The sequence below is a fragment of the Mirounga angustirostris genome, unplaced genomic scaffold, assembly GCF_029215605.1.
Source record: "Mirounga angustirostris isolate CCGP_5_RB_7025 unplaced genomic scaffold, mMirAng1.0.hap1 SCAF_10, whole genome shotgun sequence".
NCBI classification, from domain to species: domain Eukaryota; kingdom Metazoa; phylum Chordata; class Mammalia; order Carnivora; family Phocidae; genus Mirounga; species Mirounga angustirostris.
Window position 1 is genome coordinate 27,057,567 of NW_026991718.1, and position 72,089 is coordinate 27,129,655.

The 72,089-nt window shown below is 37.4% G+C and overlaps 1 long non-coding RNA gene across 1 annotated transcript; it reads left to right on the forward strand.

Moving 5' to 3' along the window:
- The first annotated feature begins 1,105 nt into the window (after positions 1-1,105).
- LOC129046099 (uncharacterized) lies at positions 1,106-26,323 on the forward strand. Its single transcript, XR_008506841.2, has 3 exons — positions 1,106-1,266; positions 6,496-6,618; positions 26,312-26,323. It is a non-coding gene; the product is annotated as an uncharacterized LOC129046099 (long non-coding RNA).
- Positions 26,324-72,089: the final 45,766 nt, after the last annotated feature.

Here is a 72,089-nt window from a genome sequence, read left to right on the forward strand (position 1 = left end):
CTTACTGTGGGACTTATGGAAGTTGTTTCTCCCTTTCTGGATTTCCAGTCTAAAAATAAAATGATTTTGTCACTAGGGAACCAACCTATACCTGTTGGTATTTTTCTGTTTTGATTTTTTTTTTTTTCAAACAGCTTTGAATTTACTGAGATATAATTCACATACCTAAAATTCATCTTCATTTGAAGTATACAGTTTAATGTCTTTTTAGTATGTTCATAGGGGATGCAACTATCGGCATGAACTAATTTTAGAACATTTTCATCCCCCCTAAAAGAAACCTTATATTCATTAGTATTAAGTCACCTTTTCCCTCCTGTCTTCTTTCCCCTAGCCATAAGGAACCCCTAATTTGCTATCTGTCTCTTTAAGTTTTTTATTCTGGACATTTCTCATAAAAGGATTTGTACAACATGTGGCCTTTTTTTTTTTTAAGATTTTATTTATTTATTTGAGAGAGAATGAGATAGAGAGCATGAGAGGGGGGACGGTCAGAGGGAGAAGCAGACTCCCTGCTGAGCAGGGAGCCCGATGCGGGACTTGCTCCTGGGACTCCAGGATCATGACCTGAGCCGAAGGCAGTCGCTTAACCAACTGAGCCATCCAGGTGCCCCAGCATGTGGCCTTTTTGACTGGCTTCTTCCACTTAGCATAGTTTTGAAGGGTCAAACATGTTGTAGTGTGTATCAGTACTCCATTCCTTTTTATGGCTGAGTAATATTCCATTATATGGATCTACTCCACATTATTTACCCATTCATCAGTTAATGGACATTTGGATTGTTTCAGCTTTTTGGCTGTTTGTACTGAGATGCGAATCCATTATCACATATATGATTTGCAAATATTTTCTCCCATTCTGTGGGTTGTCTTTTCACTTTCATGATGGTATCATTTACAGGTCAAAAGTTTTTAATTTTGATATAGTCAATTTATATACTTTTTCTTTTGTTACCTGTCTTTTGGTATCATATCTAAGAAACCATGACCTAACCCAAGGTCATGAAGAGTTACTCTATGGTTTCTTATGAGAGTTTTATAGTTTTGGCTTGTATATTTTGTCTATGATCCATTTGTTTGTCTTTTTGTTTCAGCGAATACCGAATACCCTTGAAAAAAAATGGTCAAATGGTCCATCTTGTAGTAGTTCCAGATAATGGAAAAGCTGACAAGAATTGAAATACATGCTGAATACTTACTGTTTCCAGCAGTTGTATTATGACTCCATGTTCCCATTGCGTTTCCTTCACTTACACTTCTGCTATGGTAAGTTTTAAGTTTAATTAAGTTTAATTTTGTTCGCTCACATGGCTAGCCAGTTTAAGAAAGTTTCCATATTGACGTCTGAAACTGACAGCTGATGGGTGTTGAAATAAAACATGCCTTGTTGCTATTATTATATTTCTCTATGTTTTTTTTTTCTTTTGCTCTTTATTTACCACCCAAACCCTAATCTATTATCTTTCTCTAAAATTGTTTTCAACTTCTCCTTTTCACATGATTATAAAAATGTGACTTTTTCCAATCTCTTTAGTGTCTCATTTTTATTATTATATTCTAGAAGATTTTTTTTTCAAAGCCTTCATTCTCTGATAAGATTTTTTTAAAAAAGATAATAATGTTGTTCCATATCATTATTCTACAGTATTCACAGCATTTAATATATTATGGACATTTAATACACATTAAACAGCAAAAGATTTATGCTTGACGTTTCATATGACTATCAACTGGATTATTTCCTAATTAGGCATTGACCTGACCTCACTGGTGCTTCCATATTTAGACACGGACACCTCCCCCTCCATATATAAAGCTCTAGTGATAATCTAAATGAAGGACTAAGAGAGTTAAGTACTGAAGACAGTAATGGTCAGGCCTCCCAATATTAGCCGCATATTGCAATATGTTCACTTCCATATTTCTTTCCAGAAGTTGTCACATATGTTATTAAGAGAGCCCTTGGCTTGTCCCCTTCACCTCTAGGGAATCAGTTATCTCTCTGTCCATAGGAAAACTGTATCCCATATAGTAGTTGTCTTCCTACTCCCCAGGAAATAATCTGCTGGAATTCAAAATACAATTATCGCGCCTGACTGCTTTCCTATATCCTGGAGCTGACCATTATTAATGGCATCCAATTATTCATAGCAATCATGCAGCTGACCTTGCTAAACAGATCACAGCAGTGGGTATTTGACAGTCAGTCTGCTGGCGGGGCGTGATAAATAGGAGGAGACAATGTCATATCCGGGTCATCTTCAGCGAAAACAGCATGACGCTTGCAGACTTACCAGAATGCTATAATAACTTCACTGCAAGATATAGCATTTCATTATTTTAAAAGCATATGTTTAGAATATACTGGCAGGAGCAGGAAAAAAAAAGTTGATTTAGGTAAGCTTGGTGTTTGGGAATCTCTTTGGTTTACCCTATATGGCTGCCCTGCTAATTAACTGCTTGACCTTTGGTAGGTCATTAGACTTTCTGAGCCTCAATGTCTTCAACTCTAAAATGAGGGCTTTTGCCTATTTTTAAGGGTGGTTGTGAAGATTCAACGATATAAAAACTATGGAACAATCAGGTAAGGAGAAGTTGCTCAATCATTGTCAGTTTCCTGTCCACAGAGTCAGTCTAAGCCCCAGCTCCAACGGAGGTAAAAGACATAGCATAAAAGCCTTTTTATTCTTCACCAAAGTGCAGGATAGGTTTTGACTCTCACATGAATGCTGCTTTTTCATTCTGCTTTTTCCACAAGCACACAAGTCAAAGGTTTTCCTTTATTGTGCAGTGGTATTAAAGTGTGATATTTGTTTGCGGTGAAGGAGCCTAAGCATTAAAAACTGACATAAATTTCCAGGTGGTTGGCTTTTGACCCTTCCATTTCCTTGACTGTATGTTCCCTCTGAGTTGGCATGATATATAACGGTTCTGATTCAGCTGCGAAAGGAGCAAGTTGTTTACTTTTGGAAGTACATTAATTCTCTCATGCCACTAGGAGGGGGATTTTCACAAGGAACTAACTTTATGTGAGTTTTGAGCCAAGCAATTTGAAAGAGTTTGGAGGAATGCCCACAGTTTATAGTCCCTCGAGGGTCACTGGCATGTTCTAATTCAAAGTGACCAGAGAAGAGTTCCTTCCTTATGTCTTACTTCCTTGTCACCATGTGAGATGCCCCACTGTCATTTGCATCCCGATTAAAAAAAAAAAAAGTAATTTATACTTCTATAAGATAGCTGGAGTGAAGTAAAGAAAATGTTCTCTTGAGAATTTCTCATACACACTGCTTATCAGTGATGGACACATGGTGTATTTGATTTGCCATGAATATCATGAAGCATTTAGCAAAATTTACTAAGAGAAACAGGAACTGAATTTTAGAGAAGGTGGCTAATTGTGTCAGATTAGCCCCGAAGACAATGGGGAGTTTCCTAGTGACCTGTGAAGTAGCCTCTTGGTTTTTTTTTTTTGCACTCCAGGTGGACCGGCTGGATGTGTAAGTAGGTGAAGGGAAACGGGGGATTTTGTGGTGGCTTGGGACTCCGGTATATTCCACCTGCAAGTTGGGCGGTTCAGGAAGAGGCCCTGATGGCTGTGTAGACAGTAAACTTCCATGATGGTTAAGGGCATAGTCTTACGACCCAACAGGCTTAGTTTGAATGCTAGCCTTTTCACTTTTATGATTATTCGTTTTTTTTTTTTTAAGATTTTATTTATTTATTTGAGAGAGAGAATGAGATAGAGAGAGCATGAGAGGGGGGAGGGTCAGAGGGAGAAGCAGACTCCCCGCTGAGCAGGGAGCCCGATGCGGGACTTGATCCTGGGACTCCAGGATCATGACCTGAGCTGAAGGCAGTTGCTTAACCAACTGAGCCACCCAGGCACCTTAGAGTATTCTTATCTGAGAAATGGCAGTAACTGTCAAGGCTCTTGGAGAACTTAGATGAAATCACAAATGTGCCAATATCCTGATGCGAAGTGTAGTGAATTGAATAGTAGCCTCCAAAATATATGTCAGTGTCCTAATCCCTGGAACCTACAACTGTGACCTCATTTGCAAATAGGGTCTTTGCAGATGTGATTAAAGATCATGAAATGAGATCATCCTAGGTTAACCTGGTGTGTCCTAAATCCAATGGCAAGGGTCCTTATTAAGAGACAGAAGAGGAAAAGACACAGGCCAGGTGAGAACAGAAACAGAGGTTGAAGTGATGTAGCCACAAGTCAACGTTGATGCCAGTAGCTCCCAGAAGCCGGAAGAGACAAGGAATGAAACCTTCCCTAGAGACTCTAGAACGAGTGTGGCCCTACTGATGTCTTGATTTCTGACTTGTGGCCTCCAGAACTGTGGGAGGATACATTTCTCTTGTTTCAAGCCACTCATTTTGTGGTGATTTGTTACAACAGCTCCAAGAGGTGAAGGCCTGAGCATAGTGTCTGGTCCATGGTCATTGTTTTGTGAGTTGCGGCCTTAGTTTTCAGACAAATTAGATCTTTTTTTTGGTGGTGGGGGGGGTTGTGTGTAGTGTGCTTTAAAAAAAATCCATTTTAAACTTTTTTCTCCCTGGTTCTTTTAGCCTTAACTTATTTGCTTATTCGGTCAGCCATTCCTTCGGTGTTTGTTAAGCAGTTTCCATTTAGTGCTAAGTGTACTGGGTGTTTTTAAAAGAGCATTACATGACGGTGAACAGAATACATAAGATCCCAGCCTCATTGAGTTTGTTCTCCAGCTGGAGAGACAGACAAATGGAAAATAAATCCTCACCGCATTTAAGTGCTATGAAGAAATCTGGTTGAGTTTGGGGACAGAGAAGAACAGGAAGAAAAGCAGAGATGCTGGTTTTAGGCACGCGACTGAGCCTGAAAAACTGTGGCAGAAGTTTTAGAAAGAAACAGGTATTTTTGTAGAGGACTTCCGTGTTAAGGCAGAGCGTTGACTTTGAGATTTGACTTTGCATTAGGCATGAGAAGCAGGAGACATTTGTAGTGGCTGAGTGGAATATTGCTGCTGTCTGTGGGGCAACACGGCAGTTTCCTAGATGTTTTAGGGCGGAGGTTGGCAAGCTTTTACTCTCATGGGCCAGACAGTATATAGAGCTCGTGGGCTGTATGGTTTCTGTTGCAACGTTTTGACTTTATGTTATAGCATTAAGCAGCCACAGGCAGTCTGTGAACAAGTGCGTCTGGCTATGTCCGCACCTCATTTACTGGACACTGGAACTTGAATTTCATGTAATTTTCACACGTCTTGAACTATTTCTCTCTTTTTTCTTTCTGTCAATAACCCTTCTTAGCTCGAGAGCCATACCAGAGCAAACAGTGGGATGCATATGGCCTGTGGGTCATCGTTTGCCAACCCGTTTTACAGTGTAGCTTCTGTTCTTACAAGCAAAGGAGCCACGTTCTTTGCCTCGCGATTCTGCTCTAAGGAGCAGCCAGCAGGCAGGGCTGGAGACCTGTGGGAAAGAGCAGACCCCTTAGGCAAGCAGCGTGCTGTCTGTGCAGAATTCTCCATTCTTGGTGGCCTGATAAACGTGGGCCTGAGCTTGAATTAAAAATGATTTTTTCTTTTTTCTTTTTGCTTCACGAATCAACATTTAATGATAATATTTCTTCTTGATGTTTCGGCTATAAAAGTGCAAATTATGCATGAAATTGGTGTACATTATTCCATCATGAACTAATCTGATAGAAAAACACATTAGGTATTTATATCGAAAACAAGTCATTCATAACTATTAAAACGTTTTGAAAAGGAAAACTATGTTCCTGAAAATGTGAATGACTGGAAATTGAGGCCATTCAGTTATGACCAGGGAGATGGAGCACTGTGTTCTTACCATCTTGCTGGCATTGCCCAGTTGCCTTTATGGCCATAGATTTTAAAATGATAAAAGACACTTAAAAATTTTTTTTTTTTTTTTTATTCTATGGCATCATTTCCCAAATGATAGTGCATTTCTATGTAATACTGTATTTACAACCTCCACCACACTTTGGGCTCTGGAAATAGGCTGATAAACAGGTGGCTATGAATTGGAATTTGTCAGATGTTTTGTGGATTCAGGTATCTTACTCTTCAGACCTTGTGGGTGCTCCACAAATTAAGTCTAAGTTTTGGTTTCTCAATTTTTAAACATCTGCCTCCACCTTCCTTTAAAACCTCATGTTTTAGCCATGCTGATTCTTTTCTTTTTTTTTTTTTAAAGATTTTATTTATTTATTTGACAGAGAAAGACACAGCGAGAGAGGGAACACAAATGGGGAGTGGGAGAGGGAGAAGCAGACTCCCTGCCGAGCAGGGAGCCCGATGCGGGACTCGATCCAGGGACTCCAGGATCATGACCTGAGCCGAAGGCAGTCGCTTAACCAACTGAGCCACCCAGGCGCCCCATGCTGATTCTATGTAGTACCCACAAAAATACATCCTATTGTCAATACGTTTTTGTATGTTTGACATAAAATGCCAATTTAAATTGAGCTATCCTTTACAGATCTTGGATATTTTAGAGCTTAAGGAGGCCTCAGAGATGACCTAACCCAGCTTCTTCATTTGACACCTGAAGGAAACGACGAGGAAGTGACTTCAGAATTCATTGGTTTTACCATTAACTCTAGTACGTTCCTATTTTACTCTGTAATGAGCTTGGCTGTCCTCTGAACACTCAGAAATGTTTGCTCAGTGGTTTGTAGATGAGGCAAAATCATTCCTGGCCTCTCCTGTATCGTCTCTGTTTTCCTAATAAATATATCTGGGGAGATCAGGAAATCACAAGTGATTTGTCTTAGTAACTTTCTTTTCGTATAGCCCATGGCTTTGGACCTTGACACTAGGAACCGCTCCATGTAATATTGTTACCTTTATTAAGAGTTTAAGTTAAGGGTGTGCACGCTCACCTCAGGAAGTGGAAGCAAAATTATTCTAAAGGGACCTGCTCTGTAAAAGAGGCAGTGTGAGAGCTCTCTGGATGTTAAGGTAGATCAGCAAGTGGCTGATCAGGTGGCTGAAACTCGTGATGGGGTGGAGGTGCATGGGTACAGGAAGCAAGCAGTTAATATCAAGGCATCTGGTCGGTGAGGGACAACTGAAACCCTCCACACAGTGGTCAATATTGTCTCTAAGCAAGCAGCAAATAGAGATCTAGACCAACTGCAGAGTTAGTATTACCCTGGATTTGGAGGCAGGACTCAACTCTTGGGAGGTGCTCTCTCAAGAGATACCTATGTCCTCAATCAGGGGGTCTAGAAGAGTAGTAATGAGAGTTTTCCAGAACTAGGGAAGGGGACCCGAGAGAGGAGCCCAGAAAGTCAGGGATAAAGGAGAGGGAAAGCAGTTAAAACAATTTAAGCACATATTTCCCCTGTCTGTTTGGGCTCAAGGACTGTGAGTCCTCAGTGAAGTCAGCCTTCCAGAGAAGCAGAGATAACAAAGGCAGGGTGGAGGGCAATGACCCAGTCCACCTGTGTCACTCCAGTGTAGACCATATTCAACAGTTGTGCTTGATCCCTGTCTGCCTTCACCTTGTCTGTTGGGCCTGACAATGCTCACTTGCTCTCCAGAGATTTTCAATTTGAACACTTCTGTGAAAACAAATTCCTCATAAAATCTGGACACAATCACCGTTCTTTTAATGGCTCTTGTTGCACAGGAAAAATAGACAATATCATTCCATTTCATAAATACCTATTACTTATATGACAGAGCTATGATAATTGATATGGCCTTTTATATATTTAAAGTCACATTTATTGGGTTATCAGACTGTTAGTGATTTTTATTTTGGGTGTAGTTCTTGTTTCTGTATTTCATGACATCTGATTTTTAGCAGTATTGGTATTTATAAATAGTTGAATCATAAAAAAGATGGATAAAATTTAATGTCCCTTTAAATCTCATGGAAGAACCCAGTCTCTGTGGTAGAAATGTCCGGTCCTTTCTTGAGCCATCTTTGCTCCTAGTAGGTGAGCCTCTCTACCTGATTTCTGTGTTTTACCTGGTCTTAGTTCTGCTTCTGGGCACATTGTATATTTCAGAGGATTTTGAGTCAGTTTCAAGCTCAACTTGCTGCTCTTTCCCCTGTTAACCAGGTTACCCATATATGGATGTAGGTAAAGCTTCACATACATAACCACTAGCATATACTTACCAGCTCAATAATTATATTTGTTTTCCAGGGTTGGAACTCAGTAATTCCAATCTTTAGTGTCCTGGCTAATCTGTTCTGTTTGGGTTTTGCTTGCCAAAATTTGTTGCTTTGGGTGGTTTTTTGACTCCCACTCTTGTGTGACTCCTGTTTCTGGGTCTGGTTTCCCATCTGCCATCCTGGGCTCCATCCCTGAGTATCTAGACCCTACTCTCTATTTTTAACCTCCAGTTCCATGCACATCATGGGCATGGAGCTTGATCTGTGCAATTTATTTTCTTGACCGGCTTTTTACTTTTTTGCATTCTTTAGTGACTGCTAAACCTCTCTCTTGTTCTGGTACATCCTTTGGGCTCTGATTCAGCTTTTCATTCATTGCTCCCAGATTATTTCCCAGCCTTCTGTACCAGTGTCTTGATTGCTTACCCCTCCAGCTTTTTTCTGGTTTCCTGGGCTCCTTAATCACATATCAGTACTTTGATCATGTACCTCTGACTTTGGTCCTGGATATCTGAGACTCTCCTCATTCTTACCAATCTCAAACTGACTAGATGTCAACACTAGATTAAAACCAAAACCAAGCGAGCCAAAGCAAACCAAGCCAAAGCAAGCCAAACCAAGTCATACGTACTTTAAGAAAACATAAGTAGCACCATTCTACCTCTGGATTAGTGAAAAAAATCAGGCCTTATGCCTACTTAGCCATATTAGGTATTTATGTCATAGCCTGACCAGGTTTTTGATAGATTATCTACCTTAAACAAAAATACTTTTTGTAGAGCTCTATGTAGAACATGAAAAACAACCTTGAGTTATAGTCATAAATCCTATTTGAATTAGAAAGGAATTCAGCCTATCAGCACTCTTCTCTTCTTTGAGATGGCTGATATAATTTCTTTAAAAGATTTCAATTATTTGAAAGAATATTCTAGGACTTTCTATTATTTATTGTTTTTGGTGTCATATGAACAAAATGCCTGCAACTGGTTTTCAGAGCATTTGAGTTTTGATCATTTATCTTTTGATTTATTAATTAAAAACATTTTCCTCATGAAGAGACTTCCTTTTGTACATTGTGGGATACCACTTGGTTTGTAAAATAACCTAGAAGAGAATACTAATTTTTGAAATCCAATTTATAACCTCATTTTTTAGCTATATTTTGTCATCAAGTAGTATGAGGTAGGCTTCCTTAAGCCTACTGAAAGAGACTTCTTTCAAAAATATTTTCTTTAAAAAGCAAAAAAAAAAAAAAAATCAACATAAGTTTTATTTATTGAATCCTTTAAAATTATTACAACACGATTTATGATTCAGCATATAGTCTATCTTGATGAATATAGCCTGTGTACTTAAAAAGAATGCATTTTCTTCTGTTGTTGGAATATTCAATTTTATAGTTATGCAATCTTCATACATCCTTACTGATTTTCTGTCCATTTGTTCTATCAATTACTGAGAAAAAAATTTTGGAATATTCAACTACGTTGTAGATTTATTTATTTCACTTTAAATTGTCAGTTTTTGCTTCATTTAAATTCTATATTTAGGTGCATACTCATTTAGCGTTATTATGACTCCTTGATGAATTGATATTTTTATCATTATGACTTCTTAATCTTTATTCCTGGTAATATTTTTTATTTTAAATTTTACTTTATCTAATATTAATACAACCATTCCAATGATAGACTGAATATTTGTGTCTGTAAAATTCATATGTTGAAACATAATCTCCAGAGTGATGGTATTTGGAGCTGGAGCCTTTGGGAGGTGATTAGATGATGACGGCTCCACCCTTATAAAAGATTATAGGATTAGTACCTTTACAAGAGACCCCAGAGAGCTTCCTTGCCCGTTTGCCATTGAGAACACAATGAGAAAGCAGATTTCTATAAACCAGGAAGAAGGCCCTTACAGGTCTGGGATCTGCTGGTACCTTGATCTTTGGCTTCACAGTCTCCAGAATTGTGAGATAAATTTATATTGTTTATAAGTCACCCAGTCTGTGGTCTCTGTGACAGCATTCTGAACAGAATAAGACATCAGCTTTATGTTTAATATTTGCATGAATTTTTTCCATGAATTTACTTTAAACCTATCAGTCAATATCTTTATATTTGAAGGGTTTTTTATAGATAATATATAGTTGGGTCTTACATTTCCATCTACTCTGACAATGTTTGCCTTTTAATTGGGATGTTTAGACTATTTGTATTTTAGGAAAACATTGATTTAAGATTAGAGAATTGTAGTTACTTGTTTCTCAAATGTTTGATGGTATTTACCAGTGAGTTTCAGTTTTGTTGATTTTCTCTATTGTTTGTCCACTTTATATACGATTGATTTCTACATTTTTTCTCCCTTCTACTTACTTTGCATTTAATTTAATCTTATTTTTCTAGCTCTAATAGTGAATCTTAGTTCGTTGATTTTAAGTGTTTTTTCTTCTCTAATACAAACATCTAATGATATAAATTTTTTTATAGATTGCCTTAATTGCAACCCACAACATTTAATGTGTTTCCTTTACCATTCAAGTCAAAATAATTTTTGTTTTCTTCTGTGAGTTTTTTCTTTGACTCATGTTTTATTTAGAATTATATTTCTTTTGAAAATTTTAATTTATTTTTTAGTTCCAGTAAAATTAACATACAGTGTTATATTGGTTTCAGGTGTATAATGTAGTGATGATTTCACTTATGTGAAATTTCAGAAACAAAACAAATGAACAGAGAAAAAAAGAGAGAAACAAAAATTAGACTCTGAAATAAAGAATTATATTTCCTAATTTTCAAATATTTGGGAATGTTACAGATGTCTTTTTATTATTGATTTTTAATATGATTCTATTTTAGTTAGAAAATGTATTCTGTATGTTTTCAGTCCTTCAAAATTAAGGCTTGTTTTCTGGCCCAATACATGGACTATCTTGTGAATGTGCCATGTGTTCTTCAAAAGAATGTGAATTCTGCAGTTGATTTTTGTAGTGTTCTATAAGTCTCAGTTAATTGATTTCAGTTAATGGTCTTAAATTGTTTGCTAGTGTGGTTCAAATCTCTAATATTACTTGAATCTTTTGTCATTATATGTCCTGCCTCATCTTTACTACTATTCCTTTTCTTGAAGCGTTTTTTGTCTGATTTTAAATTAATTAGTCCAGCTTTCTTATGTGCATTGTTTGTATGGCATCTACTTTACCATCGTTTTATTTCCAACTTTTGTGTGTATTTATATTAAAATACATCTCTTGAAAGCATGTATTTGGTCTTGATTTTCTTCTAGTCTGACAGTCTTTGCCTCTTAATTAGAAAAATAGTCCATTTACATATAATGTTATTATTGATATGGTTAGGCTTAAGACTACCATCTTACTTTTGGTTTTCTATTCCTTCCCCTTATTCTCTTTTTTTTTCCTCCTTTTTTTTTTTTTGATAAATTGAATATATTTTTAGTATTCGATTTTATCTTTATACCTCCTTATCTTATTATTTTAGGTTTGCTCCTAGAGATTGATATATGCATCTTTAATTTATCACAGTATAGCTTAAATTAATATTATACTGTACTATGGACTGAATATTTGTGTCCCCCCAAATTTCATGGGTTGAAGCCCTAATCTCCCATGTGATAGTAGTTGAAGATGAAACTTTTGAGAGGCAATTAGGTCATTGTCTCTCAAAATAGATGGAGCCCTCAGATGAGATTAGTGTCCTTGCGATAAGAGACATGAGATAGATGATTTCTCTTCACCATATGGGGATACAGCAAGAAGTTGTCATCTGCAAACCAGGAAGAGGGCTCTCACCAGAAACTGAATTGGCCAGCACCTTGATCTCGTACTTCCCAGTCTCCAGAACTGGGGGAAGTAACTGTTTAAGCCACACAGTGTATGGTATTTATTATAGCAGCCTGAACTGACTAAGACATACCCCTTCATGATAATGTAAGAAACTTACACGGCTATGCTTCTCTTTACTCCCCTCCTGTTATTTCTCCTATTGTTGCAATATCTTTTACTTCTATGCATGTTTAAATCTCACAATCCAATCCTATTACTTTTGCCTTAAACAGTCTTTTAAACAAATTAAAAAATAAGGAAGTTTTTTTGTTTGTTTTTGCTTTTTTTTGTATTTGACTACATATTTACAATTTTTAGCGTTCTTCATTTCTTCTGATACATCAGGGGTCTGCACACTTTTTCTGTAAAGGGTCAGAGTGTAAATATTTAAGTGTTTGTAGACAATACAGTCTGTATCACAGCTATTCAAATCTGCTATTATAGAGGGAAAGCAGCCATAAATAATTTGTAAATTAATGATTATGGCTCTGTTTTAATAAACTTTATTTATGAATACTAACATTGAATAACTTTCAAAATACTGTTCTTTTGATTTTTTTCTCACCATTTAAATATGTGAAATCATCTTAGTTCACAAACCATCTATAAACAGGTAGCTGGCTTGATTTGGCTTGCAGTCTGTAATTTGCCAACCCCTGCTATAGATCCATGTTGACATCTGGTATCATTATGCCTCAGCCTGATGGCCATCCTGTAACGTTTCTTCTAGTGCAGATCTACTAATGACAGATTTTGTTTTTGTTCGTCTAAATATCTACTTATTGCCCCTTCATTTTTGAACAATATTTTCATGGGATATAGAATCCTAAGTGGACAATTTTTGTTTTATAATACCTTAAAGATGTTATTCCATTGTTTTCTGGTGAGTTGCATTTCTAACACTGTTTCCTGTATCCAAAAGCAAAGTCTTTGTTTGGTCTCTTTAGCTGCAGCTTGGAAATGTAGAATCCTGAAGCACATGCAACTCTCACCTCACATGTTTCTTTTCTTTTGAGGAACACAGCCTACATTCTCTGTTGTCCAGTGTCTCAGGATAGTTGCTTTATATATTTTGTTCAGTTGTATATTTCTTTTTACAATGAGAATAAGTCCTACGCCTGCTATTCTGTCATGACTGATCCAAAAGTCTCTTGTATATGTTCAAAACATACATAGTGATTGCTTTATATTTATAAAAAGTCACGTTTGGGTCCTGGGAAGTATTTGGTATTTAAGAGTAAATATCATGCTGTGTACATTAATCTGTCTGCTTCTGTCTTTTTTTTTTTTTTTTTAAGATTTTATTTATTTGACAGAGAGAGATACAGCGAGAGAGGGAACACAAGCAGGGGGAGTGAGAGAGGGAGAAGCAGGCTTCCCGCTGACCAGGGAGCCTGATGTGGGACTCGATCCCAGGACTCCGGGATCATGACCTGAGCCGAAGGCAGATGCTTAACGACTGAGCCACCCAGGCGCCCCATGCTTCTGTCTTTTTTAAGCTTTCTTTTTTTCAAACAAGAATTCTAGCTAGTTGGACTATGAAACCATAGCAAAAGCCTTAGCTTAGGCCACGAACCTTGATGGACATAACCTCAACCAGTCAATATTTATTGAGTACCATCTGTGTACCAGATGCTGGTAGGTCTCAAAACTGTTACTGTTGCAAACTCAAATACTATAAAATAAATCATGATCTGATATCACTTTTTGAGGATAGGTTGAAGAATAATGTCACAAAACAAAGATGATTCCATGATTCTAAAGCTCTGGGACTTGATCTACCTGGAAAATGTGTGTTCTTTGAAAAGCAAAACAAAACACCGAGAACCACGTCTGTTGGAATGATACTGTTAACAGTCTTTCCAGGTCTGTCTTTCCTTCTCTATGGAATGAAACTGCTGTACTCTATAATCTTTAAGTTCCCTTTGATATCTAAAATTTGTGATTCTCTGCATGTCTTTGTGTACTTTTTATGCCTTTCTTCTGTCTCATGCAATTAGGACATAAATAGAAGAGCATAATGTTTGTGAGATTCTGTATTCTGAATGTGATTTTGATTATTTAAAATATGAAATGTTAGAGTGCATTTAAGTTGTGCAAAATGGTTTTCTAAACATAATAGGTAGTTACCTTACATGTATGCTTTTATGTGTCCTCTGAGTCATATCCACTCTCAGTAGCTGCTGACAAAACAAGATTTTACTGCTGAAAGAGCAACAGATCTAATATTGCTGCAAAAGAGCAGGCTGAATTTTATTTTGCCGTGGTCATCAATAAAATTCTAGTCATGCTCTAATCTTACACTCTTTATTGTTCCCCATGATACATCGCAGGTAAAAGAAAACTTTACTTTTTCAGGCATTGCAAAACTTAAACGAAGAATTAGAAAATACCTGAAGGGTCATATGTAAGTAGTAGAGAGCTTGGAAGGCATTCTCCTTGACATAGTGACACATGTTAAGTGGGTGTATTTGTTAGGGTAATGCTGACTGCTATAATAAATAGACCTGCCTATAAAGTCCCTTGGAACAATAGGACCTTGCCTCTCCCACATGTAGCAGTCGCTGGCAGGTGAATATGTGAGCAGTGCAGCTCTCTGTCTTGTGGTCATTCAGGAGCCCAGGTTGATGGACGCTGTGCCATCATTCAGGGACTCTGCCAACATAATATACCATTAGATGGCTGCCGAAGTTATATCCAGTCCAGTCAGTCAGAAAGGGGGAAAGAGCATAAAGTTCAGGAGAGGTTTCTAAAGGTCAGTCTTTCAATTCTATTGGCTTCATCAATTTGGAAGAGAGATGGAGGAATCTCAGAATCGGGAAATAAAGCCCTGACTGTCTGATTCCTGAGCCCATGCTCTTAACTACTCTCTCCCATTATCTTTTCTGATCTTGAAGTTAACTTGTCTCAGTCCATTCAGGCTGCTATAACAGAGTATCATAGGCCGGATGGCTTATATGCAACAGAAATTTATTTCTCATAGTTCTGGAGGCTGGGAGATTAAAATTAAGATACCAGCAGATTCATTGGTGAGAGCCTGTTTATTGGTTCATAGATAGGCTTCTTTTTGCTGTGTTCTCACATGGAACTTTCTGGAGTCTCTTTTATTATAAGGGCACTACTCCTATTCATGAGGGCCCTGCTGTCATGACTCAGTCACCTCCCAAAGGCCCCACCTCCAAATACCGTCATACTGGGGATTAGGTTTCAGCATATGAATTTTGGTTGTGGGGAAAAGACATTCAGTCTGTAGCATTGTCTAATTCTGGAATTCTACCAAATCAACTATTATTGGAATGCAATCCTCTATGAACCTATGCTAATAGAGAACAATGGAATTTTTATTTGAATGTTTCCTATGATTTCCCAGATTTTCCTCCAAATGCCCTCTTTCTCTCTCTCTCATTCTCTCTTTTTTTATCCAGCTCTAAATTGGATGTGAGAGCAGAACTTCCTCTTTTTAGTTGCTTGGAGACCTATATTTGCCTTAGGAAATGAGGGGAACATATATAGGTACACAATCCAAAATCAGCAGCTCTTTCTGTCTTGGGGGCTGCGGGGTTCATATCCTTCAAGGAAGGTGGGATTTTTTTGTTTATTATATTTATAATTTAAATTCAATTAATTAACATAGAGTGTATTATTAGTTTTAGTGGTAGAGTTCAGTGATTCATCAGCCTTATATAATAATACCCAGTGCTCATTACATCACGTGCCCTCCTTAATGTCCATCACCCCGTTACTCCATCCCCTTCACCCTGCTCCCCTCCAGCAACCCTCAGTTTGTTTTCTACGATTAGGAGTCTCTTACAGTTTGTCTCCCTCTCTGATTTCATCTTGTTTTATTTTTTCTTCCTTCCTCTATGCTCCTTTATTTTGTTCATTAAATTCCACATGTGAGTGAAATCATATGATAATTGTCTTTCTCTGACTTATTTCGCTTAGCGTAATACCCTCTAGTTCCATCCATGTCATGGCAAATGGCAAGATTTCATTTTTTTTTTTGATGGCAGAAGATGGTTTTAAAACTCTCTAACTTAATCTGTTATATGGAAGGCCTCTTACCCCCTTTCTTCTGGATCAAAGAGGCTGAAAGGTTTTCTTTATCATCATATTTGCTAGCCAATAACCTCAAGTTTCATGTAAAAATTTACCTGTGCACATGAATCTCCTTTGGGGTAAAAAAAAAATGCATTCTGAATAACTGTTAATGTTCTGTTTTCAAGTCCCCAGAGGTATTTCTATCTTTTTCAGTGTATGCAACTCAATTTTTAGTTGTGCCCCTTGAGGCTTTTCTGAATTTGGCTATTTTTCTGGATAGCTATTTCATAATCATGATAAACAGCACATATGATTTCAGCTAGCCAGAGAATAAACTACATTTAATAGTATTAGCTAAGATGAAAGACACTTTCTATTCAAAAATTGTCCAAAGATATTTTCTGCCAAAAATTTGAGGCAAACATGCCAAATGTTTTGCTTCTTTTAAAAACACATCCGTCCAAGAGAACTGCCAAGAGAACTGCAGTTTCCATGAGTTTTATAGGTAGAAAAAATCTTTAACTCAGGCCTTTAATCCATTATATCTTGAGATGTAATGATAGGAACTCTGGTGGGCTTACCCTTTAACCGAAGATGGGATTGTTCTATGACATTTGAGCCTGTTGAAGACAAAATTCATTGCAGATAGGAAGTTTGTGTAAAATAACAAGGTACTTAATCTATATTCGGACACCCAGGTGTCCCTGCTTTGGAATTTTTCTAAATAGATTTATTTTGCTTAAAATCTGCACCTCTCAAACTTATTTCACTACAGACTCTTTTTATGTGTATGTGTGTATAAGAGAGAGATTAAGAAAAGGCAGGAGGGAGGGGAGAGAGAAAAAGAGGAAGAGACAGGGGCAGAGAGAGAGAAAGAGAGATGAATGAGCTCACTGTGGTTAGGTGCCTGGATTCTACTCTTCATATATAAAGATGGATGATATTGATGGAGTGAAGAGTTTTGGAGTAGAAACCAGAGGATGAGCATCCAGGAAACTAAGATAGAAAACATTTAAGGACTCAGACCCCTCAGAGTTGGGAAAGGAGGCTTATAATCTGGAATTCCACATGAGACTTGTCTTCACGAGGTGAGTATCTTCTCCTTTGGGAAATACTCACTGTTCTTGAATATTCAAAGTAATGTTTGTTTATAATTTTTTTTAAGCCTTAAGGATAATTTATTTAGAGGTCTTTTCTATTTCTTTTTGAAGGAATGTCAACTTTAAACTTGAATTTGGTACTTAATACTAAGATTTCCCCCTATAAAGTTTTTTGAAATTTATATTAAAACACAACAGAAAGTCAAATTATTGTCCTTGGATTTTCATAGCTGAAATTTTGGTTGGAGTTTAATCACATTTAACTAAAAATTAGATACAGTTAATATCTAATATACAGAGCAAGAGGAAAAAAATCGAGGCTTCTTGTTTAGCTTTCTGTCTTCCTGAGAGTAGATGCAGAACAGTGTGAGTGAGAAGGGGAGCTGCCTCAAACTACTACCTGCTATAACATTTTTTCCCAGAGAGTAAAAAATACTCAGTTACCTCTTGGTTTATGAGGCAATGAAATATTCCAGCACATAAATATTGACGCAGAGACCCATGGGATGTAGGAGTGCTAAGGACATTTGCAAGACATAAAGACCAAAGCTAAATGAAGTTACATCTTTTCCTATAAAATGCAATCTGTCCCTCAATGGATTTTACCATCCTGTTGTTTTTATTTCCTCCATCTTTATAATTGGAGACATCCTGTTGGCCCGTTGAAAACACTGCTAGTATTTCTTCCTGAAAAGTTAGCCAACCTACTGATGATTATTCTTAAAATTCTGATTAGGTGTTTGCAGTTAAAATTAACACATCAAGGAAATGCCAGGATGTGAGCTGGAAGTTGAGAACAGGAAAATGGCTAAATAAAGGCATTAAAAAAACAATCTGTGGGAACAATATTGTGGAATGAAATAGATTTCTAAAATGGAAAATATTGTATTGCTTTTAACTTGCCTTGGAGCAGGAAGAATCTGAATTCTGCATACTGAATACAGCTGCTCTAATATTTATTTAGTTTTTATCTACATGGACAGGGGGCTCCATTGTAACAGAAGGTAGTGTGTGTGTGTGTGTGTGTGTGTGTGTGTGTGTGTGTGTATGCAGATGCTGGTAGGTGAGTAGATGTTAGTTAGAATTCTCTTGTTGAAAGTTGTATAAAACAAGTTTGGACCACATTGTGTTGGATCCCAAGGATTGGTGGGGAAAGAAATGCATTTCTTCCCGATCAGGCTTTGCTTTACAGAATCACATAAGAATTCCCAGGTGAGCTATGAAACTTGAGAAATGTTATTTTGGTTGTATATATCTCTGTTCTCCCAACCTCATAATATCCTTGAGAATTGAGACAATAATAATGAACATATTCATTTAGCCAACATTTATCCTAGGCCTAGTACATTGCAGTCATTGCACTAGGTATTGGATCCACAGGGAATATTATAGTCATGGTCCTTGCTTTCAAGGAGCTTATATTCTTGTGTTGAGGGAGACAGATAGGAAGCACGTGAAGGGCTGAATGTATTTCAGATACTGACAAGTGCCGAAAGAGAAACAAAGAAGGTAATGTGATAAGGAATAAGGGTAGTTTAGGAAGGCCTTTCTGAGAATGGAACTTGAATTGAGGCTCAGCATGAAGAAAGAGCCAGTCACAAGAGGACAGATTGAAGAAAGAGAAATAACAAATGGAAGACCTTAGAGTGGAGAGCTTTAGCTTTCAAGGGCAGAAAGAAGCCCAGGCCAGGGTGGCTGAACTAAAGGATCCATTGGGAGAGTAGAACCAGATGAGGTCTGAGAGGCTGGCAAAGTCAGATCACTTAGGACCATGACCATGTAGGTCATGTTGACACTGCCATTTTGCTGAATGCTTTACCTTACCTGCATGGTCTCTTGTGGCAAAACCACAACTCTGATTTAAATTTCAACTCTGTCTTTCCCTCTAAAATATGGAACAAGGTAATAATGCCCATTCTCACCACTTCCATCCCATGTAGTACTAGAAGTCCTAGACAGACCAATAAGGCAAGAAAAAAGAAATAAAAGGCATCCACATTTGAAAAGAAGAAGCAAAATTATGTTTGCAGATTATGTGGTCTTTTATGTAGAAAACCCTGAGACTCAACAACAACTACAAAAACCCTGCTAGAACTAATAAGCAAATTTAGCAAAGTTGCAGGATACAAATCAATATGCAAAAATCAGTTGCATTTTGATATGCTAACAATAAACTATCAGAGTGAGAAATTAAAACAATCCCGTTTACAATGGCATCAAAAAGAATAAAATACATAGGAAGACTTGTATACTAAGAACTATAAAACACTGATGAATGAAATTAAAGGAGACACAAATAAATGGAAAGATATCTTGTGTTCATGGACTAGCAGAATTAATATTGTTAAAATGTCCATATTTATTACCCAAAGTGATCTACAGATTTGTGCAATCCCTATCAAAAATCCCAATGACATTTTTTACAGAAATAGAAAAATCCTAAACATCTGGAACCACAGACGACCCAGAATAGCCAAAACAACCTTGAGAAAGAACAAAGCTAGAGGCATCGTGCTTCCTGATTTCAAAAAATATTATAAAGCTACAGTAATTAAAATAGCTTGGCAGTGGCATAAACTTAGACATATAAACCAATAAAACAGCATAGAGAGCCCAAAAGCAAACTGTCACATACATGTTTAACAAGGGTGCCAAGAATATTCATGGGGAGAGGACAGTGTCCTCAACAAAAGGATAGTCTGTTTTCAGCACTGGGAAAACTTAATATTTATTTATATAAGAATGAAATTGGACCTTTATCTTACAACATACACAAAAATCAACTTAAAATGGATTAAAGACTTGAACATAAGACCTGAATCTATAAGACTTCTAGAAGAAAACATTGGGGAAAACTTCTCGACATTGGTCTTAACGATGATTTCTTGGATATGACACCAAAAATATAGGCAACAAAGACAAAAATGGACAAATGGACTACATCAAACTATAAAGCTTCTGTATAGCAAAGGAAACAAAATGAAAAGACAGTCTATCATGTGGATCCTACAGAGAAAGTATTTGAAAACCATATATCTGAGAAAGGGTTAATCTCCAAAATATATAAGGAATTTTAACAACTCAATAGCAACAAAATAAGACAAGAAAAAAAAAAAACAAGGCAAAATAAAAACAAAATTTTAATCTAATTAAAAAATGGGCGAAGGACTTGAGTAGACATTTTTCTGCAGAATACATACAAACGGCCAATCGAAATATGAAAAGATGCTGAACATCACTAATCATCAGGGAAATGCAAATCAAAACCACAATGAGGTATTACTTCACACCTGTTAGGATGATTTTTATTAAAAAAACAAAAACAAAAGATAACAAATTTTGGTGAGGATATGGAGAAATTGGAACCTTCAAACATTATTGGTGGGGATGTGATTTGTTGAAGTCACTGTGGAAAATGTTGTGGAGTTTACTCAAGAAACTGTATGATTCAGCAATCTAGGTATCTAGTCAAAGGAATTGAAATCAGGATCTTGAAGAAATATCTGTACCCTCATGTTCATTTTAGCGTTATTTACAAATGCCAAGACATAGAAACAACCTAAATGTCCAATGGAGAAAGAAAATGTGGTATACATACAATGCAATATTATTCAGCCTTAAAAAGGAAGGATATCTTCCCATTTGCAACAACATGGATGAACCCAGAGGACATTATGTTAAGTGAGATAAGCCAGACACAGAAGGACAAATACTATATGATGCCACTTATATGAGAAATCTAAAATAGTTAAACTCATAGAATCAGGGAGTGGAATGGTGGTCTCTAGATGCTAGGGAGAAGGGGAAATGGGAGGTATTAGTTAAAAGGCACATTTCAGTTATACAAGATGACAAGTCCTACAGATCCATATGGCATAGTGTGTATAGTTAACAGTACTGTCTTGTATGCTTAAAATTTTGCTAAGTGGGTAGATCTTATGTTAAGTGTTCTTATCACAAAAATAATATATTAAATAAGAAGGCAGGAAGAAACTTTTGGACATGATAGATAGGTTCATGGCATAGATTGTGGTGATGGTTTCATGGGTGTATACTTATCTCCAAACTCATTAAGTTGTATATACCTCTGTGTACAGATTTTGTATGTTAACAAAGCAAACAAAACAAAAAACTGTCTCATAAGAGGGGATGAGACTTAGTGCCTTTGTCCTTATTAATGCTGATAATAGAAAGCTATATTTCTAAACTGCATTACTTCACCTCCTACAAATGAAATACCTATCCATGGATTACTGTTTATTTATTTATTTATTTAATTTTTTAAAAGAAGATTTTACTTATTTATTTGATAGAGACACAGTGAGAGAGGGAACACAAGCAGGGGGAGCAGGAGAGGGAGAAGCAGGCTTCCCGCCGAGCAGGGAGCCCGATGTGGGGCTCGATCCCAGGAGCCTGGGATCATGACTTGAGCTGAAGGCAGATGCTTAATGACTGAGCCACCCAGGCACCCCCATGGATTACCTTTTAATGACGTAGAAGATCCATAGGAGGACTGGTCATGTGACGAGCACTTCTGTTTCTTACAAAAAGTGACTGTTGAACTTATTCTTTATTTAATTGTTCACCTGTTCTTGTGTAAGTATCTATGTGCAAATTGGGATTTTAGAATTTGGATTTATCAGAGTTTATCTCTCCTAAAAACTTGGCAGGGGTTTCTGAGTCCCCTCTCCCCCTCCTCTAGTTTTTCCTTCTTTCACTATTCTTGCCATGATTATCAGGAAACTCAAACATAAATTTAACCATAAAAAATGCAGTGGGATGCCGGGTGGCTCAGTTGATTAAGCGTCTGCCTTCAGCTCGGGTCATGATCTTGGGGTCCTGGGACTGAGCCCTTTGTTGGACTCCCTGCTCAGCGGGGAGCCTGCTTCTCCCCTCCCCTCCCTCTGCCCCTTCCTCCCACTCGTGGTTTCTCTCTCTCTCAATCCCTTAAATAAAATAAATAAATAAATAAATCTTTTTAAAAATGCAGTAACTACAGGAGCCTAGGAATATACTAACTTTGCATTTCCCGATAGCTATAGGTTTGGAATTTTCTATTTCTGTTTTAATACTCACACTTTGCATACATCTTTAATTGCAGCACTCTCAAATCCTTTTCAAACAGGAAAAGCATCGTTTGTAAGCTAACATATGCCCAGTAAACAAGCCATTTGCAATAGTAATTAACATTTTCTTATTTCTGTAGTCAGACTCTCAGTTTCATTCTTTGGGATTTTTAGCTTTATTTTATTTTATTTTATTTCATTTTATTTTATTTTATTTTTTATTCAGATATAATTATACAGTGCTATATTAGTTTCAGTTGTACCGTATAATGATTCAGCGACTATACATTTCTCTGTGCTCATCAAGGTAAGTGTACTCTTAATTCCCTTTACCTAGTTCACCCATCCTCCCACTCCCTGCTGTCTGGCAACCACCTGTTTCTGTATTTAAGAGTCTGGTTTATTGTTTGTCTCTCTTTTTTTCTTTATTTGTTTTGTGTCTTAAATTCCACATATGATATGGATAAACCTAGAAGGTATAATGTTAAGTGAAATAAGTCAGAGAAAGACAAATACCATATGATTTCACTCATATGGGGTTCTTAGCTTTATAACTGTAACTCCTATTATCCTTTCACCAATTATTTGTGCTCTGCCCAGGTTGCCTCAGATCCTTCTACCTCCCCTCCCAGGTTGTGTGGGCTTTTTCTTCTAACAGTTTTTGTCAGAGATTCTTTTGGGGAACTGCTTTCTGGCGACTGGAGCTGCTCTGAGAGTTCACACCCAGCTGGGAGTTAAAATCTCTCTGGAGTGGCCCTTAGCCAATGACTGATGAAAGCCTAGTTCCTGTGCCTCCAGTCAGGACAAACTGTGATGTGTAATTTATACTGTCGAGTCTTGGGCTCCAGCAGGCTGAGGTTAAGGCTGATGCGGCTGGGCCTTCACATGAAATCACATTTTTGCATGGCCTCTTCACCTTCTTTGTCCTGCTTTCTTCATTCCCTTGCTGGTTACTCTTGGGAACACTTCCTTAATAAATTACCTACATATGAATTTTCTGCTCAATGTTTGCTTCTAATGAACCTAATCCAAGATATCACTTATTGAGTCTGAATCTTTACAAACACACATATACCCCCCCGCCCCCCACAACACACACACAATGTTGGAACGCTGACTGTAGAAATAAAAAGGCATATTAATTATTTAAATTAATTAAAGCATAGAGACATTCAGAGTAGAACCACATAACTATCCCAGTCTTAGGGTCATTAATAACAAGTTCTTATTGGAAGAAGCAAACTTCTTTGGGATATTGTTAATAAAGACTTGATGCCCTCAGTGGGGAGAGTAAGGCAAAGTGATGGCTTTGGAGTCCAGCAGGTCTCAGGACCACTCATTAGATGTATATAGCACAGTATATCTGCAAGCCTTTTTTTTTTTTTTTAATCTTTAAAGTGGGAAATATAATACCTATCTTGTAGGATCACTGAGATGATTAAAAGTTGTGACATGTAAGACAACTGTCTCAGTAAGATGTTCATTCTCCAAACTAAAACTACATGCATTACAGCTGTGAAGGTAACATGAAAGAAGGGAGATCTCAGGGCAGACTGGGGTGAGAGTTGTAAGTTGTTAGAACAGTCTAGATGAGGGAAAAGATTAAAAAAAAAATCATCCGACTACAGATTTCTTATAGTTGTTAATTAAAGGAAGGCAGGAGATTAAAATCAGGAGAAAGTGGACATTAATAACTGTCTGATCACTGTTGAATTCCCAGTATTTCACATAATATCATAGAGAAGGCTCTTTCTCTAGAACAGAATCCCACTGAATACAGTTTATAATTTGCAATATACACCTCATGCTCAAATTAGCTTCAGAGTAAACTTTACAAAGCTCTTACTCCTCATGTGGATTCAGTCATTTTCAGAACAACAACATTAAAGATTTTAGTGCTTTTATAGAGTGTCTAATTAATGAAGCTTTTAAAATACCACTTTGGTTAGATACTAGGCTGCAAGGACCTTACCAGATCATTGTAGTCAATATCCTAGAGTCTGGAACTGGCTCTCTAGGTAACCAGTAACTATAGAACACTATCTCAGCCAGGCCTATTTATGTCTGGACATGCTATTAGTTATAAAATAACACTATTAATGGGGGCTTACTTCAATTTAGTGGTTCCAAACAATAGAACATTTCTTTGTTTAAATCATTTGGAAGAAAAGTGTGCTAAAAATATTGCCAAAGAAATCAGCGAAAGAGTCAAGCTTGCTCATTTACTATCAGAGTGATTGTTGAAAAGGATAATGGGAATGACAGTTATAAAACTGAGAAGTCCAATGAGAGAAGCCGTGAAATTATGACTAGAGCAGGAAAAAAAGTTTATTAGAAGCATTCACTTCTGAGGACAGATTAGCTATGGAGGTAGAGCAAAAAAATAATGAATCAGATTCTGGACACTGTTAATAGGTAAAGATGTTGATACTCTCACTCTCCCCTCCGAGTGAAGTAGATGGCTGTATAGGAAGGGAATAGTTCTGGAAAATCCCACAGAAAGATAGCATTCATGACAGATTGGAGAAAGAGATCATGATCAAATCTCTATCCCCCTCCTTTCATTTAGTTCATGGGGGCATAGCAATATTCATTCACTGTGGTTGTTAGGAAATTTTAGAAAGGGCATACGGCAAATTTTAGAAAAGGTAATATATCTAGTCCAAAAGAACTGTGATTCAGTTCTTATAGATGAAGGAGAATGGCAAAGAGGCAGCCTCTGGACATTTATGTGGATTAAATACCAGAGCTTTGAAAATAGTTGTAGGATGACTAAGCTAGCTAGTAATTACACTCTTGCATGATGCAGTTATTCTACCGGGAGACATTTTCTTGAATCTTTGCTAATTGCACTAAGCATTAAGAGAATTACTACAGTTCCCTTTGAAACATTTCTGTCCAAACTTAACTTTAAGAAGGACGAAAAAGATCAACGATTTAGAAAGCCAAAGAAGAAGTTCGGAGGAATAGTAATGGGTGATGGTTTAGTACAAACTTGTTTTCCAAGTTAAGATACAGAGGGAACCACAGTATGTTTTAAAAGGTATTTATTTATTTATTTGCTTGTTTGTTTGTTTGTTTGTTTGACAGAGAGATAGAGCCAGAGAGCACAAGTGGGAGAGAATGGCACAGGGAGAGGGAGAAGCAGGCTCCCCACTAAGCAGGGATCCCATTGGGGGACTTGATCCCAGAACACTGGGATCATGACCTGAGCTGAAGGCAGACGTTTAATGACTGAGCCACCCAGGCATACCCAAAGTATGTTTTAGATACCATGCATTAGAATACCAACTTGCACACCTGGGGGACATTGTTAAAGTTTTTTTAGTTGAGAACAGATTTAGTTAAAGAAGGGGAAAAGTCTCTGAGTCTTGTTAATTCAATAAAAAGGAAGAACATGTGCATTCTAATAATGCAATATGAGATTAGCTATCATGCGTATAATTGTGGGTGTCATATGAAATTCACTTTCTTTAATTATGTGTATTCACTTTCTTTAAAAATGAGAATTCTAAGCTTCCCCATACAAATGTATTTATACTTCCAAATCAGTTAATGTAAAAATGGCCCTCAGAATATTTCAGAATATTGAGAACATTTTAACTGTGGGTTTGACTGAATGTCAAGAAATTGCTTTTAAATGAAACATGTAAAAACTTTTAGATTTTTTGTTTTTTGAAAATGCTTATACTGAGGAATGAAATAATTCATCTAGCCAGACAGAAAGCATACTCCCATTCTTCACTAAATTCTGTTTCAAAGAGCATTGGTGTATATTGTATATACTTTCCAGAGTAAAACTATTAATCTTGTGCTACCATGAATTCATGTGTGTGCTGAAATGGCATTTCTGTAAGACCTAGTAGTTTTGTAGTTATACCATGGAAAAAACATTGCTTATGCATCACCAAGATTCAGCAGGAAAAACAAATGGTTAGACATGTTTTGGTTGAGATGAAAGGGGATGTAAATCCTTAATTCGACACTAGATTTATGAGCACAGAGTAAACAGAAGTTGGGCCCTTCTTCAACAGACAATGCTAAATGTTTGTTAATATCTGTGTGATGAAACACATTTATCTTCTGGTTATTGACCTGTTCAAATTTTCTGTTCATAGATTGTGCTCCAGAGGAAGATACTTCTTCACTTTAAACTGACCACTTACAAAAGTATCAGGTGAAGGTTTCTCTGTGGACTAAGGTAGGTTGGTAATTAAATTTTCTTGAGTCAGTAGAGAAATTATAAAAAATAAAATCAATGTTGTGAGTTTTTCATAAAGGTAAACTCATTCTATTAAAAAAAAAACACCTGCCTTTTTATTCTAAGATTATGTCCTATTTACTTATGTGGTTTTAAATTTCCCTGTTATGAAATGATGGTGACAATAGGAAGCACTTAGGTTTTTGTTTTTTAAATGTATATACTTATTTGGTGAAAGAAAAATTGACCATATGTTGGTCCTCATTTAAAAAAAAACCCCACTTAACTAATGAATCATTGAACACTGCATCAAGGACTAATTATGTCTATACAGTGGCTAACAAATAAAAAAACCCCCACTAATCAATAAATTTCAGAACTAGTATACATTAAGCATCACACAGCTGCAGTGGCTATGAAAATATTGAAATAAGTTTATAGTTACTCTTAATAACTGTTGCCCTACATGCCTGCCTTCCTACCCACTTTGGCCACTCAGGCTCCTTTCTTGGGACCTCAGACCTTCTCACAAGTAAGTATTTAAAGGTTAATGCCTGTCTCAGCTGGAGTCATCAGGATACTATTTGTTCATAGTTTATCAGTTGTTAAATATTTTAAATAGAACCCATGGTAAAATCCAAATGCCTAAGAACATTGGTATAAAAGGAGTATTGTTATCGGATTCCTTTAAGAAAAACAAAAAACACCTCTCAGCCATGGAATCCCTTAAAATCTGTGTTCAAGAAAATCCGGCAACTCTTAGTTTGATTAATATAAGGATAGGGTTGTTTTTCTTCCTTTGTAGAGCATGCAGTATAAAAATCTCCATAAATAGAAACACAAGGCTTTATGCTTCCTGGGCATCAGTAGTTACAGGATGAGAAAGGGTGGGAAGACCTTAGAAGCTCTGCAGGAGAAAGAGAGAGAGAGAGAGAGAGATGGACCCCCTGCATCTCTTTTCTCTTTCTTCTCAAAATTTTTCCTTCAGTATTTCTCTTCTCTTCCTATTTCTCTAATAGGATCTGTGCAACTAGGAAGAAAAAAATCCAGTGACTAAAAAAAAACATGCCACTTTGACAAACAGCAAGTTTTAAACCAAAAAGATGAGGACAAATATCTAAAAAGACTTTAAACATTAAGCAAAGTGAGTCAGGGAAGTTTAAAATCTTGTTTTGAATGTGTTAGATCACATTAAACAAAATTTTTTTTTTTAAAAAACCCTCTCTCTCTTTGTTCTTATACACTTGTCTTTTTTTTTTTTTTAAAGATTTTATTTATTTATTCATGAGAGACAGAGAGAGAGAGAGAGGCAGAGGGAGAAGCAGGATCCCAAGGAGCAGGGAGCCCGATGCGGGACTCAATCCCAGGACCCTGGGATCATGACCCGAACGGAAGGCAAACGCTCAACTGTCTGAGCCACCCAGGCGTCCCTACACTTGTCTTTTAAGCGAAAGATAGGAGGGCCAGAATGAGTGGTTAACTTGGATTGACCTTTTAAGCAGCTGCCCCATTAAACTTCAGAGACAGTACATCCCCAATGCTGCAATCAAGTGACTACAGCTGCTGCTGACCCTGCACATTTAAGCTGCAGAGCACTTTAAAGAGGCGAATAACCCTCTTTGGGGTCTGAATCACCAAAATGTGTGATGCTCTAACATGAATAATATTGTCATTTGAAATAGAAAATTTATTTCTCTGCACTTCGAAACAAAATGAAGCTAGCTATCCTGATTTTGCTTCTCTTATTTCTTGAAACTCTGCCAATATATCTGCAGAAGAAAAGAGATGCATCAACAATTCTCTATTATAAAATGTATAAATAAAACATTTGGGTGCCACAGAGGTGGCAATATGATTATATGATTACAGTTTAAGGTTTTTATATTAATTATCTTCCGAGAGAGGTCTGGGATAGGGAGGGTTAATGGGCACGCAGAAATGAGCAGAGAAAATACCACTGCAGGTGTTTGCTTTAATGGGGTGTCGATGGAAAGCCAGGGGCACATATGTAGGGAAATAAGTGAAAGGGAGAAAGTTGAAGTGGTGACTAGTGTCACCACTAGTGACAATGTAAAGCTTTAATGCCTAGAATCGTTTTGGCTTTTCTTGTTTCAGAACACTGCTTCACTAACTTCTGTATAAGCTCACTTACCTTCTTGTAAGGACGGGGCAATTAGAGTAGAAATTTCAGAAAAAGGGTTATTTAATCATACATAGGAAGCAACACATTCCTTATATTCATTTCACAAATTTGGCAGGTAAAATGAGTTATTTCTCTAGGTTTTCTTCGTCTGCTTTTTTTCCTTGAAGATTCTATTTACTTATTTGTCTGAAAGAGAGAGAGAGAGTGCACAAGCAGGTGGAGGGGCAGACAGAGGGAGAAGCAGACTCCCCACTGAGCAAGGAGCCTGACGAAGGACTAGATCCAAGGACCCCAGGATCAGGAACTGAGCGGAAGGCAGACGCTTAACTGACTGAGCAACCCAGGCATCCCTTCTTCATCTGCTTTTTAAACACTGTATATTAGAACATTTATCACATATGCATATACAATAGTAGAGAGACTAATCTAATAATGAACTCCTATTTACCCAGGCTCAGAAATGATCAACTCCCCCAACTTTCTGCCTCCTCTACTCCCACAGATTATTTTGCAACAAAATCCAGACATTATATCATGTCAGTTGTTAATATTTCAATATACATCTCTAAATAATAAATACTTTTGAAATATATCTATAGCCCCATTGTCAGTGCTATCATAAATAATTTCTTACTATAATAACATATCCAATTAATGTTTAAAAGTTTATCTCATTTTTATATGTGCTGCCAAAGTGAGCACAAGTTTATCTCATTTTTAAAAAATGGTTTGTAAGATTGAAATAATGGACCCCCCAAAACATCCATACATTGCAGTTGGTTAATGTGTCTCTCAATCTATAGGATTCCTCTTTCTGATTTATTTTCTTCTTGCCTTTGTTTCTTTTTTGATGGTGGTTTTAGCAACTGGGCTATTTGTATACAGGGTAGATTTTGTTGATTATTATCCTTGAGGTGTTGTTTACATGTTGCTGTGATCCTTCTATCTTCTGTAAATTGTTGCTTAAGTTTGTTATTTTTGTGAGACTACTTCATAGATGTTATTGTTTACTTTTCTAAGGATGTACAAAATGTGTCTACTTGTTTCTTGTTTGTATGTGCCATGTTAGTAGTCACTGAAGGCCTTTGCCTAGATCTCCAGTGTTTTCATTCCTTCTTATCGTCAAATATTTGGCTACCCTGAAATACAGTTCATTAAGTCAAGGAAGAAAAATTGCTTGAGTCCATCCCTCTAGTTATCGTTTTCCAAATAACGAATTGGTTCCGTAGCATCCTCAAAGGAAGAAAGTGATTTTAAAATTACATTTTTAGTATCATTATAAACTCACAGATTAAACACATTTAATACATTCTGACTCACAGTGTTACTATCCTTACTGATAATCAACAGCCCTTAGACTTGGACTGAAATATTGGCTCTCCCGTGGGTCTCTGGCCTACTGGTCTACCCTATAGATTATTTTTGGACTTTCCAGTCTCCATAATTGTATAAGCCAATTCCTTAAAATAAATCCCCCCCCAACACACACATACACACACACCCTATTGGTTCTGTTTAGCAGGAGAATCCTGACTTATACAGTTGTTCAACAAAATTTGTATTAATTTAGTGGAGTTTTTTGGAGTGTCTACTCTTTTTAAGGCATTCCTTTAGGTGCTGAATATATAACAGAGAAGAAAATAGGCAAAAAAATTATTGACCTCATGGATTTTAAATTGTACTGTTTTGATCAAACAGTTCCTTCCTTAAAATGCTTTGATTCATCACTTTTTGAATTATTTTTGCTAGTTTTGTTCAGTATTTTAGTTCTACATATTAGACATATAATTATTGCAATAATTATTTTGCAAAATGCCTCAGTATGTGTTTAATTCATCGAATTTATGTGCTTACTATTTTTTTCTACTGCACATCCAACCATTTTTCTGGGGTAACTTTTCTTTTCCTGAAAGCACAATATCTAGAAGTCTTTTATTTATTTATTTATTTTTAAATTTTATTTTTTATTTTATTATTTTATTATTTTTTTAAGTTTTTATTTAAATTCCAGTTAGTTAACATATAGTGTAATATTGGTTTCAGGAGTGGAATTTAGTTATTCATCACTTACCTATAACACCTGGTGCTCATCCTAACAAGTTAGAAGTTCTTTTAGTAAGGATGTGGGTAGTAAATTTTTTGGCCTTTATTTAATCTGAAAATATCTTTATTTTATCCTCATTCTCTGACATTTTGCTGTGTGAATAACTTTGGGTTTAGAGTTTTCTTCTTTCAAAATATTTAAGTTACATTTCTACTGGATTTCGAGTATTAAAAAACTGTCAGTCGTCTGTCTTCACTCTGACTACTTTTAAGACCTTCTCTTTGTCTTAGTGTTGCACTATGAACTATCTAAGTGTATACTTAGATTTAGATTTGTACCTCTTGGGCACAATTTCTACATCATGAATCTGAAGGTTCATGAACTTTCTTTTAGTTTGGAAAATTATCAGCTTTAGCATTTGGAATACTGCCTTTACCTCTTCCTCTCTTCCTCCTGCAACTCTGATTAGATCTATCCTATACCTCTCCCCTTTATCTTCTCAGTATCCTAATGTGTCTTTCATATGTTCCATCTCTTTACCTCTCCATATTATATTCTGCAGACTTTGTGTGGCCCAAAAGCTCAAGGCTTTTCAAATAACACAAGTTGTAAGACACCACTAGAAAATGGTGGACTTGTGGTTACAAAACTTTAGGGGAAGTATTCTTTCCCTCCTCCTGGCTCCAAGTTTGCATCCTGTCCTTTTTTTGTGAGGTGGGTTTCTTCCTAGCTCAGCCTATTTCTGTTTTCTATAACTATTTCCGTATCTATTCTGTGTGTGTGTGTGTGTGTGTATGTGATATCCTGTTAGATTTACAAACTTGGCTAGGCTCTGCCTTTTTTCTACTGTCCAGAAGTCCTAGTGAGGTTTGACAATAAGATCTAGGTGTTACACCCCAGTGAATCAGCATGTATATCTCCTCAGGTACTTACATTCTATATAGGAAACCACCCCATTGGAGAATTCAGAGTCAGTAACAAATTTTAAATAAGTAAATCTCTCAATTATACTGTCTTAATAAATTAGGTATAACATAAAACTTTAACAGCTATTAAATTAACTAATATGAAGTAAACCATATAGATAAGTATCTTACTTCCCTGGCGGATCATCATCAAAGCCCATTTAGATGTGCACATTTTGCTTTACAAAATGGAACTTCAAAAGCAATTTAAGCAAAGGAAATGCCATGATTAGATAGAGATTTCAATGACGTTGTTCTGGGTGTGGCAAGGAGGAGTTTGGATTAGAGCAGCAGTTCTCAGCCTTCGTTGCCCAATAGGAATATATTGATAGCTTTCATACAATTTTAGTATCTCAGATATTTAATTTAATTGATCTGGATTGGGGTCTGGGCATCACAATTGTTTTCTAAAATAACTCCCCCCAGGTAATGCTATTTTCAAGCCAGGGTTCAGAAGTATAGAGCTAAAGTAATATAAATGGAGAGAAGGATTTAAACTTAAGAGATAATTTTAAGACAGAATTGTATGACCTGATGACCAAGGGATAGTGAGAAATAAAAGTTGACCCTGAGAATTCTAGATCAGATGACTGAAAACATGCTACGTTTGTGTTACTATGTGTTAGGCCAAGTGCTAGCCATGTGTTAATTAATTTAATCTTCATAGTTGTGTCAGAGCTGGTTACCTGTTCACTAAACTCCTTTCTTTTTCCTTCTGTACATAGAGCTGGACTACATTTCCCAGACCTTTTTTGCAATTAGGCCTTGGGGTTGAGTTTTGCCTAAAGGAATATGTGCAGAGTGATATGTACCATTGCAAGCCTGACCCATTTAAAACAAGAAAAAACTCTGGTTTCTCTTTTATTTTTTTGTCTGCCAATTGAGGCTGACGCCCATGTTGTGTAATGTGTGGCGTCTTTTCCTTCTTTCCTGAGTCCCTGAGTGAATGTCTAGAGAAGAGCAGAGTATCACAACTTTTATTTCCCTGTCATTGAAATTGAAGGGAGAGATAAAATTTTGTTGCATTAAGCCACCGAAATTTTTGGGTTTATCTGTTAAAGCAGCTAATGTTACCTTAGTAATTCTACAAGATAAGTACTATCATTAGCCTTATTTTAAAGATATGCACGGGGGCGCCTGGGTGGCTCAGTTGGTTAAGCGACTGCCTTCGGCTCAGGTCATGATCCTGGAGTCCCGGGATCGAGTCCCTGCATCGGGCTCCCTGCTCAGCAGGGAGTCTGCTTCTCCCTCTGACCCTCCTCCCTCTCATGCTCTCTGTCTCTCATTCTCTCTCTCGCAAATAAATAAATAAAAAAAATCTTAAAAAAAAAAAAAGATATGCATGTGTGTGTGTGTGTGTAGGGCATATATATAGTGGGATGAGTAGGGTTGGCGGAAAGATTTTTGAGATGCTTGTATTGCACTCAAGTAGAGGTACTTATAGGTCTGAAACTCAGGCTGGTGGTCAGTGTGATAAATACATTTGTGAATCATCAGCATACAGGTGGTTGTTGAAGCCATGGAATTGAGTCCTTGAGGAGACAAAGCAGAGAATAAAGGAAGTAGACGAATGGTAAAGTTTTAGTACTAACAACATTTAAGAAGAGAATCTAGTGTGGGAGACTAAGAAGCAAAGTCAGAGAGGTTAGAAAAAATGGGATGAAGTATTATCAAGAAAATCAAGAGAAGAGATATCTTTTTTTTTTTTAAATTATTTATTTATTTATTTATTTATTTGAGAGAGAGAGAATGAGAGACAGAGAGCATGAGAGGGAGGAGGGTCAGAGGGAGAAGCAGACTCCCTGCTGAGCAGGGAGCCCGATGCGGGACTCGATCCCGGGACTCCAGGATCATGACCTGAGCTGAAGGCAGTCGCTTAACCAACTGAGCCACCCAGGCGCCCGAGAAGAGATATCTTTAAAAGGGAAGGCTTATCAGTAGTGACAAAAGATACAGAGTTCAGTGAGCTAAAAACCAAAGAAAAGGCGGCTTACCCAATTAGGTGGTAAATGCTGACCTTTAAGAAAGCCCTCTCAGGAGGTTGGCATGATAGGAAGTTAGATTGAAATGGTTTGACATATGACTGAGAAGTGAAAACTTGGGGGCAGTACATGTACATTACCTTTTCAAGGTATTTGGCAATAAGGAAAAAAGAATTGTACAGAATAAGCATTTTGATCCTTGAATCAGCTGAACACTAGAAAAAGTGATATTTGGGACAGTGGGGAATGTGTGAGACTGGTTCCTTTCCTGTAAGAAATTTCTACTCTTAGGGGAAAATAAATGAATCATCATTATAATTTACCTCAATAATATTTACAAGTAAATATTAAATGGAAATGGGATTATGTTTGAAAAAGTTAGCACTTTGAAGACAGGGTGATGGTTTAAAGTTATTTTGTAAAATTAGAGAGGTAGACTAAAACAAAGTGACACTCCACGAACCAAGTTTAGGAATTAAAAAACAATATGGAGAGCACCATGCTGTTGGAAAATGGGGAATAACGAAATATGTTTCAGAAGAACAGGAAAGAAATGAACTTGGAGATGGACCAGACATGATGAGTTGCTAACATAGTAATGATATCATACAAATACGATTCATATTTAATGAATAGGGAGGGAAATCCATGTTACTTTTTGTGTTTAATTCTTCTCAGGCAGGAATACTATATTCATATTGAGACCCTATGAATTAAGAGTACTGCAGAGAAGCTGAAGAGTCCCACAAGGAATTATATACCAGGAGAACTGTTCACATATGGAAAGTTGGAAGGGAATGGATATATTTAACATAAAGAACAGAGCCCCGAGGAGTGACTTCAACATCTAGATAAAGTTCTGCAATTAAATTAAATGTAGTAGTAAAAAAAAAAAAAAAGAATAACCTGTCCCACAAAAGCATTATGTTGGGGGTAGGATAGGATGCAAGGGAAATGTATTAGAGGGGCCAATGTGGTAACATGGAGTCTGATGGGGCTGACATGGATGCACCACCATGAAAGCCATTGTGAAACTGGGAGGGAGGTACATGCATGTCAGAATGTGAGTAGCAGGCTGAGTTGTCACCAGGAGTCCAGAGAGAGAAGGCATGGGCAAGAGCTAGGCATTTATTCTAGGTCTAGGAGGATGGGGTATTCAGAGATCAGAGAGATAAGGCTCCATTTTACAGAGGAAGGTGGGTACAGCAAAAGTCAAAGGTTGGGTCAAGACACAGAACCACTAAAGTTGAAGGTATCCAGTCTAGAGGAGGACTGACTTAGAACTGAGTGAAGCATCTTCCCAACCTCTGGGAAGGACCCTACCATGTGTTCCCGTGATTGTATATTCTTGTAAAGTTTGCAAAAGCAAGATTGTTTTGGAATTTTACTGTTGATGTTGTTGTTAAAGTGACCATCCTTTCCCAAATTATATGCGTTGAGCCTCACTGTCTCTGTCTTGGCGTTATGTTTAAGGCACAGATATCAATAAAAAGAATTGCCCTTTTGCCTCAGACTAGGGGCTTCTGTGTTTCCTTTGTTGACAGTTATTAGAGAGCAAACTTAGCCAGAAAACTGAAAGTGGCTGGGAAGAGGAGCAGTTAAGTAGGTCATTTTCCAGGACCATAGTTAAAATTATGTGGTAGGAAGAGAGCAAGTCAACGCCATCTTCAAACAGGTGTGTGTGTGTGTGTGTGTAGTACAGATTATTTGGTGTTTTGGTTTTGGTTTTGTTGAAATTAGCTTATTATCTTCTGTTCTTTTTTCTACTGAGTTGTTTCTCTTTTTCTTTTTAAATATATGTATTTTTATATGATATTTGGTACTAGGGATATGAACTCAGAATTATACCTTCCCTCCTAGATTAGGAGCTCCTTGAGGGCAGGGTTATTTCTTATTCAGAGTCTAGTTACATTGAAGAGAGCCAGTGCACAATAAAACTGTTAGGTTTTCTAATAGTTCCCCCACTGAATTGGGAATGGGGATAGGCAATGACAGCTCCCTGAGGAGCTGAGGCACAGGCATATAAAATGTGAAATTTGAAATAATCTGAGCAAATTTGATAAAATCTCTGTATATCCTTAGCCCACAGTACCTATATTTTAAAATCAGTTCTAAGCTCATTGAGATAACTTTGAATGTATCCTATTTTTATAGCAGAAATTGTCAAGATTAAAAGGAGGCATCACCTAAATCGATCTTAAATTCCCAGTTATGTGGGAAAAATTGTTTGAAGATATTTACTTGATATTAGTATGTTGCTTTAGGTTTCATTCATTCATTCATCCAACAGATACTTTTTTTTTTTTAAAGATTTTATTTATTTATTTGACAGAGAGATAGAGAACACAAGTAGGCAGAGGGAGAGGGAGAAGCAGGCTCCCCGCAGAGCGGGGAGCCCGATGTGGGACTCGATCCCAGGACCCTGGGATCATGACCTGAGCTGAAGGCAGCCGCTTAACCGACTGAGCCACCCAGGCGCCCCCCAACAGATACTTTTAAGAACTGAGTATGTGCTCAGTTATGTACCAAGGTTTAGGGTTACATTGATAAGCAAGGGCATAATCTGTAGTTTATTGAGACTTCAGTTAAGGGTGTGTTAATCAAAATGCTCATGCCGTTTGAAATGATACATACAATGGAAATTAATGTTCCTAGGTGCCATATAACAATGGAAGCTGATCTAGATCTGTGTGTGTTAAGGGGAGGTGGGGATGTTCGGGAAAGTCTTCCTAGAGGAGGTGATCCCAGAGCTGAGGTTGAGGATGGCTAAGAGATTCTGGTGATAAGGTAGGACATGGAGGGACTGGTAAAAAAAAATGTTCCATGGAGAGAAAACACAATTGTCAAAATGCCTGTTGCAAAAAAACCCAGAAAAAATTGGTAGAAAATTGGGGTGGCTGAAGTGAAAACAAAGGAGATTGATGCATGGTGAGGATGGAGATGGAGGAAGGGGCCAGACCATGCAGGACATTATAAATCGTAATAGAAATTTGGCTTTTTCTTAAAACAATGAAAAGCCATGAAAAATATTTAATACAGGATATCATGTAATCAGATCTGGGATTTTGCAAAAGTCATTCTGGCTCTGTTGGAGGGAAAGGATCAGAGGAGCTAGAGTGCATATAGGGAGAATAGTGGGAAGCTACTGCAGTGGTTCTCGTAGGAGAGATGGCAGCTTGCATATGGTGGGTCGGTGGAGACAGAAAGAAGTGGGCAAATTTAGGGGATATTTAGAGGTAAAACAGACATTATTTTGTAGTGGATTATATATAAGCAGGGTGAAAGAGAGGGTGGTGTCAAGTTGACTTCTAGGATTATCACCTGTACAAAAGGCTGGATGATGAAAAGGTTCAGTGAAGTTGGAATCACTGGTAAAAGACTGGGTTTGGTGGGGAAGATTACAAGTCTAATCATGGATGTGTTGGATATGGAGGTGCCTCTGACATAACCAAGTAATAGATCAAGTAGGCAGTGGAATATGTGAGTCTGGAGCTCAAAGGGTAGGTTGATCCCAGAGATATGAATTTTTCTCAGGATATTCAGTTGTGAATGATATTCCCTTACAAAAGCATGAGAAGAACATGTAGGAGAAAGCCTTAAGAACTCTAAAATTTAATGATGGTTAGAAAAGGATGAATCTCAATTATGAGATGTAGGGAGAAAATACCAGGTGAATGTTTTCCTTGGAAGCCAAGAAAAGATAGTGTTTCTAGAATGAGGTAATAGCTAACATTGTCAAACACTGCTAAGAGGTCTGGTAATATAAGCAATAAAAACATTAATTGATCTTAGTAATGCAGAGATCACTTGTGACTCAAGAGAAAGCTGTTTTAGTTAAGTGACTGTTTAGAAAGGATTGAACAGGGAAGTGAGTGGAAGTTAAGAAAAGAAAAGTGGAGTCATCTTTGAGAAGATAGTTGGCTATGTAGAGAGAAAAGGGGGGATCTAGGGCAGCAGAATAGATATGAGAGATGCAGTGGAACTTTTATGTGTGACTGTCTACTGGGATCTCCTGTGTAATTAATGGTTCAGAAATTTATGCTTTTTAGGTAGGACTTGAAGAATAATTTTGCTATTTAAGTAATAATGGAAATTTATAGTCAAAGTGTAATTTGCTCTATGTTATATTGCTGGTAATTGCTATTATTTGTTTATGTATTGTCTTTCCATTAGGATATTCTTATTTTATTTTATTTTGTTTTGTTTTGTTTTGTTTTGATGTTATGTTAGTCACCATACGGTACATCATTAGTTTTTGATGTAGTGATCCATGATTCATTGTTTTCATATAACAGCCAGGGCTCCATGCAGTACTTGCCCTCCTTAATACCCATCACCGGGCTAACCCATTCGCCACCCCCTCCCCTCTAAAACCCTCAGTTTGTTTCTCGGAGTCCATAGTCTCTCATGGTTCGTCTCCCCCTCTGATTTCCCCCTCTTCATTTTTCCCTTCCTTCTCCTAATGTCCTCCATGCTATTCCTTATGTTCCACAAATAAGTGAAACCATATGATAATTGACTTTCTCTGCTTGACTTATTTCACTTAGCATAATCTCCTCCAGTCCCATCCATGTTGATGTCAAAGTTGGGTATTCATCCTTTCTGATGGCTGAGTAATATTCCATTGTATATATGGACCACATCTTCTTTATCCATTCGTCTGTTGAAGGGCATCTCGGCTCTTTCCACAGTTTGGCTATTGAGGACATTGCTGCTATGAACATTGGGGTGCATATGGCCTTTCTTTTCACTACATCTGTGTCTTTGACCCAGTAGTGCAATTGCTGGGTCATAGGGTAGCTCTATATTTAATTTTTGAGGCACCTCCACACTATTTTCCAAAGTGGCTGTACCAACTTGCATTTCCACCAACAGTGTAAGAGGGTTCCCCTTTCTCTACAACCTCTCCAACATTTGTTGTGTCTTGCCTTGTCAATTTTTGCCGTTCTAAATGGTGTAAGGTGGTATCTCAACGTGGTTTTGATTTGAATTTCCCTGATGGCTAATGATGATGAACATTTTTTCATGTGTCTGTTAGCCATTTGTATGTCTTTTGAGAAGTGTCTGTTCATTTCTTCTGCCCATTTTTTGACTTGATTATTTGTTTTTTGGGTGTTGAGTTTGAGAAGTTCTTTATAGATCTTGGATATCAGCCCTTTGTAGTATCATTTGCAAATATCTTCTCCCATTCTGTGTGTTGCCTCTTTGTTTTGTTGACTGTTCCCTTTGCTGTGCAGAAGCTTTTTATCTTGATGAAGTCCCAGAAGTTCATTTTTGCTTTTGTTTCACTTGCCTTTGGAAATGTATCTTGAAAGAAGTTGCTGTGGCCAATGTTGAAGAGGTTACTGCCTATGTTCTCCTCTGGGATTTTGATGGATTTCTGTCTCACATTCTCACATTGAGGTCTTTCATCCATTTTGAGTTTATCTTTGTGTATGGTGTTAGAGAATGGTTGAGTTTTATTCTTCTGTATATAGCTGTCCAATTTTCCCAGCACCATTTATTGAAGAGGCTGTCTTTTTTCCATTGCATATTTTTTCTGCTTTGTCGAAGATTATTTGACCATAGAGTTGAGGGTCAATATCTGGGCTCTCTATTCTGTTCCATTGGTCTATATGTCTGTTTTTGTGCCAGTACCATGCTGTCTTGGTGATCACTGCTTTGTAATATAGCTTGAAATTGGGCAACGTGATGCCCCCAGCTTTGTTTTTCTTTTTCAACATTTCCTTAGCTTTCCTGATTCCATACAAATTTTAGGATTGTTTGTTCCAGCACTTTGAAAAATGTCATTGGAATTTTGATTGCAATGGCGTTGAAGGTATAATAGATTGCTCTGGGCAGCATAGACATTTGAACAATGTTTATTCTTCTGATCTATGAGCATGGAATGTTTTTCCATCTTTTTGTGTCTTCTTCAATTTTTTTCATGAGTGTTCTGTAGTTCCTGGAGTATAGATCCTTTACCTCTTTGGTTAGGTTTATTCTGAGGTATCTTATGGTTTTTGGTGCTATTGTAAATGGAATCGATTCTCTAATTTCTCTCTCTACACTTGCATTGTTAGTGTATAAGAAAGCAACTGATTTCTGTGCATTGATTTTGTATCCTGCCACATTACTGAATTGCTGCATGAGTTCTAGTAATTTGGAGGTGGAGTCTTTTGGATTTTCCACATAAAGTATCATGTCATCTGTGAAGAGAGAGAATTTGACTTCTTCTTTGCCAATTTGAATACCTTTTATTTCTTTTTGTTGTCTGATTGCTGTTGCTAGGATTTCTAGTACTATGTTGAACAATAGCGGTGAGAGTGGGCATCCTTGTCGTGTTCCTGATCTTGAGGGAAAGGCTCTCAGCTTTTCCCCACTGAGGTTGATATTCCACGCCACCCTGAACATGCCCAGTCTCATCTGATCTAGGATATTCTTTTATCATGAGAATATACAGTCTACTCAACAATGAGGCCATGGGTTTATGGGACCATTTCGAGTATACAGAGGGCATTGAACAGCAAGGGCTGCCTATTCCTTGATGTTACCTTGCATTGCAATAAGAACATCCTGTGAACTGGGATTGACTGGCTTATACTGCACTAAAATGGACAGTACTGGAGCAGACACTCATTAGAGAAATAAATGCAAAAGACCATAAAATGCAAGGGAGGTGTCTGGAGGAGAATGCTCTTTTATATTCTGAGATGGTAGTGAAGATGTGGCAATAGAAGTAGGAAGAATCTTTTATTTGGGGACTGCTCTGGAAGTGCCTGCGTACTCTTGTATGTTTGAGCTATGAGATACCATACACATTTTATTTATCATCATGGCCAATGAGTACTACAGTATTTATTGAGGGAGGTTCAGAGTGTTCAGCTTATGACAGATGTTTACTCATACAGTATTATGTATATATTACTGGTAGTGTCAGAGATTAAAATTTATACTTGAAATATTAAAATATGTCTAAATTTAAATATATAAATCATGCATATGGAAGGCAGTGGGACATGAAAGCATGGTGAAGACCATAGACTTCTTGAGTTTACCATTAGGGTTTAACTTGGGCAAGTGTTTTACATTTTTGAGTCTCGGTTTCCTTATCTGTCTTAGGGGGATGTTAATGATAATAAATAATAGTACCTTCCTTGTAGGGTAGTTGTGAGAATTAAATGAAGTTATGCTTTTGAAGCAGGAAGCACTGGTTCATATTAGCCATTATTATGAGTGCTTTTAAGCCTCTTTACAATCTAAAATTCAGCTTCTCAAACTGATAAAACTGGGGGTAGGTGGCATTGTGCCAGACTATACTAGAAGCCACAAGATAAATCTAGGGTATCTTCCCGAAGTATATGTTTTGTTGATATTTACTACTTTTTTTTTAGAGAGAGAGAGAAAGTGCCTGAGTGAGCATGTGCATGAATGGGGGGTGGGACTTGGGGGAGGGAAAAGCAGAGGGAGAGGGAGAGAGAGAATCTTAAGCAAACTCTGCGCTGAGTGTGGAGCCTGACACAGGGCTTGATCTCACAACCCAGAGATCATGACCTGAGCTGAAATCAAGAGTCGGCGCTTAACTGACTGAGCCACCCAGGCACCCTGATATTTACTACATTTTTATATTTTTACAGGAAGTATAAAAACACTGAATTTTTTTAGATAAAGAGAGGGCTTCAAAGAAAGATGCTGTCCTCGGTGGGTGGGTGAGGGCTCGGACTATAGCTCTGGAGCCAGGGAATATGCATCCATTCATTTTTGCGGCCTGTGGTGCCTCAGTGGCAGAAGCCATGGCTGCCGTTGGAAGATGCAGCAGCAAAGGCACTTCTTGTTTAACCAGCAATTTCAGTAGATTAAAAATCAAGAGGATTACATGGATTTGTCTGTGCAAATCCTGAAATAATTTTCTGGATTTGGGAGGAAGCATGAGATGTTTTAACTTAGCACTTCAACTGAGAAATGTTCTCAGCATCTTGCTGTTTTAAGTAATCGAAAACACTGTCAACTCGGATCGCTTCTGAAAGTGGCGATCTTTCAGAAGTAAGATGTTTTCAGAGATACTAAAATATATTATGTCTTGCATTTCTTTTGGTAAATATCTTGATTCCCTTATTTACTGTGAGTAAAAGAATTTGGCAAATTTTCAACTCTAACATACATAATTCTTAGAGAATATACTGTATGTTTTCTCTCAATTTTACAGATTTGCCGAAACCTAGATATATGCTTCCATAATAACATTTGGGTGTTAATTTAAAAGAGAAACTGGATTTGAGTAAAACATAGGCAGAAAGAAAAGGTAGATGTATACAAACATAGAACAGATTTTACGTCATCTTATCGCATGTGATTTCTGTATGGGGAACTTCCGGTTTAACTTTCTTATTCTTTTGAGAGGAAACTGGGGACCATAAGTTGGAGTAGTTGTGATTTTTGTCTCTGGGGTTTTGGAGAGACAAGACCTCTTTTTTGGGAGAATCCCTTTCTTTATCTTGTGGGCTAATTCAAAGCCCACTTTGGATATTGCTTCCCCCATGAAGACTTTAGACCATCTGCCCACCAGAATTAATTATATCTTCACCTGTGGAACATTCTGCATTCACTAAAATACAGAGCAGTGAATTCCTTACACATTTTATGGATTCCTTCATTTTATGGATTCAGGGACAGGTATATAGAAGTCCTTAGTACCTATCTATTAATTGAAGTTGACTCAAGGAAGGGCTGCTAACCACTAATAGCAGGTGGAATTGGGGGTATACCAGATGTCTACAGAGGCCTTCTAAAGGTATCAAAAGAGCCAGTCATTAACAGATTGTCTCACAGAAGTATCCCTGAAGCAAAAACAGGACCTCAGATGGTAGAAGAGTTCCAAGTTATGCTAGAACATATCTGGACCTTCTCTAACACTATGTCGGGAATGGATTGGTGTCCAGGAGTACAAGTGGGGCACCTTGGGGATGAATTCAATCTGCTATCATCAGCCTTCAAGTTATGAATCTATAACATGACAAGTAATTACATGTTTATCACTCAAGTAATTTATTAATAAAGTAATTTATTAATTGTGTAATCTGTAAGCCCTACAAGCTATGAATCTGTAATATGACAATTAATTAATTAATTAATTAATTTTCACTCAGGTCTGTGGTAGTTGCTCTGAGTGGATTAGGGATGCAGAAGAATGATCAGGTCTGTTCTCTGGTATGTAAGGCTTATGTTCAGTGAGGGACAGACAAAGCTGATGTCCATGGAACAACAGGAGATAATAGAAGCCAGTATAACAGGATAAGGAATGGGATGTGTCCTTTTGTTGGAAATTAATCAGTATTCAGAGCTGAGGATATTAGGTGATGACTACGCTTCTTTTTTTTTAAAGATTTATTTATTTGAGAGAGAGAGAGAGAGCATGAGCGGGTGGGAAGGGCAGAGGGAGAGAGAGAGAATCTCAAGCAGATTCCCCGCTGAGCACGGAGCCCAACACAGGGCTCAGTACCATGACCCTGAGATCATAACCCTAGCAGAAATCAAGAGTTGGACACTTAACAAACTGGGCAACCAGGTGCCCCTGACTTTGCTCACTTCTTAAGGAGGTGCTAGGTAAGTTTTCATAAGATTTCAGAAGATGCAGCCAAACTGGACAATCAACTTTCTCCTCCCATCTTTCACTTGGAGCTATACAAGAAGTCTAGAGATTCCCCTGACAGGAGACTCTGCTGAAATTTCACAAGATTGGAAAGGTTTGTGATTCTCTCACCTAGCAGACAGACTCAAACTGGGGGAGAGAACTACCAATCAATGTCAGTGGGAAGCAAAAGAGCCCTTCTGAGAGATTAGGAAATGTTTTTCAAAAGTGCTGTGTGGTGTACAAAGTTCCTAGATGTTCGCTGAACTGCCGTAAGAATATTTTATGCACTGGGACTGGCCAGATTTATACCCTACTAAACTGGACAGTTTGGGCAGGGACACATAGGAGAGAAATAACAGATGGAAAATGCCATGAGACCACGGTATTGTTGGGAGAAGGGAACGTGATGCATTTCCTGGGAAAACCTGATATTGTGTCCTTTCGTTTGTGGGGAGAACAGATGGTACTGGCATCAGGCCTGAAGATATCTGAAGTCAGGACCTGGCTGGAGCTTCCCCTTGCTGCCAGGCAGGAAGGGAGGTATGCTTCCTGAGCTAGCACACCATACTCATAAAATCTGAATGGATTTAGATGGGATGGCATATTTTTATAATCTACAAAAATACTCTGCAATGTCGATTTTCATTTTCTGTTTGACAAAAGAATGGGTTCTTTTTTTCACTTTCAGATTTTATGAGCTTTTTATTTTTATTCCTAATTTTATTGTATTATGATCAGTGAATTTGTCTGGACTATTTCTGCTTTCTAGAATTCATTGAATATTTTTTTGTGGCCTAATGATTTTTGTGAATTTTTCTTGGATAGTTGAAAGAAAGCATAGTCTGTTTCCATGGTAGGGTTTTTAAAGTATGTCATTTTGATGTACTTTATTAATTATATTATTATTATTATTATTATTTTTTAATTTATTTATTTGAGACAGAGAGATACAGAGAGAGAGAGAGAGAGCAGGAGCAGTGGGGAGAGGCAGAGGGAGAGGGAGAAGCAGACTCCCCGCTGAGCAGGGAGCCCGATGCGGGGCTCGATCCCAGGACCTGGAGATCATGACCTGAGCCGAAGGCAGACGCTTAACGACTGAGCCACCCAGGCGCTCTATTAATTATATTATTTAGATGTTTGTGTCTATATTGCCTATTTCTTATTGCTTCTATTTCTTTCAATATTTGCTAGTTTTTACTTATTAATATTGACACTGTCTTTTATAATATATAGTTTTACTGTTACAGTTTTATTGAGTACTATGTCCTTTATCATTTTAAAGCTTTCTTCTTTTTTCATCTTATGTTTTTTGCCTTTCATTCAGTCTGTGTGATATTAATCTCATGATTTTGGACTTGTCTTTGTAGTAAGAAAGTAATTTGTTTATCATTTCATTTTCAAATTTTCTAAATTAATGTTTTAGGTTTGACTTACATTTATAGTATATATTTGGTTTTGCTTTGTGATCAAATACGGAAGATGTTTCCTTTTAATAGATAAATAAAATTCCTGTATTCTTGCTGAAATAAAAATGTTTGGTCTTAGTTTTGTCATATTACTTTATTTTATGCTTTATGTTTTGTAGTTTTATATTTCATGGCTTCCTCCACTTTCTCTGCTTTATGTTTATGCTTCGGTAATTAGAAAAGTTTATATTTTTGTTGTGGTTGTTTCCTATAAAACTATAATTTTATGTGATAGCCTTCTTTCTTTAGCAATATTTATTAATTTTCTATGATTATTGATGAAATGAGTATGATTTTCTTCTTTCCTTTCTTGTCTCTTCTTTATGTCCTAATTTTAGTTAACTATGTGATATTTCCTAGTATTTATTTTTGCTACATCAAATAAGCTTCTTCCTCTATTATTGGCTTGTCCAGATTTCATTATTTTTGACCTCCAACTGTTAAAAGCAAGAAAGTCCACATCCTTACATTACCTGCCATCCTTATTTCACATTTCTTGCTAACATTTTGCTTTCACACTATTAAGAGTTGTATCATCCTCTTCTGTCACCAACACCCCCACCTTTTTTGTCTCAGTCCTTCTATTGCATCCATGCAATGCTTACAGATATTTCTTCTGTCACTTGCTCTCCAGTCATCCTTTGGGAGCTTTTAGGAGGTTCATCCAGAAGGCCTCATGGGAATGATAGTCTTCATGTTCTTGCTGTCCTTAATATATTGTCAAGCTTGATTTTTATCTTTTGAACACAGTCTTGTGTTGAACTACCAATGAGGAAACATGAATGATGCATTTAGTAGATGTTTTTTCTTCTTTTGTCCCTGGCCCTCCCTGCCTCTTGCTATCTGTCTGGTTATAGTTGCAGGGCTCTCAGAAGCCTTGTTTCTGCAAAGTGACTGCACATCCTTTGGCCACAGCTGAGTGGTCCAGAGTAGGTACTATACTGAAATTCAGCCAGTCAGAGTCCCAGATATAGAGACTTGGGGGAGAGGAGCTAGAGATGGAGATAAGAGAGACGGAGGGAAAGCCATCTTTCTCTGGGTGGCTGGACTTCTAAATAAGGCTCTTGATGGTTAGGTTTGTCACGAGTACATGGGGAAAACAGAGAGAAGTAAAGAAATGGGGAAGAAACGCAGAGAGATGCAGAGCTAAATGAGGAAGACCTTTACAGATTCCAGTTTATCCTTCCAGTTTTTTCCTCAGGCCTGGCTGCTTGTTCCTGTGAGACATCTTCATAACCTTATAATACATTCACCTATTTTACTTAAATAGGTTTCTGTTGTTTGCAACTATAATAAATAAACCAACTCATACCCTCTATGCTATCATAGATCACAAGTCTACCCAGCTAAAAAAGGGTGAGAAAAGTCAGATTAGATTATCCTTTCTTGTCCCTCAGAATTTTGTCAACTATAGGGTCACTGTGTGAATTCAAACACAGACTCTTTATTACCTAGCTCAGTTACCACATTAGATCTGGTTTAAGTACCAGGCACTAATTGGCTGGTCAATATAATAGTGCAAAATTAAAAGCAACTGAAAGTTTCAGTCATTTGGATTTGCAGTGGCTCATTAAATCAGCCCCGTGAGCTGTAGACAGGTATGTTTGGATTCCCACAGTTTGCTAATCTTTCCCTCAAATTCTGTTGTTATCTATGCTTGGAACCTAGCCCCTGGCAGTCTTCTTAAAAGCAGACTGATCGAAAAGCACACTTCACCCAATAGGGCTATTTCAGAAGCACTCACAGGCTAAAATCCAAGGCTTACCTGCAGGGTCAAAGTATCCCCAGCCAATGAGATATTCTCTTTGTGCCTTGAAGAGCAACCTGAACTTCTTAAACTTGTCCTAAGCTGTTGCGGGGAGGAAGGAGCTATAGCCCTACGAATCACCCTGGTGTCAGGCACCTTGAGAATTTGTAGTCCAGGTCAAAATAACATACAAAAATATAAAGTTTAATTAGTGTTTAGCTTAGAACTTGGTTGAAAACTTCATTAAAAGTCTTTTTATTTCTTTTCCATTATAAAAGAACAACGGGCATTTTATTATAAACACTTAGAATATAAAGGAAAATGGAATGAAGAATTAAAGTCACTCAGAGTCTTACCAACCAAAGAAAGACTGCTAACTCTAGCATTTTGGTATTTTTTCTTTTCAGACTTTTTAAAAACTTCTCAATATATATGTTCTTTCATTTACTTGGCATCATGTTGTATATTTACAATTCCGTATCTCTTTTTATCTATGGATTTTCTATATTATTAAAAACTCAATGTAGATGTTTTCAAAGGCTTTGTAATATTCTATGGAACAGATATTGCACAGTTCATTAACCATGATTTGAGGACATTAATGTCTCTTATTTTTGGATATTTTAGTGTTGCAATAAACATCTTTTGCATAAAACATTTTGTATGTGTAGAATATTCTTAAAGGTTAGATCCTCAGACATTTCTGCTCCGATTTGGAATATTTCCATTCTGGCAACGAAGTGAGTCTACCACCTTGGCCCAGCTTCGCTAGCTACAGATCTGTGAAGGGATGGGGGCCCACGGCAGGTCTGGGAACACTGAACGTGAACTGCAAATTCGAATAAATCAGAAATCCGGGTTGATCACTTTGTTTTCACCTCACTGCATCCCAAAGATGAGAACTGGCTGAGAATGTGCCCGGATTTGGCTCTGCCAGCTGGCAAGGCATCCCCGAATAATGGGAGATTATTAGAATCCTGCCCTTTTACAGAGAGCTTTTATCCACATTCATTTTTGTGTTGTGCCAATTAGAGATGGCACAGTGGTTTTCTTTGTATGCATCCTGGCAGCCCCTGTCCACGTAGATTTGGGAGGAAACTCTTTGTGCACATCACTTTGGCTTTCTGTAATGAGGCATGACAGCAGGATTTTGGGTCCCTCATCCTAAATTCATAAGTAGCTATATGCCTGAAGAGATTATCCGTGGACTGTTTAATGCCTTGGCGTCTTTATGCATGAAATGTCTCCTAGAGAGGACTCTAGTAATCACACTGAGTATACAGCACAGATCATTCACTCCTTGAAGTCCCTCCCACCCCCCGCCACGGTGACATTATATCCATCCAGACTGGAGGCACAGTGAGCCACAGCAATAAAACAGACTTTACCACAAGGTGGAATTGGTCGGACCCCATTCTGTTGTATTTTTTATTAAAATATCTAAAGTATTTTACTATAAGCTTCCTTCTCTGATTGCTGGACAGCTCAGCCCCCATGGTCAGTATTATAATGAATCTCCAGCACAGAAACTGCTGGGCACCATTTGCTCACTCAGGGCTGCAGAGGGATCTGTGTTAGAAGCTAGGTTTCTCTGTCTCTTCCAGGACAGGATTTGTCCTTATTTCACCAGTTAGGCATTTTAGGCATTTGCTTTCTTCAATGGGTTTGATAAAAGCAAAAGTAACAGCCCAGCTACCTCTCCTTTAGATAAAGAAGTTTTGTTAATTGTAGCCAGGAGACACTTGGGATGATGGTGGGGGCTGTGAGTGTCAGGGGCAGGTAAGGGCTCCGCTGCTGGGCTGCTGGCTGTGTGCAACTTTACAGAAACTCCCAATTCTTTTTTTTTTTTTTATGTTATATGAATCACCATACATTACATCATTAGTTTTTGAGGTAGTGTTCCATGATTCATTGTTTGCGTATAACACCCAGTGCTCCATGCAGAACATGGCCTCTTTAATACCCATCACTGGGCTAACCCAACCCCCAGCCCCCTCCCCTCTAGAACCCTCAGTTTGTTTTTCAGAGTCCATAGTCTCTCATGGTTCGTCTCCGCCTCCGATTTTCCCCCCTTCATTCTTCTCCTCCTGCTATCTTCTTCTTTTTTTTAACATATAATGTATTATTTGCTTCAGAGGTACAGATCTGTGATTCAACAGTCTTGCACAATTCACAGCACTCACCGTAGCACATACCCTCCCCAATGTCTATCACCCAGCCACCCCATCCCTCCCACCCCCCACCACTCCAGCAACCCTCAGTTTGTTTCCTGAGATTAAGAATTCCTCGTATCAGTGCAGAAACTCCCAATTCTTTCACGGCCGCACAGTCTTAGTGAGGTCAGCAAGTGACGTCAAACCAGAAAGGGGAATCAGAGGGCTTCTTGGTGAGATGACCCGGTGGGTCTAGTCCTTGCTTTGGGTGCCTTTGTGGGGCTCTGCTTAATTCTTTTGTGCAGAACTGGGGGATTGCTCCTCCTCAGCAATCTGAGCACTTACAGTATTAGCAATTGAAGAGGGATTGCTGGAGCCTGGGTAGGGGTTAAATGCTTTGCACCCTTTGGTTATTGTGATCAGGGGGATCATACTCAGCAATCATACTCAGGTGCTTAGATAGTGTGCAGGAGCTGAAAATCCATGTAAATTGTCTTCATTTCAGACAACATTTCTACCTCTATCCCTGGGCCTGGGTTATAAGAATTTTCTCTGCTGATGCTCAGAAGAGAAATGCCAATATGTTCCCATGGTGTGTGTGTGTGTAATAAGTGAACAATTGTAGCATATGGATGATCAGTAAATGTTAGCTTCCTTTCCTGCCGGTGGGGAGCTTATAATATTTCTAAAGCATTTCTAAATTTCTAAAATTTTTGGAATTTTAGAATCAGAAGACACCATTGAGGTCCTTTAATCCAACCACCATAATTTGTAGATCAAGAAAGATATGCAGAGTAATTTTAGGGATTTTCCCAAAGTAATAAAGGTATTGTCACAGCCAGGTTTATAACCTAGGTGTTCTGACAGTAGCCAAATGGTCTTTTCATTATACAATGCCTGTTTTTAAGAAGCAAGAGAAAAAATATTTCTGTACTTTTTTTTTTTCTTTTTTAGAACAAAAATACTTGCTGAAGCAGGTGAAAGAGTAACACCAAAGTATTCATTATTATTATTACTCTTACTATTTAGCATACTACTTTATGCTTATTTAAAAAAATACTTTATTGGGGCGCCTGGGTGGCTCAGTTGGTTAAGTGACTGCCTTTGGCTCAGGTCATGATCCCAGGGTCCTGGGATCGAGCCCCGCATTGGGCTCCCTGCTCTGTGGGGAACCTGCTTCTCCCTCTCCCATTCCCCCTGCTTGTATTCCCTCTCTCGCTGTGCCTCTCTCTGTCAAATAAATAAATAAAATCTTTAAAAAAAAAATTAAAAAAAATTAAAAATGCTTTGTTGAGGTATGACTAGCATTCACAAAGCTTTACATAATGAGTTTGGAGATAAGAATTTACCTGTGAAGCCATCAGCACAACCTATGCCATAAACCATCCATCACCTCCCAAAGTTTCCTCCACCCTCTTTTGTTTTCTTTCTTTCTTCCTTCCTCTCTTTCTTTCTATCATGATAATAATACTTAACGTAAGACCTACCATCTTTGGAAATTCTTATGTATACAACACAGTATTTTTAAAGTATAGGCACTATGCTGTATAGCAGATCTCTAAGAGTTATTCACCCTGCATAACTGAAACTTTATACTTTCGACCAATGCCATCTGGCTCGCCCCTCCTTCTAGCCCCTGGAATCCACCATTCCGTTCTCTGCTTCTATGAGTTTGGCTATTTTAGATTCCTCATGTAAGTGGGATCATGTAGTAATTGTCCTTCGGTGTCTGGCTTATTTCACTTAGCATAATGAACTCCAAGTTCATCTGTGTTATTGCTAACAGCAGGATTTTCTTATTTAAGGCTAATATCCCATTGTATGCATATAGCACATTTTTTAAAAACCCATTCATCTATCAGTGATTGTTTTCATGCCTTGGCTATCATGAATAATGCTACGGTGAACGTGGGAATGCAATATCTTTGAGGTCCTGATTTCAGTTCCTTTGAATATATACCGAGAAATGAGATTGCTGGATCATATGGTAGTTCTCTTTTGTATTCTTTTGAGGAACCTCCATACTGCCTTCTATAGTAAGTGTGCCAGTGTATATTCTCACCAATGGTGTATGAGCGTTCCCTTTTCTCCACATCCTCACCAACACTTCTTTTGATTTGTTTTTATGATCACAGCCATCCTAACAAGTGTGAGGTGATACCTCCTTATGGTTTTGATTTGCATTTGCCTGATGACTAGTGATATTGAACATCTTTCCATATACCTGTTGACCATCTCTAAGTCTTTATTAGACAAATGTCTATTCAGGTCCTTTACATTTAAAAGCAAATAGGTTTATTTGCTTTTTTGCTCTTGAGTTGTAGGAGTTCCTTATATATTTTGGGTAGTAACCCTTCATCAGTTATATGGCTTGGAGATATTTTCAGGATCCTATTCCATAGGTTGATTGTTTCCTTTGCTGTGCAGAAAATTTTTCATTTGATGTGATTCCACTTGCCTATTTTTGCTTTTGTTGCCTATGGTTTTGGTGTCACCTCTAAGAATTCATTGTCAAGGCCAATGCCAAGGAGTTTTTTCCCCTTTGGTTTCTTTTAGGAGTTTTATGGTTTCAAGTCTTACGTTTAAACTTTAATCCATTTTGGGGTGATTTTTAATAGATATATCAGTGGAAAAGCAATATCTATAACATAACCGTCTATATTGAATGGACAGTATTAAGAAGCCTCTGCTTTGCATATATCATGCTGTCTACTTGTCTAGTTGAATACAAAGATGAATACTAATCGGGCCTACAAAAGACCTGATGCATCTTCCTGAAAACTAGTAAATTCTTTTTTAGAGGGTTTCTACTCTTGATTTTCTATCTGTTACTTTTTTTTTTATTTGTTTATTTTCCTTTCATGTACATGGGGTGGTAGAGAGATGATAATGTTTCACATACATCTGGACTCTTACATTGCCTCCCAGAGTTTTGAACAATGTCCATTAATGAATCCAGTGTAGAATGAAAGACCCTTGAGATGTTGATCTCTGTTGAGTTTCGGGGGGGTTATACCTCTTAAGTATAAAATACAGCATCATGTTAATGAAGCGTAGTTCCTTACAGCTCAAAAACTCTGTGTCTTTGACTTTAAAATAAATATCTGTTGCCATTGAGGGCTTTGTATAGGGCGACTCGTTGGGTTTTTGTAAATAGTTGTCTGATAAAAATTCTGTTATAAATGAATGATAAGAGTTGATGGGCATTTATTTATTGAGTGACTTATCCTCTGCCGTATCTCCCACACTCTCATAGTGGACAGGTATATTTAAATGGGTGCACAGAAATCAGAATAATCCACTATAGTGTGTTATTGAGTAAGAACCAAATGATCTGTTCAGACAGACCTGGGTCTGAATTCACATTCCCCCCATTTGCTGCACAATTCTTGTAAATTACTTCATTCCTTTGAGGTTTAGTTTCTTCGTCTGTAAAATGGAGTTGATCATATCACTTCATTGGATCATTAAGAAAATTAAATAATGTAGTGTGTAAAGTGCCTGGCATATAGTATCACGAAATCTCTATTGATTTGCTGCTTCTTATATTTTGGATTTGTCCTTGACTAACTACAGAGATCATGCCATAAACATGTGGTAGTTGCCAGCCATCCTTGGTGTTGCTTGGCTTATAGGTGCATCACTGAGATCTCTGCCTCAGTCTTCACATGACTTTCTCCCCTGTGTATCTGTGTCCTCATTTCCCTCTTTTTATAAGGGTCACAGTCATTGAATGAGGGTCCATCCTACTCTACCATAGCCTCATCTTAACCTGATTACATCTTTGAAGCCTGTATTTCTAAATACAGTCACATTTACTGGTTCTGGGTAGACATAGATCTTGTGGGGACACTTTTCAATTTAGCACAGCATTTTAACAATTTTAATTGTCTGACCCATGAACACATTATAGTTTTCCATTTATTTTGTTTTCTTTAATTTCTCTCAGAAATATTTTATAGTTTTTCACTGTACATGGCTTAAGCATCTTTATTCAAAATATTTTATAGTTTTTCACTGTACATGGCTTAAGCATCTTTATTCATATTCATCCCAAGTATTGTAGATATTTCTCTTGGTGCCAGAAATGATATTTAAAAAATAATTTCTAATTTTTTACTACTATATACAAATGTAACTGATTTTTATGATAATCTTGTTTCTTGAAATAGTGCTAAATTCACTTGTTAGTTCTATTAGCTTTTTTTGTGTGGATTTTGGGATTTTCTACATATAGGATTATATCATCTTTGAATAAAGACAGTTTTACTTTTTCCTTTCCAATTTGCATTTTTTTCTTGCTTTATGATGGTAAATAGAACCTTCAGTACAATGTATAATAATAGAAGTGCCGAGAGTGGTCATCCTTGTATTTTTCCTGTTGTTATGAAAAGAGTCTATTTTATCACCATTAAGTATATTAGCGGTAAGTTTTTGATAGATGCCCTTTATTAGAATTGAGGAAGTCCACTTCTGTTGCAAGTTGTCTGAGAGGTTTTTTTTTATTGTTTTGTTTTTTAAATCAGAAATGAGTATTGGATTTTAGCAAATGCTTTTTCTATATCTATTAAGATAACTATATATTTTTTCATTTTTTGTTTGTTAAAATGATGAATGATATTGATTCATTTTTGAATGTCAAATTAACCTTTCATTGCTGGGATAAACCCTATTTGGTCATGATATAGTATCCTTTGTATATAATATTTTATTCTATTGGTTAAATTTTTTATTACAATATTCGTACCAATATTTATGAGGGATATTGGTCATTAGTTTTTTCTTGTAATGACTTCATTATGTTTTGATTTGATTTGATTTTTACTATTATTATTTTAAGTAGCATGAAGGCTAATGTGGGACTTGAACTCACGATCCTGATATCAAGATGGGAGCTGAGATCAAGAGTTGAAGCTTAACCAACTGAGGCACCCAATACTTGACTTTGTTATGTTTTCATATCAGACTAACAGTGGCCTCATAGATTGAGTTGGAATGTAGTCCTTCTCCAGTTTTATAGAAGGGTGTTTATAGAATTGATATTTCTTTCTTAAATGTTTGGTGGAAATAACCAGTGAAGTCATCTGTGCTTTGAGTTTACTTTGTGGAATGGCTTTTAAATATAAATTCAATTTTTGTAATAGGCATAGAGATAGTTGGATTATCAGTGTCTTCTTGTGTGAGATTTAGTAGTTTGTGTATTTCAAGGATTAGTCTATTTAATTTATTGGCATAAAATTTTTGTAATATTTCCTTATTATCCTTTACTATTTGTAGAATCTGTGGTGTTGTCACTTCTTTCATTTCTGCTATTGCTAATTTGTTTCCCCCTTTTTTTCCTGATATATTTGACTGGAGAGGTTTACCAATTTAATTGATTTTCTCAAAGAACCAGCTTTTGATTCTGTTGTATTTTCCTATTGTTTATTTTTTTCTGTTTCATTCATTTTTACACCTACATTTGTGATTGCTTTCTTTTTACTTATTTTGAGTTTAATTACTTCTTGTTTTTCTAGATGCTTCAGTTGGAACTGATATCATTGATTTGAATCCATTCTTCTTTTCTAACAGAGGGATTTAATGTCATAAGTTTCTCACTTGTTACTGTACTGCAAATTTTGAGATGTGGATTTATTGTGTTTTCATTGCATCCAGTTTGCAATCTTTTCTAATATCCTCTTTGATTTCTTTTTTATTTTTGATCCCCAGGATATTTAGAAATGTGTTTTTTTAATTTCCAGATACTTGGGGATTTTCTAAAGCTCTTTATTCATCTTTATTGATCTGTTACTGGTTTCTAAATTAATTACATTGTGATTAAAGAACGTATTTGTATGGCTTGAATTCTGTTATATTTACTGAAACTTATTTTGCAGCCCAGAATATGGTCTATATAGGTGAATGTTCATTGTGCACTTGTATATGTATTTTGCTATTGTTTGGTGGAGTGTTCTATAAATATTAATTAGTTAGGTCAAGTTGGCTGATAATGTTATTCAAATCCAAATCCTAACTTATTTGTGTCTGTTCTATAAATTATTGGAAGAGGAGTGTTGAAATTTCCAACTATAATTATCAATTATTATATTTCTTCTAGAAGTCCTATCAATTTTTGCTTCATATATTTTGAAGCTCTATTATTAGGTACATAAATGTTTAAGAATGTTATGATTAATGATTAATACTCAGGATAATGAAATGATCTTCTTTATCTCTCTAAATAATCTTTGCTTTGAAATATACTTTGTCTAATATTAATGCCAACATTCCAAATTTCTTTTGATTTAATGTTAATATGGTATGTATCTGTCCATATTTTCACTTTTAATATATGTGTTTCTTTATATTTATTGAATGTTTCTTGTAGTAGTGTATAGGTATGACTTTTAAAAAAATCTATATGATAATCTCTACCTTTTCAAGTATTTAGATAATTTAAATTTAATGTAATTATTGATATGATTTTGCCTAAATTGGTCATCTTGCTATTTGCTTTCTTTTTGTCTCACCTGGTTTTTGTTCCATTTTTTCCTCCTTCTTTCTTTTGGACTAACTTATTTTTTTATAATTCTATTTTATCTATATTGTTGGCTTACTAGCTAAAACTCTGTTTATTATAGTAGGTGCTTTAGGTTTTATATTATACATCTTTAACTCATCATATTCTATCTTCAGGTAAAATTATACCACTTTATCACTGTTATATGAACTTTTCAACAGTATACACCTTTTCCTTGTCTCCCAGCTTTTGTGATATTAGTGTCATACATTTTACTTTTATAAATGTTTAAACAATGCACTATCTTAATATTACTTTTGTTTAAACATTTAATTATTTTTTAAAAGAGATTTTTAAGTAATAAGAGCAATATATTCTCCTATTTTGTTATCATTTTTGATGTTCTTTATTCCTTTGTGTAGATTTTCATTTTCATTTGATATAAATATTTTTTCTGCTTGAAGGATTTCCTTTAACATTTATTGTAGTAATGCTCTGCTGGTGATGAATTTTAGTTTTAATATATCTGCTTAAGTCTTTATTTCATCTTCATTTTTGAAAGATATTTTCACTAGGTATAGAATTCTATATTGACAGATGTTGTTTCTTCTGTTTTCTTTGGTTGCGTTGTCTCCAGCCAAGAAATCAGCTGTCTTGATTATTGTTTCTTTGTATGTAATAAGACTTTTTTCCTCCCTCTGGCTACTTTTAATATATTTTTCTTTATCGCTGATTTTGAGCAGTTTGATTATTGATGCACCTTTGCATATTTTCTTTGGTTTATTGTGCTTGAGATTTTTTTTTTTTTAAGTGTGCTCTATGCCCAATATAGGGCTCAAACTTACGACTTGAGATCAAGAGTCAGATCCTCTGCAACTGAGCCAGCAAGACACCCATGTGCTTGAGATTTTTTAGCCTCTTGATCTATGGGTTTATAGTTTTTATCAAATTTTTAAAAAATTATAGCCATTATTTCTTCATTTTTTTCTGCCACCTACATCACCCCCAAAACCCAGGGACTCCAATTATACATATATTAGGCTGCTTGATATTGTCTTACATTTCATGGATGCAGTATCCATTTAAAAACTCTTTGTTTCATTTTAGATAGTTTTATTGCTATGTATTCAAGTTCACTAATCTTTTCTTCTGCAGTATCTAATCTGCTCTTAATCTTATCTAGTCTATTTTCAACTCCCACATTGTATTTTTACCTCTAAAGGTTTGATTTGGTTCTATCTATATCTATCTATCTTTTTATCCTCTCTACTTAAATTTCTGAATGCATGATATATATTGCTGTAATAACTATTTTAATGTCCTTTTCTTCTAATTCCAACACATGCTTCAATTTGGGGTCATTTTTATTTGATTATTTTTTTCTTTATTATAGGTTGTATTTTGCTTCTCTGTCTCTTTTTTGGATCTGACAACTTGTTATTAGAATCCATATGTTAAAAGTTTTACCTTGTTTGGTGTTGTATACTTTTTTATCTTATAAATATTTTTTGTCCTTTGTTCTGGAATACATTTAAGTTATTTAGAAAAGTTTGCATTTCAGATACATTAGAACTGTAGCAGTACTCAGTCTGAGGAGAATTATGTCCCACTACTGAGGGAAGACACTTCTGTATAGTCTACCTGAAGCTCACTGAATCATGAGGGTTTCCATTCTGGCTAGTGGGAAGAGACACTATTCCTGGCCTTGTATGAGTGTTAGGCACTGTCACCTTTACTACTTTTGGGAGACTTTTCTCAGCTCCTAGTAGTTTCCTCACATATATTTTCTGATTATTACTCAGCTGAACACTGAAGGATCCCTTTATAAATGTTAGAAATTCTTTCTCCATGCAATTTTCTTCTCTCTGGTGCACTGTCTTAAGAACTATAGTCACATATTTCACAGACTTTTACTTCTGTCTGCTCATGTTAGAGGGTCCACTATGCTCTGCTTTGATTCCCCCTACCTGCACCATGATCTGAAACTTTCGTAAGGAAATAAGCTGGAGCAACTATAGGGATCACCTGTCTTTAAGTGAGCACTGTCCTTCATCCACTCTCCAATGTCATGAAAGCTATTTTAAAAAAATTGGTTATCATTTGTTATTGTTTTAGGCAGGAGCATACATCTGGCCAGAAGCAGAAATTTTCATTTGTCTTGAAATTAAAACTTCTCTATGCTTATATCCCATCTCTCCAAAAAGGTGATAAACTCTTCTAGATTAGGGGATTCATCTTTAACTTGGGTACATTTGCTGTAACACAGTGAACTTTGCTGTAAACTTAGAAAGTTCCTGGTACAAGGGATAATGACAGCATAGGGATTACTTTCAATGTTCTTTCTCCATGTCTATCACACGACATTTAATAATATCATCTTGAGCTTACTCTTGTTATCTGTGTTCCTCTGAAGGAAGAGGAGGGCAGATGAGTCTGGCTTTGAGTGAAAGTAGGTGTTCCAGGGCCTGGGACCCTGGGGTTTGAATTAAGTCAATAAACAGGTAGAAAAATTGAAGCCCAGGGTATCTGGCTGGCTCAGTCAGTGGACCATGTGCCTCTTGATCTTGAGGTTGTGAGTTTGAGCCTCACATTGTGCACAGAGATTACTTAAAAATATATAAATAAAAAATATATGATACCTTTAAAAAAAAAAGAAAAGTTAAAGCCCAAATATTGGGAGGAAAGCCATGAGAAGGAAATACAGGAGTCCAGCGACTGGAATTCCAGTGAGGGGCCAAGAATATGAAAGCTGGGATTAGGATAAAGGGGAGAAAAACAGTCCTGCAAATATCCTAGGTATGTACTGGGTATAGGTGGCCTCTCCATTTGAATACTTTAAAAAATAATCTGGTATGAATATGGTGAAAAGGTGAGTGAATCTGGCACAAAGAGACAGAAGTGTGATGGAAAATCACTTAAAGCATTAACTGCAGCCAGGTCCTCTTGCAATTCTGTTAGTATGGCTCTAATCACTGCATTAGCTTTATAAACCCTGCCATCCTGTTTATTCACAGTGGTTTCCTGGCTTTGTTGCTTTATAACTAGGATATATGTAAACATAATAAACACTCACACAAAACATCTGTCTCAAAATTGGTTTAGTTTCTTCATAAAGAAGCCAGAAATTCTGATATGATCACAATAAAAAGATCATGCTGTTTGTAATGTTCAGGGCTTTTCATTACCTTAGCAAGGTTTTAAATGAATAATAAGTTTAAAATTCAAATAGAATATTATAAGGTAATATCTCAAAACATTTCATATTTATTTGCTCTTTGTTCAGATACTATGGCTTCCAGGTATAGCAGTGTCTGATAGGCCTTACTCAATATAAACATAAATTTCTGTGGTTCCTACCTGCCCATCAACATAACAGCCAGATAAGAATTCCTGAAGATCATTTAAAATAATGGTTGAACTATGTCCTGGCACTATGATGAAGACCATGCAATATATTATCACATTTAATATTTGCAACTAAGCAGATACTATTCTCCTTATTTTCTAGAGGAAATTCCAGTTGCAGAGTTTAAGTATCTTCTCTAAAATTTCTGTTATCAAGGAAATCAAAATCAGGTCTCTGACTTTGAAGTTCTTAATCACTGTTCTGCATGGTTCTCCCTTGTCTCTTTTTGTCTCTTTTGTTTATAGAGGACTGAGCTACAAATTCAGCAATCACATTGCCTTGACTTATTATCTCACTTAGTCAAAAGGTACTGTAGAAGGAATGTTTGTGTTCTCCACAAATTCGTATATTGGAACCTAATCCCCAATGTGATGGTATTTGGAGGTGGGGCCTTTGGGAGGTGATTAGGTCATGAGGATGGAGCCCTCATGAATGGAACTAATGGCCTTATAAAAGAGACCCCAGAGGGCTCCCTTGTCTCTTCCACCACATGAGGGCACAGCAGGAAGATGACTATCTGTGAACCAGGAAGCAGGCTCTCCCTAGATGTCAAATCTGCTGGCACCTTGATCTTGGACTTCCCAGCCTCCAGAGCAATGAGAAATAAATGTTTGTTGTTTAAGCCACCCAGTGTATGGTATTTTATGATAGCAGCCTGTAAGGCATAAGACTCAAGGCCATTCTGGGATATGTTCTTGGAATTCATCAATGGGTTCTGCTAGGTTTGTAATTATAGGGTTTACTAGAATTAGGAGTCTTTCTGCCACTCCCTGCTACCATCTTAAAAACATACTTTAGGATGATATGGCAAGTTGATTCATAAAAATTTATAAAACACAATAGGTTTTCTTTATTTTTGCCACCGTGAGGTTCAGATTAATTTTCCTTCTGCTGGAACCCAATGCAAACCAACTTTTCATGGTTTATTGGGAGGGAGTGAACTTCCTCAGGACATTGTGTGCATTGTCTCGCAATGACTGATGGGGGCAGCAGAGAGCTTTCCAAGTGAGCATGACAGGCCAGGAGAGAAAAACTTTCCTTGGGTATATTTGGAGTGCGTGTGAGGTAAAGAGAAGCGTGAATAGTGGTGTGAGGGCTTACCAGCAATCATGAAAGGTGGCAGAAAGAGGAATCAAATCATACATGTAGGTAGGCCAGGTATGAGAGTCAGAGAAATTGCCAGTTGGAGTTGAGGATAATAAGCAGTTGAATAGGAAAAAAATCTAGCTGCTGATGCAGGTCTTCCTGCTCAGCTTCAAGCTATGAAGAGCTATAATTATGTTTTTAAAAAATTTTAGGTGGAAAGAAAAAAAATTTTTAGGTGGTACCAGTCAAAATCTCACATACTTTATATTTGTTATTGCTGTATTTGTTATTACTTTATTGTATTTATTTGTTATATTTGTAATTAAATTCTCATAAAGATCTCATAACTTCTCATAAAAATCCCATGGAGGGTATTACCCAAAAGTTACAAGAAAAGAAATGGAGCAAGTTCAGAAAATTTGGGAGTAGATCTCAACACTGATCCAATCTCAAATCTTGGGCTTTCTCCGTTAAATTCTCAACATTTTTACCATTTTCTTCTAGTAAAAGATTATTTCTGTACCTAGAAAATTTGAAGAGAATCAATGCAGTGATATTTTTAAGAGCCTAAATTCCCATTTTAAATCTATTTCTGTCTAAGAAATATTCTTTAGAATGTATTTATTGGAATAAAATCTTTCCTTGGAGACTCAAGTTTCTTTGGTATACCATGACAATAATGTAATTACCAAATTATCTGACGGTGATAACAGAATAGTAGATATTAGACTAGAGAGTCCCTCATTGCAGAGGTGTGCATGACCTTGTGAGCTTCAGTTATTCAGAGTTGTCATCTTGTCTCAGAAGCTGGTATGTTACCACATAAATTTGACTTACACTGAGATTAAAAAATGAAACAGCTGTTATATGGCTCAGATTGTTATAGGCTACAATAATCTAAATACATTGGTATGTAAAAATTCTAAGATGATTTGGAAATTAAAATTTAGAAGTTTGTTTTACAGTATAATTCTAGAGGAAGACTAGCAATGTGGAACTGGCATTTTCTTTGAATTTGATTGAAATGGTGAAATCAGCAAAATCTACAAAAGCAAAGTAAAAGGTGATCATAGTGTTGGTATAACCACAGAACATCCTTCAGGATGCTCTTCCTAAATTCAGCATAGCCTACAAGAAAATGAAAAATGCATGAATAAAATTAATGTGTCGAAGAACTGTCTTTAGTGGTTTAGTTGTATATAGGGCTACAGATAACAGAATTCTATTTTCTCAGATGTGTCAATTTCATGCATGCATTGTGGAACTCTGCTTAGGCTAGTACATTTTGCTTAGATTAAGGCTATGTAAAATTACTGGTTAGAATCTTTAAGACTAAGATGACCTCCATGATTCCTGCCTGTTAATGTTCACATCTTTGTGTAATCCCCTTCTCTGATTATGGATGGACCTGTGACTTATTTCTAACCAATAGAATATAGCAAAGGTAATGAAATATGACTCATAGGATTATGTCACATTATATAAGAATCTGTCTTTCTTGAGAATTTCCTTATCAACTTGATGAAACAAGCAGCCATGTTGGAAAGTCCAGGTGGTAAGGAACTTAGGGCATTTCTCTTCCAACGGCCAACAAGAAGCCTGACCCTCAGTTCTACAGCTGCAAGAAAGTTAATTCCACCAACAACCTGAGTGAGTTTGGAAGTGGTTTATCCCCTAGTCAAACTTAGATGAGAATGCAGGCCAGCTGATAACTAGATTGCTGCCTCAGAAGAACCTAAGAAGAGGACCCAGCTAAGCTGTACCCAGGTACCCAGCCCACAGAAACTGAGAAAATAAATATGTGTTGTTTTAGGCTGCTAAATTTGTAGTAATTTGTTGTGCAGCAATATGTAACTAATAAATACTCCATCTAGCTAATGTTACCCTAACCTCTTCCCTGATTATTCTCCTATATCACTTTGTTTAAATCTTTCTTAAAATCTGACACAATAGTTGTCTACGTTTAATTATCTATCTCCCTTCCCTTGATTCTCTTAATTTTGTAACCTCCGAAAAGTTACTTGAATTCTCTGAAGCTCAGTTTCCTCATCTATAAACTGGGGTTAATCATACCTGTACCCCCAATGTTGTGAGGCTTAACTAGGCTTGTGTTTGGAAAAAGCCCTGAGTGATGTTTCAACTCTGGTCTATTCTGACTCCTCCTGCAAAGCTTTAACTTTCATTATACCTTATCCTGTATGCCCTAGGTTTTGATCATATCAGGCCATGAAGTCTTGCCTTACTCTCTGGATTCTTCATTTCTTGTCTACCTGGCTTTCCTAGTAGACAACAGTGCTTATTTACCTCTGTTGGATTTATTGTAGCCCATGGACTGCGATCATTAAATAGGAAGGATAATGGTGGCCACCAGCTTTCAGTGAATAAGAATTTTGAAGCTGGTATTTTTCAAGGTACTTTGGTGCTCTTGCAATAGCCTAGTCTCACCAGTGCATAGGCCTCTCCCCAAGAGATAAACAGAATGTGCAATTATCCTTCCTATAGTATTGAGTCCACAGGGGAAAACATGATCATATTTGTGATCTTAATTAGCTATAGAATGAATTGTGAGTCTGGGCTACTTAAAAGAGTTGGGAGCAGATCCTTAGCACCTACAAAATGGTAACAGTTTCCCAGATACTTGTGGTTGCTCATCTGCACACCAGTTCCTTAGAGTCCCAAAATGCTGCCTCTGTCTTCACCGTCTCCAAAGATAAATGCCCAGTTTCTAGGTTTGTTTCTTCTGACATGAATCCCTAGCCCTTTGACAAAATGGAAGAAATGTCTCAGAATTATAGAAAATTGATGGTTAAAGGAACTTAGTCTAGTAACAGTAATGATAGCTAGCATTTCTGAATACTTACACTGTATTATGGACTGTGCAGAGTGCTTGATATATGATGTCTTGCTTAATGTGATCCAACTTGTTCATTTTACAGATGGAAAAATTTGGTTAATTGTTAACTTTCAAAATGTTAACTTTTACTAATAACATGGGCTCTGCTTCATCATAGTGCTTCAATAGGAATAACTGAATACATAAATTGCATTGTTATGAGTTTAAAAGTAGGCAGTGTAGTCTAATGGTTAGAAGCCCTAGCCTTTGAGTGATACAAATCTGGGTTTAAATCCTGGTTCTGCTACTCACCAGCTGTGTGATGTTGAATAAATTACTAAACCTTTCTGAACCACTATTTCTTCATCTGTACCACAGAGATTATAAGGCTACAGTGGACTGTTGGAAGAAAGAAAATCAAGAATATAAAATTTATACTATCTTGCATGTACATGTGCAGTAAATGATAGCTATTATGTACAGTATTTTTTTTATCAAATTTTTGTCAGAATTATCATTATAACCAAAATTTTATCTTTCAATATTATCTTATTATTCACATTTTGCAAGTGAGGAAGTCACAGATAAGAAGGTAAATGCTGGTCATTTGTTCTGTAACATTAGTTAAAGAGCTGGGACTTAGATTGAGGTATGCAGACTCTGGGTATCAAGCTCTTTCCTGTTCTGTAGTGCTGTTTCTTTACGCTAACTGCTCCTTTCATTCAGCTGAGAACTTCGTTTCCTGCTTTGGCTATATAGATACATGTTTAGTTTATAAGAACAAGTGAACACATGTTTCTAAGGAATATGAACCCTGAGTATGGGTTAAGTCATTTGTCCCTCAAACTGAATCTCAAAGGTAAAAGAAAGAGAGGGATAACAAAAGGGCAAAGTGCAGCATCAGCCATCCAGAGATCCAGGAGAGGGCATCATTGCTGGGTAATTACCTTGTGGAGGTAATTATGTAAGTCAACTACACACATGTTAGCCTAAGATGATATATATACATGAGCCGTATTTTTTCTCCTTGCTTTCTGCCTCCTTGAGCACAGTTCTGCAATTTTGTGGTCATAAGAATATGAAACTTCATTGGTTAATTTATTCATTTAAAATTTATTTGTCTCCTAATATGTGTCAGGTACTGTACTATACCGTATGCAAAAATCATTAGACCCTATGCAAAAATCAGTAAAGCCAAGTCTTTCCTTATGGAACTTACGGTAGGGAAGAAAGATGAAATGTTGAATAGAAAAAACATAATTGCAACAACTGACTACTGAGATTAAGGTAAGATCAAGTTGTTCTTAGAACAAGTAGCAGGGAGACCTGATCAAGACTGGGAGGGTCAAAGAAGACTTCCAGGAGGAAATGATAAGTGATCTAAGTCTCAAAGGGGTTAACCAGGCAAAGAATAAGAAGGAAAGATGTCTATTAAGTACCACATGCTGAAGACATGGAGATTTGAATCATCAAGGGGCATTTTGGGAAGTGCAGGTAATTCAGAGGATAACTCAGATGGAGCATGCCAAGGCAATAAATATAACTGGCAAGGTAATTATGGACAGATCTTGAAGACCTTGTAAACCACTAGAAGGATTTTTGACTATGGCCTAAAGGCATGTGGAAACCATTGAAGGTTTTTGAGCAAGGAAATGGCATAATTATGTTTAGAAATATGACTCCAGTCATCTGTGCTGAATAAGACCCAGAGGCTAGTGCTGGAGGCTGTGGTAGTGAACCAAGTGAAAAATCATAGTGAGGAATTGGTGGCCAATAATATAGGGTCGGAGAAAGAAAGGAGGAATCTAGAGAGGACTCCTAGACTTTTGATTTGGGTGACTGGGAAATGGAGGTGTAATTCCCTAAGGAATGAGAAGCAGATTTTAGTGGGACACAGAGAGAGCTTAGATGTGTGGATTTAATAAGAAGGGAAGAGAGGGGGCACCTGGGTGGCTCAGTCGGTTAAGCGGCTGCCTTCGGCTCAGGTCATAATCCCAGGGTCCTGGGATCGAGCCCCACATCGGGCTCCCTGTTCAGCAGAGAGCCTGCTTCTCCCTTTCTCTCTGCCTGCTGCTCTGTCTACTTGTGCTATCTCTCTGTCAAATAAATAAATTTAAAAAAAAAAAGGGAAGAGAGAAAGAATGGATAAGGAGATTGTAAGGAAGCAGTGGTGTCATTAAAGCCAAAATTGGAGAAAATGATGAGATTAGGGGACAACGTATAGCAACAAATGAGAGACCGAGAGAGAGAGAGAGAGAAAGTAAAATAAGTACTGAAAAGTGTTAATTGAATTTAACAATACATCAGTCACTAGTGACCATGGTAAAAAACAGTTTCAGAGAAGAGCTGGAAGCCAAGAAAAGATGGTTATGTATTTACATTTGGAGGGAGATGAGCCAGAGGATGGCATGGAAGTCGTATTCAATTTTTCCTTCCTTTGGGCACATGGTAGGATTTCGCTTTCTCACACCCTTTGAAGTTAAAGCTATGTGACTTGGTATTGCTAATGAAATGTAAGCAGATGTGACATTGTCACTTTGGGCTGGAAACCAGAACTGGTGTGCAATTTTCTACCTTTCCTTTTCCTGTCTCACTGATCTGGAAAGCATATGTCAAGATAAATCTTCCGTTAGCCTGTGTGCTTGGAAGACTGCAATGAATACAACCCTCCAGGTGATCCACATTGAGTATGTAACATGAGCCAAATGTCAGGAACTTAATTAATGTTGATTTCTCCATCTCTTGCATTTTACATTGCATTCAGCTCTGTGTCCACTGATTTTCTTGTTTCTCTTCAGAGTTATTTATTCTTAGAATGTAGAAAGTGGTATACATGACCACCATATTCAAGCACCCAGAATAGACTGGCTAGAGGCTCTGTGTCCCAGTTCCAAGTTCCCCTAAGAAAGAATTTGATTGACCAAGCTTGGGTCAAATGATCACTTCTAGTTCTAATCAGCTTTACCATGACATGGAAGGGAAAGAGATATACCATGATACTTCAGTTGTGAGGTGAGCAAGTTCTATAAGAAGAGGTATTAGTGGAATATATGGTACCTTTGACATTTCTAGCACAGTTGTAACACTTCAGTGACTATATCTTGTGTGGAATTAAAGGCACTGGTTGACTTCAAATAGGGTGGATGCAGTCTGTGGCATTGCCTGACTAAAGGTCAGACAGGAAGTCCCCAGACTCTGAACCAATTTTCAGTGCCCAGGATTTTGGGTGGGGCGAGGCCCAGGAGGAAGCTATAAACCTTTCTCTATGATATGCAAAACCATCAGACCAGAGGACTGATGCCAACAACAAACAAAAGGTACAACCTGTGAAAACTCCAGACCAGCAGAAAGCAGGTAGCTGACAATGGCCACACTTGCAGATAAGAGGAAGCATACTATATGCGATTATTATCCTCTTCTGAGGGCAGTGTCATGGACTTACTGGGAAAGAGGTGTTCAGTAGATGGCAGACTCCAAAATGGAAAGATCTTTAACCCAGACAGCTCTGAATGATGCTGGGGATTGCTTATTGTAAAGCACTATTAACTTTAAACCAATAGGATTTTTTGGTTTCATGATATCAAATTTCTTGCTTGGTTAAAAAGCTAAGTGAAAGAAATCCTTTCAAAAAACCTCCTTTTGGCATGTTGTGGCTGACAAGCTTGCAAGTAGGCAGTTTGTGAAAGCTGATTTGGTTTCCGGTGGAGATGTTTTCCGGGATCCCAAATGGGATCTTGGACTGACAGAAATATGATGAACTTGAAAAGTAACTGGAATGCTTAGTTCTCTAAGTATTTTCTGACACTAGGGTTTTGTTGTCATTTGTACAACGGAACAACTTCTTATTTGCCTTGAGAAGTGGATACCATGAAGGGGAAGAAAAGTGAAACTCTCACCAGTGAGCTGATGTTATGAGATCCGAGTTTTTTTCCCAAGCCAGTCAGGAGCAGAGTTAATTTGCAGGCCTCTGACAGTCTTGCAGTCATAATCAGCACTGCAGGCTTAGGATCAAAGCCAAGTGGGCAATAGACAGTATCCCTCCTCAGAGCTCCATCTGCCCACTATGAGACCCAAACTCGGTCTCTGGCCTCTTAGCTCTCAATCCTGCCTGAAATGTGAACTTATGGCTTCTGTTTGTTCCCACTGTTAGCAGAGTATACCCTCAGTAGTTTGTTGATTAACTGTAGTGGGGGATAAATGTCTTTGTAAGTCTGTGGTGATGATTGCCTTCTACTGGACAGGACCCACTTCTGACCTAGACCTAAGGTGTTTCCCTAGTGGTATCTTGATGTTGTCCAGGCCTAATGCCTGAGACTACAGGCTGGTTTAGATTTTTTATAATCAGTGCAATCAGTGCAGTGTATTTGGAGACTAGCAGCGGCTACAAAGGATGATAAAAGGATTTTAAGCTTCTGGCAGTAGAAAATGCCAGGTAAACTCAAGCTTCTACTTCACTTTGCTAAGATTGGGAGTTGGTACCTGCTGGGCATTCTTGGAAAGCAACCCATCTAGAGCAGGTGGGTCATGTGGGCCTGAGCTGCCATATTCAGAGAAGTCCTGGGCTCTCACCCATGAATAGCACTGACTGGATTTTGCCATTTCAGTTATTGCTTTTCTGAGCTATAATATGTATGATCTTGTTATCTATTGTATACAAGTGAACCTTCTCTTTCCATCAAAGATGCAACCTCCTAGACAGAAAGGAGCATGATTTTTATTTCTAGGATTTTCTTCAATGCCTAGTAGAGAGTATGGAAGGATTCAGAATACAGAACACATATGAGAAATTTTCTCTGAGGTAGACTTTCACTTAGTTTCAGAATGTTGTTTTCATATATATTTGATCTGACTACTTCATTGGCTCCAACTCATTGTCCTGTCTCATCCCTCAGTAGTGCAAACTTTATGGTGTTGACTATCTGTGTGGCCTTCGTAGACTCATAATATCTAAATGATTGAGGTAATTTCACTTCCAAACCTCATTTACAGGAAGGAACTTAAGACCCAGAGTGGAGAGAAATGGAAGCTCAGGTATTCTTACCCTCATGTTTGTCTTTCCCCATGTCCTTGGCCCGTTGCCTCAACCTGACTTCATTTCTTCATGATTCCTGGTTACCTGTTGAGCTTTAGTTTGTGATTCAGTCTTGACCCAGGCTGGAATCCCTGTCTCTCTCCTGACTTAACTCTTTTCTTTTGAACCTGGGCTTTACCTTTGTTCACCTGTTCCAGATTTTGTAGCTATTTTGGTCCTGTGTGATACCTAGTCTGATGCTGGGGACCTGGATATATCCATAAACTATTAACTTCTGAACACATCCCTCAAGGCCCTAAAACAAAGAGGACCAGAAGGGCTGCTGAGCAAGGCGAGAAGTGCCCTGCCCCTGTCTGGGTTTTGAGCAGGTGGAATGGTGACCAGCGAGGCTGCAAGTCACCGGAGTGCACCAGGCCCTAGGGCCTCCTGAGGAGAGTTATAGCTTAAACGGGGAACCATTAGAAACCCTGAGGCCAGGTGTCCTTAAAGTACTCCAGGGATGCTTTTAGTACTTTAGAAGGAGGGAGAATTTTCTAGGAGGGAATAAGTTTGCCACTCACAGATGGAAGCAATTCCCTAAACCAAACTTTGGAAAAAAAATTCTGGTGATTTATCAGCTTAATAACAGCTTCTTTCTATCAGCCAAATTCTAGAAAGCTGGATGAGATTTTGACTACCAGTTTAGGATATATGCACAATGCCTAGTTTTGGTGAAATTAAAAAAAAATGGAGCTATGTATTGTCATCATCATTATTATTGTTGTCATTATTATTTGTTGAAAAGTATTTAGACAATAGTTATTTACCAGGAGAGTCATAGAAGGCAAACTTTTCCATGACAAGAGACCCAAGTAATTTGAATATCCAAACCGGATCTTACTCTGATACCTGGGCTGCCTTTAGCATCCCGTTTCCAAAAAGCAAAAGGGCGACCTCCCTACAAAGCATTCATCTGTCAGATTAGTTTATCAGACTAGCCAGCAGAGAGCTAGTCTGGCCCACTTCCTGCTGCTCCAGGCTGCCTCGAGGCAAGACTGAGACTGGTAGAAGACCAGATGGGCTTGATCAGAGATAGAGTTTATTGAAGTTTCTTTGCTTAGGATGGAGGGCAGGAAGTCTTCTGTAAAAAAGAAAAAAGCAGGGAGTGGCCTGGGGTGGGGACTGCACTGACTTGACCAGTTTGGTCAATTCAATTAAAACAAATGCTCAAATTGATCAAGCAGGTTGCAAATCACCGGGAAATAATAGGCAAAATAGTTTAAAATGTGTGCTTGTTGGGATTATCTGGAACACATGATCTCGAAGCCTGATTCTATCAAAATACTAACATGTAACTCATAGAATTATAAACAGGACTCATTGAAATGTATGTGTTCATCCCTCTGCCCATTACCATTTCTTGTTTACCCTGAAGGTGGGGAGGGGGCGGAGAGCATCAACTTGCAATTGCAAAAAGCATGCCGGAAATTCAGAAAGCCATGACTGTTCAATTCTCTCCATCTTTTCTCTCAGTAACTCCCTATCATCTTAATTTCATGGGTCAGATATTAGGAAGAGCCTGAATTGCAGGTTCTGCTGAGAAGGAAATGGCTAAAAGAATAATATTTTTTACTGCTTAATATTTATTGAATCCATCTAATTCTAATTACAATATAGTGTTTCATCTCCTACAAGATCGCTTTTGCACGCAGAGTGAGATGACCTGTGAGTATGCTGCCATTATTATCAGGGGTTCCTTGTAGTTATCATTGTTGATTTAAAATCTTAGCAAACTACAACACACAGAAATCTCAAATCAAATGAGCATCCAGCTACAATGTACCTTTCTACTCGATTAAAGAAGGTCCCTATGAAATCCAGTGTAGTATTCTTTTCTGCATCGACCTTCATTTGCTGCTAAATGGATTGGCACACACAAAATTACAATATATAACATTTTTAATAGTGGGAGTGTGAAATATGGCATGCACTATTTGGGGGTGTATGTGTGTGTACATAATATATTGAAATATACTTTTCCACGTATTATTTTGAGTAGGTTTTTGCTGGTACACTGAGAAGGAAGAGTGAGAGGAATTGTGTAAGTGTATGTAGTAGGCACTCAGTGGAGGTTTGCTGACCTGAATCAAATGCTCTGTGTGCTTGTGATAGAGTGGCAGGCTGAGGGTCTGAGTTTCAAAGGCTGGGCTTTTCTGAGAAGCCACAGAGGGGCTGGCTGTTTCCTTCTATTTCGCGCCTCCCCAGGCTTTAACAACCAGGATATTTCTGGCCTTAATTCTCAAATTGAGTCTTTAATGCTGTTCTTTGTCTGCTGGCAATTTGAGAAAACCGCCTGAAAAAATGGGGGCAGAGCTAAATTTTCCAAGAGGCAAAGGTAGGGAAAGAGAAGAGGAGCAGTAGCTGGATAAGAGACATATTTTTTTTCCCGTAATTTAACTTACAGGCACATAGGAAAATTTAGTTGTAAAGGTCTTTTTGTTTTTGAATAAGACAACTAGAAGGCTGAGCTTTCTAAACCAATAAATACATACATCAAATTCTTATCGTCCTCCTTTACAGGAAAGTACCTGAATCCTGATAGAAAATTCTGACACAATGATTGGATATGCACTTTCCATTTTGGAGAAATACATTAAATGAATGTCTTCGATGCTGTGTAGTCCACTCACTTGTTGAAAAAAAAAAGATAAAAAGTATTTTAATCCTTGGGGTGCCTGGGTGGCTCAGTTGGTTAAGCGACTGCCTTCGGCTCAGGTCATGATCCTGGAGTCCCGGGATGGAGTCCCGCATCAGGCTCCCTGCTCGGCAGGGAGTCTGCTTCTCCCTCTGACCCTCCCCCCTCTCATGTGCTCTCTCTCATTCTCTCTCAAATAAATAAATAAAATCTTTAAAAAAAAAAGTATTTTAATCCTTAAACACACATGTGTGCACACAGGCACACACATACACAGAATTCATTATAATATAAAAGATAGGTTCCCTTTTATTGAAATGGTTAGAATCCGGGAAGACTGATCTAGTCCTTTTATATCCTGGAGAACCGCTGCGCTAGGCGTTTTCAACTTGTGCCCTGCTTTAGACTTTGTTTAGTTGGAGGTTCTTTCTTTAAGCTCTTCGTTGTCCTATTTAAAATTAATATACTGCAATACCTACTAATATGGCTGGAACTTCTGTGGTTTTAATTTGAATCACTGAGGTATTTAAACAATAACAGAGTATAGCTTTCATTACTCTGGTTGCGTGCTAGGATTGAACGCTTACTTTCTGGAGCGTCAGCAGGCAGTCTAAGGGAGGGCCCCACAGAGGAGATGATGAGCAGACCTGAGAAGCTGCGAACGGCTATGACACCCCTGAAGGTGAAATCCAGCAAGCTCCTGCTGTTACAGTTTCTAAAAGTGAATGCAGGATTTGGCATTGCTGAGACCTACCTCTACCCCAAGAACTCAAAGATTTGAAGGGGAGGGAAAAGGCAGGGAGTTGGAACAGATGTCAGGGCAGCTGGAGACAGACCCTGAAATACATAATTGCACCCAATTTAGTTACTGAATGTGGGGGTGCTTATGTGTACTAGGTTTTTTTAAAGGAGTAATAGACTTTTTATTGCCACTGAGCCTGAAATAAACAAGCGATTTGATCATTTTGTCTGCATTAATTGGTGATGAATCAATTAGTAACCACTAAATTCAGCCAATCACCTATTTACTAACTGGTTTATAAATTCACCACTCCAGTAAAAGGGGTCGTGTCTGCACAGGACCTTGGGAACTCAATGTCCCAGAGAAAAGGGGTTTTCAAATACATATTTGTCTTACAGTGGCACGTGCTTATGTCCCCAGATGTCTGGGACCTATTATACCATGTTCACTATTGGAAAAATGGATTGAGTAACTAAGGCTAGTTTTTATAGAAAGGACTACCCCTAGGAAGGGAGTTATAGATGTCTAGCTATAAGGAAATGCCATGTTCCTACAGTTCTCGAGCTTGCAATGTTGTAAGCAGGTTTAAAGCTCTTACTTACTTTTTCCTTTCAAACAATGTACTGAGGCCCATTCTTTACTTCCATACATTTGAAAAATGGTCCATCTAACATCCGGTGTCTTTTACCTAATGTGGTGCCACAAACTGCCTGGAGACCAAGTACTTACCTGCCAGAGACGTTAAGTATGGGTTGGAAATTTGATTGGAAAATTCCTTTGCACCTCGAGAATGAGACATGAAGCCTAGAGCATGGGCTTAGCCGCTTACGTGTCCTTTCTGCAACCTCTAAGATACGGTTATGAGTGGCTTGCACAGAAGAGGCTACCTTCTCCCCTTGTTAAACTTAGCAGATGCCTGGGCACCTGGGTGGCTCAGTTGGTTAAGCGACTGCCTTCGGCTCAGGTCATGATCCTGGAGTCCCTGGATCGAGTCCCGCATCGGGCTCCCTGCTCGGCACGGAGTCTGCTTCTCCCTCTGACCCTCCTCCCTCTCATGTGCTCTCTCTCTCTCATTCTCTCTGTCTCAAATAAATAAATAAAATCTTAAAAAAAAAAAAAACACAAAAAACTTAGCAGATGCCTAAACATTTAATAGAAAAATAAAAGCATTAGTGCTTTTGGTTATACCAGCAAACATGTTTTGACAGTGGGATATTAAAAGCTTCACTAATTTAAATCAACTTTAAAGAATGCCTGCAGTATTAGGCTAGGTTAGACTGTGCTGCAGGAACAGACAAATCCTGATGTCTCAG